The following is a 72089-nucleotide window of genomic DNA, read 5'->3' on the forward strand; positions in this document are numbered from 1 at the left end:
ATAAAATGGAGTTGTTGAGAAAAAAAAAAGAGTTTACAAGAAATGGCAAGAACCATGCTTAATGAATATAGCCTACACAAATATTTTTGGGCCGAAGTCATTAAGACGTCATGCTATGTCATGAATAGGGTTCTTATAAGACCATTATTTTCTAAAACTCCCTATGAATTATGGAATAACAAAAGACTAATATTTTATATTTTAAGGTTTTCGATTGTAAATGTTTTGTTTTAAATGAAAAAGATACCTTAGAAAAATCTGATGCAAAATTCGATGAAGGCATTTTTCTTGATTACTCCTTTATGTCTAAAGCTTTTCATGTCTTTAATAAAAGAACTTTGGTTATAGAAGAATCTATTCATGTTATTTTTAATGAGCTTCCTGAATGTAAGAAAAATGATTTTGATGATGACTTTAATTTTGATGCTTTAAATTTGAATGAAAACTCTCCTCCCCCAAGCGACTTGGATGCATCTTCTTCTAAAGAATCCTTACTTAAAGGATTGTAAGTATGTAGATGCTCATCCTAAGGAGCAAATTATTAGAGACATATCAAAAGGTATTCAAACTCATTCTTCTTTTAAAAATTTTTGTGCAAATATAGCCTTTTTATCTCAAATTGAACCAAAATGCATTGATGAAGCCCTAAAAGATGATTCAGGAGTTATTGCAATACAAGATGAGTTAAATCAATTTAAGAGAAATGAGGTGTGAAAGCTTATTCTTAGACCTAGTGATAATTTAGTAATTGGTACTAAATGGGTCTTTAGAAACAAACAAGATGAACTTGGTATCATGGTTATAAACAAGGTTAGATTAGTAGCTAAAGGTCTCAACCACGAATAAGATATCAATTTTGAAGAAACCTTTACTCCTATGACAAGATTTAAAGCCATAAGGATTCTCCTTGCCTATGCTAGTTATAATAATTTTAAGCTATTTCAAATGGACGTTAAAAGTGCTTTTCTTAATGGCTTCATTTTCGAAGAAGTTTATTCTGAACAACCACCCAGATTTAAGAATACCATTTTTTTGAATCATATTTTTAAGTTGTCTAAGGCTCTCTATTATTTAAAACAAGCCCCATAGGCTTGGTATGAGATACTTGGTTACTTTCTAATTAAGAATGATTTTTTAAAAGGCATGGTTGATACCATATTGTTTATTAAATATTTTAAAAGTAATTTTCTTATAGTTCAAATTTATGTTGATGATATTATTTTTGGTTCTGAGTCTTTATGTGAATATTTTACCAAAAGTATGAGCCAAGAATTCACAATAAGTTTAATGGGCGAATTAACTTTTTTTTTTTACGATTACAAATTAAGCAACTAAGTGATGAAATTTTTGTGAGTCAAACTAAATATGCTTTAGATTTATTAAAACAGTTCAATATAGATAGTTTTAAGGCTATTATTATACCAATAAGCTCTTCCATAAAGTTAGATATGGACTATGATGGAGAAATTTTTGACCAAAGGACTTATAGGGGTATGATATGCAGTTTACTATATCTCACTGCAATTAGAACAAACATTATATTTAGTGTTAAATTATGTGCTGGATTTCAATCTAATCCTAAGCAATCTCACCTAAAAGTTGTTAAGAGGATTTTTAGATACCTAAAAGGAACTCCTAATATAGGATTATGGTATCCAAAATACAAAACTTTGAATTAATTGCTTATGCCGATGTAGATTTTACCAGATGTAGAATAGGTAGAAAAAGCATATCAGGAACATGTCAAGTCTTAGATCATGCCCTTACAACTGAAGCTGAGTATATAGTAGCAGGTGCATGTTGTGCTCAAGTTATATTGATGAAAAATACGTTAGAAGATTATGAAATTCACTTGAAAAACATACATATAAACTGTGATAACACTAGTATAATATATTTAACAAAAAATCACATTCAACACTCTAGAACTAAACATATTGATATTAGGCATCATTTTATTAGAGATCATGTTAATAACCATGATATATCTTTAGAATTTATTGATACAAAACATCAATTAGCTGATATTTTTATAAAACCTTTAAATAATGAATATTGATTTTATTAGAAGAGAAATAGCCATACTAAATCTTCCAAATGCATTTTTGGATTTCTCGGTTTTCGTAACTTGAGTTTTCTTTTTAAATTAAGATCATTTCATTCATTCTTTCTTCTTGCAATTCACTAAAGAAGAGATTTATTTCATGCATTTTTGGCAAACTTGATCTTTTATGAATCATTCTTCCTTCTATTTACAAGAATAGGGATTTGATTCATAAATTTTTAGTATGCACATTTTAATCTTTTATGTTGAATCCTTTCTCTTTGCGAAAGTAGAAGTTTGATTCATGGACTTTTGGTTCTTATAACTTGATTTTTTTTGTAATGAATGAATTCCTCTTTCTTTTTCCTCTTCTTCTTATTTTTATGACAAAAGGAAGAGAGAAACTTGCTAGCATACCAAGAAAAGCAAAAATGCTAACTTGCACATCTCAAGAACAACAAAAAAATATTTGCATATCAAAAGAGAAGTGCTATCTTGCCCAAGCAAAAGTAGTTATCTTGCAAAGTTTTTACTTAACTTCTCATTTTACAAATTTGCTAGTTTTGAATGGGTGTAAAACTTACTTGCATAGTTTAAAATACTTGCATTAATTGTTAAATGATTCTCCTTTTTGTTGATGACAAAGGGAGAGAAATGATGATGTTTGGAATCATAATGTTGTATTTGGTATCATGTATGAAATGATAAATGTCTAAAAAATGCTTTAGCACCATGTACGTTATGCCCAAAATGATTAAAAATTATGTTATGCACTTGGTATCATATGTTATGCCCAAAATGATTCATATGTTGTGCCCAATATGAATGTCTTCGTATCATGAATATTATGCTCAAAATGATATTAATTTTGGTATCATGTATGAAGTGATGAATGCTTTAGTATCATGTACGTGTTAGGACTCTAGCTAGGAGAGTCCTAATTGAGAGGGGTATTCATGTAAAATCTACCTAAGCTGACCCCTATTAAAGAGATGAAGAGGCTGGCTAGGGTTTGGATGTTATTTCTTAAAGAAGAATTATGAGTTGTAAAGGAATAGGAGTCTTGAGTAGGAGTCCTATTCGGAGTCTTGAGGAGGAGTCTTAATTGAGTAGGAGTCTTGAGTAGGAGTCCTATTAGGAGTTAGGGTTTAGAAACTCTATAAATAGTCATGTATTTATCCTCTTTTGATAAGAAATAGATGAATCTTTTCTGCAGCCTTTGAGCAGTAACTTGGAGGAAGGAACCCCTATAGAGTTCCAAGGAGGTCGATCTCCTAAAGTGATCAACCCCAAGCTTAGAATCTACAAGGGTTCTAATACCTGGTATCAAAGCAGCGTTCTTGGTATCTCGCTACCCTTCTACAGCCATCCATCAGCCCTCCACAACTGCCTAAAGCAATTCCCACAATTGCTTAAAAGATCATCGCCAAATTCTGTCATCATCTCTACCACCGCGGATCATCCTTTGATCTCCCCATGAATTACAATAGGTTCTAGTTTCCTACCTTACTGCTATTGAAATGTAGTTATCCTTATTCAAAAATCTAAAAAAAATTGTTCCTATATTGTTGTATAAACTTTTCGTCGTAAAGTTTTCATCTCTACGACGAAAGATACATTGCAGAATTCCAACCACATAACACAATTTATTTGATCTTGCTTCTATATTTTTTCTATCTAAATCTCTACAAAATTTTTATGATAGCTTGACACTTCGTAATAGCAGATTTTTTTTTGGGTTTGTTAAAAAATTCTTAATATAAACTATTGATATTTTATTTCTAAACTGCCATACTTGAAAATCTGCACTGTAAAATTCCAACCATATAGCATAGATTGTTTAATCTTGCTACTATATTTTTTCTATCCAAATTTCTATGAAATTGTTACGATAGCTTTGACACTTCCTAACAGTAGATTTTCCTTTGGTTTCGTTGAAAAATTCTTAATATAAACCATTGATCTTTTACTTCCAATCTGCTACACTTGAAATTCTATGATGCAGAAAATTTTAGCCACATATTGTTGCCTTAACCCATCTATTTGCAATCTTTTTTGAATGAAATTTCTTATACACTTCATAGACCATCTTGGCCTCTATCTAAGATTTATCTATTAAGGAATTCATCTCTAAAAACAATTTTGTGTTGCTGCAAATTTTCGTCGCAAACCGCTGAAATTTTTCGATAAGAATTCTGCTATCGCAACTTGCACCAATTTCATTACTATTATACTGCCCAAAATTTTCTTAATTAAATTAGAAATCCTTGCTGTCATATAAACTGAGATTTTGCTATCAATTCCCTCCTTAAATTTCAAGTTTTTGGTGGAAATTTCGTTAAAAAACCATTGTTTCTTCGACAACAATTCTGCTCTTACATGACAACACATACCTGCAGCAAATTCCACTGATTTCTATCAAACCTTTGCTGCCATCTACTACAGATCTAAAACTTTCATCCACAGCTCTAAAACTCCACCAAACCACACCCTCAAACTGCACCCAAAACAGCCACAAAACAAGCCTAAACCGTAGCCTACATCCACTAATCCACCAACCCTTTCGACTATCACTTCTCTCAACCTATACATGCCTTTAACCTAACAACAAAAGAGATATCTTAATATCACAGATTTGGAGGCATATACTATGGCATCTAAGGAGGCAATCAATACTAAATTCGAAGCCTTTGAGGTACGAATGGAAATGGAAGATAAGATTCTGACTCTCTTTACCGAACTCAGTTTGGGCCGACCACCAAGCCCAAAGAAATCACATCAAGGGGAGAGCTCTAACCAATTGCACCAAACCCAAAGAGATGACTTCCAAGAGAGAGGAGGTTATATGATTGATTCCAACTATCCATGCATGAGGGTGAACTTTCCTAGATGGGAAGAAGGAGACCCGATTGGTTGGATCTCGCACGTGGAGCGATATTTTCGGTACCACAAAACCGTGAATGCATATATGGTGAAAATTGAGACTATATATCTTGAAAAGGATGCCATACAGTGGTTTGACTGATTTGAATACACTCATGGAATCCTCTTATGGCGACAATTCAAAGAAGGACTGATGATCTGCTTCGGACCAATCGATTACGAGAACATTGACGGACAACTAGCAAAGATCCGATAAACCTCCACCATTCAGGAGTACCAAACCAAGTTTAAAAGGTTATCTAATCAAACTTATGATTGGTCTCAAAAAGAGCTATTAGGGACCTTCATTGAGGGCTTAAAGTCGGAGATCCGAGGAGAAGTTAAAGAATGACAACCGTACATGCTTATGGCATCCATCTCTTTCGCACGACTTCAAGAAGAGTGATTGAACCATGAAGCCTGGAGGACTAGGGTCACTCCTCGACTAGCAATACTGAAGCCCTCAACACCCCCTATTATCAATTGAGTCCCTCCACTAAAAAGGTTGACAAGAGAAGAGCTTCGGGATGTTAGGATCGAGAGCACTAAGAGGGGGGGGGTGAATTAGTGCAGCGGAAATCTTACAATAATTTAAAAACCAAAAGCTGCGTTCGTTCAAAAACTATTATGATGCAAAACTAAAATTCTTAGTTTGTATCTAAGTGCAGTTTGCGTCTAAGCGCAGTTTTGCGTCTAAACTCAGATTTACGTCTAAATGCAGATTTACGTCTAAACGCAGATTTACGTCTAAACGCAGATTTACGTCTAAACGCAGTTTTACGTCTAAACGCAGATTTACGTCTAAACGCAGTTTTACGTCTAAACGCAGTTTTACGTCTAAACGCAGATTTACGTCTAAACGCAGTTTTACGTCTAGACGCAGATTTACGTCTAAACTTTGAAACTCGTTTGTATACTCGCAGAAGGCAGTATGCAGTTGAAATCAAGACGTAAACGTGAACTGAAATCTGATGATTGAGCGAGGAAAGCCAATTTACGTCTGAATGCAGTTTTACGTCTAAATGTTGAAACTCGTTCGTAAAATCGTAGAGGACAGATTGCAGTTATTAATAGGATTAAAATGTAAGCGTAAACTGCAAAGAAACTCGTTCGTAAAAGCACGGAAAACAGTTCTGCAGAATCAAACGTAAACGTAAACGTAAACTGTAATGTATGAAAATACGAATTTACGTCTGAATGCAGATTTGGAAGAACAGCACTTAGAACTTGTTCGTGAAAGCGCAGAGAGCAGTAGTGATGAGGGAGGTTTGCAGTAATGATAAAGTGCTCGAAAATAAACGCAAACCAGAGATTTAGAGTGGTTCGGTCAGCCTTGACCTACTCCACTTTTGGCTTCCTCCACCGATGAGGTTGCCGACGTCAACTAGGTGCCTTCCTTCAATGGGCGAAGGCCAAACTTCCCTCTTACAGTTTCTCTCCTTTTGACAGGCTTAGGAGACAACCTTTACAGACCTTTCTCTCCTCACTTTACAATTGAAAACTTAAAGAACAGAAGGAGGAGACTTAAAGGCTTTACAACACTTTTGAGCTCTTAGAATCACAGAAAAGATCAAGATTTCGGTGTAGGTCTGTATCTTTTCAGTGCTGAATGGGTGGGGTATTTATAGGCCCCAACCCAATTCAAAATTCGAGCTCAAAACGATCAAATCGATCAAATCCCAGAATTCTGGGATCAGGCGGTTGCACCTCTCGACTGGAGAGGTGGCACCGCTTGGCAGAGCTCGAAGACTGAGCTCTGCCGATTGCTTCTCTCTGCCAGAGCTCGAAGACTGAGCTCGATGGTTGCATCACCTGGCAGAGCTCGAAGACTGAGCTTGGTGATTGCATCACCTGGCAGAGCTCGAAACTGAGCTCGGTGGTTGCATCACCTGGCAGAGCTCCAAGCTGAGCTCAGGCTGATCCACCTCTCTGCCAGAGCTCGAAGACTGAGCTCGGTGATTTCTGCTAGTCATAGGTGCCTAACAAGCCAATCACGTGAGTGATGGCACGTGTGACTTGATACAGAATCTTTTTGCTTATTATATTTTGGCGTATATCACTTTATAACTATTGCATAAATGCATATATATTGTGATGTCCTTGGATTTGTGCAATGGGAATCGGATCGTGATGAGATCACGATAATGAGATCGATTCACCTTTAAACACATATCCTAAATAATCCCGGTCATAGGTTACTCGAGAGGGACATCGTGATAACCGGATAGACTGGTGTGCTGTATACCCGTCCATATGATGGATGCAGCTGGTCTCATAGCTGCTCGTGTAGGGACACTAGGGATACAGTACAGGTGCTCATTGGAGAATGAGTTCACTGATTGATCCGCTTACGGAATGCTGGATGGTTGATGATGCCTTATTGTCAGACAACGATTCCGTAGTCCTAGTGGTGTATCTGGTTCTTAGACTTGAGACACCAAGGATGTCCTGTATGAGTGCTCCACTCTTTGATACCAGACTTATAGGTTTGGCTGTTCCCAGATCTAGTACAGCTGGTCATTGGGAGTGGTAGTCGACCTTACGAGGGCTATTGAGTGTCGATAGAGGATCATCCACTCTCGGTATCATGAGAGGAATATCCCATGTGTTCTTGCTCAGACAAATCCCTGGCCAGGGTCATTCGGGTTGAGAGAGAAAGAGTTCTCCGGGAGAATCCGATTAGAGCGAGACTCGAGTAGAAACCGTATGGGTCTGACAGCACCATGCTCGATATACGGTCTCTGGGATATTAGATGGATGAGGGACTATAGGTACATGGTAACTGAGGACAGACAGGTCCAATGGATTGGATTCCCCTGTATCGTCTGGGGACTACGGCGTAGTGGCCTAGTACTTCCGTAGTCGATGAGTCGAGTGAATTATTACAGAGATAATAATTCACTGAGTTAGAAGGAGTTCTGACAGGTATGACTCACGGCCAGCTCGATATTGGGCCTAGAGGGTCACACACATATGGTAGGCATTGCGATGAGTAGAGGTTCGGATATGAGATATCCGACGGAGCCCTTGTCTTATTGGATGCAGATCCAATACCCACTAGGGAAAGGACCCATTAGGGTTTTGACACGGGATCTCTATAAATAGGAGGGATTCACAGCCTCATAGGCTAGAGTCTTTGCTTGCCCTTCCTATTCTCCTCTCCCTCTCCCCCTCAGAGTAGGCCTGGAGTTTTGAGGAGCGTCGTCGCAACCCTGCTGTGTGGATCACCGCTAGAGAGGAGGACGCTTGACCTCCTTCACCCTCTCCTAAGGATCTGCAAGGAAACAGGGATATACGATCTCCCTAGGTAACACAATCAATATACGCAGTTTTATGTTTTGCGGATTTTTGCGCACCAATCTTCGCACGACGATGAACACCTTTTTGGGAATCGGGGATTTTTGTTTTCTTGTTCTTCCGCTGCGCATATGATGTCGCCCCCTATGATTTCCCAACAGTGGTATCAGAGCCAGGTTGTTCGTGCGAATGATTGGTTTTGAACTACGTGTATTGTGTTTAGGAAGAATTTTGACGTCAAAATCGTTGACGCAAAAACGAGGAAGGGCACCAACAGTTGCTGCCCTCGATCTGCATGCCTGCAGCCACCTGCAGCGGCAGCCGCAGTCGCAGCCAGGCAGCACAGCGCCGGCGCATGCGCAGCAGCCGGCCGACGGCCTGCTTGCAGCAGGCTTGCTGCCGGCGGGGCTGGCAGCCCGCGGGTAGAGGCGCCTGCGGCCGCTGAGCCCGCGGGTAGAGGCGCCGCGGGGCAGCAGCGCGGGCTGAGGCACCGCAGGGCAGCGGCGCCTGTAGCCGCTGCTCCCACGGGCAAACACCCCGCAGGGGCGGCCGCCAGCGAGGCAGCACCGCCTGCGGGCGCTGCCTCGCCGGCAGAACTGCCCGCGGAGGCGGCGACGCCCGCGGGGGCCAGCGGGCGTGCCGCCCGCAGGCGAGGGCAGCGCCCCGCCCCTCGCCGCACAGGCCGCCGCCGGCAGGGTGGCGGCGGCGGCAGCAGCAAAAAGGGTATTAGGGTTTTCTGGGCAAAAGACAGTTTTGCCCCTCGGAATTTGAGAAATTCCAGTTTCTGTCTTTTGTCCAAATTACGAAAATACCCTTAGGAATTGAGAAATTCCCTATATATCCCTGATTTCAGAAAATATTAATTAATTAAAAGGTTTAGTTGATTATTATTTTTATTATTATCTAGTAGTCCTACATGATGATGATTATTTATACATGTGATGTATGATGAGTGGACGGATGATCATGGACCGTGTGATGTGTGTACTTGTGATTATTATTATTGAGGTCTGCGAACCTCCATTATATTTCTCGTTTATTGTCGGGCCTGCGTGCCTATGATTAAGTTGTAATCACATGAGGAGGCGTAGCGGGAGCGTGGATGCCATAGCGGGACCCACGAGACGGACGATCGTGATGCATGGAGATGCATCAAGATGTCGACGGAACCGACGAGGACGAGATGGACGATCACAAGGCATGGAGATGCACCGTTGCACACATAGATCTTGATGTGAGTGATTAGGCCTACTGGCTCGGGCCTAATCATATTAGGTTGTGGTCCATGATCATCTGGTGTGATTGCTTATACACATACTAGATATGTATATATATTTGCATGCGATGTAGATATATATTAAATATGTATATGTGTGACATGTCATATTAGGAGACCAAATCATAGAAACATCTCTCGATAAAATTAAGTCGGTAAACGTGAGGCAATTAGATTGACCCACGTGGCCTTCCATCGTTATGAGTAGGAACCGAATCCTGGTGTAGGTTGAGTTGGTCGAGTCCCTCGAGACTCACCTATATCGCGATTCGCTATCTTGCTTACGACATAGAGATGTCACCGGTGACCTGAGGACATGATATGCTTGGTCGAGTCCCTCGAGGGTATATCATCAAATCAGACTCATCTTGTAACGAAGGTGTTGACTTAACCGAGCATCATGGTTGGTCGAGTCCCTCGAGGCCATGGTGATTCGGAGGCCGAACAGGACGGGAATCACAAGGAGTTGTGATCGGCAAGAGTTGTCTACCTTTTAGGCTTAGTGTGATTGGTCGAGTCCCTCGAGGTTACACTAAGACGCTGATTGGATCCTGATCCCCACTAGAAGTCTGCCGGAGACTTCCGTTTCACGTGCTGAGGGTGTCGCGTGACTCGTTAGTAAAATAGTGGGAGCATATTAAGATAGAAGTCCATATCTTGATAGTTTATTTCTTGCAAAATCTGCATGTTATTCATTTTTGCTACATCTTTATTTTCAGAAAATATCGCTTTCAAATCCCTTACGTGGCATACTTGATGTCAACCGCCTCACTGGTCCAAATTATACGGATTGGCTCCGTAACTTGAGAATTGTTCTCACAGCGGAGAAAATCGTGTACGTCCTTGATACAGTGATGCCTACGCCCGAAGAAGGGGCAAGCGAGGATGAGATCGCTCGCTACGTGAAGTACATTGATGACTCCACTCTTGCTCAGTGCTATATGTTGGGCTCTATGACTCCAGAGTTACAGAGACAACATGAAAAGATGGATGCCAGATCCATTCTCCTACATGTCCGTAAATTGTTTGAGGAACAGGGAAGGACTCAACGATATGAGATATCCAAGAGCCTTTTCCGCGCTAGGATGACTGAGGGGACACCGGTTCAGAACCATGTCCTAAAGATGATTGAGTGGATAGAGAAACTCACAGGTCTAGGAATGGTCCTAGAGGATAACTTGTGTGTGGACATTGTGCTTCAGTCCCTACCAGATTCCTTTTCACAGTTCATAATGAATTTTAATATGAACAAGCTTGAGGTGACTCTCCCAGAGCTCCTCAATATGTTGAGGGAGGCAGAGAGTACTATTAAGAAAGAGAAGCCAGTTCTCTACACTGGTGAGACCAGAAAGAAAAGGAAAGCAGAAAGGTCCCTTAAGAAGGGAAAGGGCAAGGGCAAACAAGGTAAAGCAAAGGTTGCTAAGAAAGACCCAACAAAGGACAAAGGCCAGTGCTTCCACTGTGGTAAAGATGGGCACTGGAAGAGAAACTGCAAAGAGTACCTTGCAGAAAGGGCGAAACAAAAGCTTGATGAAGCTTCAGGTACATTCATGATCAGTCTCCATTTGTCAGACTCTTATGATAACACATGGGTATTAGATACCGGTAGTGCTTATCATATATGCAATTCGTTGCAGGTTCTGGCAAGGCCTAGGAGACTAGAGAGAGGCGAGATGGACCTCAAGATGGGTAATGGAGCAAAAGTTGCTGTATTAGCTGTTGGCGAGGTCGCCCTACATCTGCCTAGTGGAGTTTTTATTGCATTAGATGCATGTTATTTTGTTCCTTCTATTATCAAAAACATTATCTCCATTTCATGTTTAACAGTTAGTGGATATAAATTTGTTTTTGAGAACAATGGTTGTTCGATATTATTAGATGATAAGATCATCACGAAAGGAACATTGCATAATGGTTTATTTATGTTAGACACCACTCCACATATCATGAATATATATGTGTCCAAAAGGAAACGAGATGAGTTGAACAGTGCATACCTGTGGCATAGTAGGCTAGGTCACATCCATGAAAGAAGGATTCAAAAGTTGCTAAATGATGGATATCTAGATCCATTAGACTATGTGTCATATGCAACTTGTGAGCCTTGCATTCGTGGAAAACTGACCAACTCTCCATTTAGTGGAACTGGAGAGAGAGCCACTGAGTTGTTGGAACTCATACATAGTGATGTATGTGGACCCATGTCAACTCATGCCATTGGAGGTTACTCCTACTTCATTACATTTACTGATGATTTCTCAAGGTATGGATATGTGTACTTAATGAAGTACAAGTCCGAGGCCTTTGAGAAATTCAGAGAGTATAAGAATGAGGTGGAGAACCAGACTGGAAAGAGTATCAAAACTCTTCGATCAGATCGAGGAGGTGAGTACTTAAGTACAGAGTTTACTCACTTCCTCAAGGACCATGGGATATTATCCCAATGGACACCTCCTTATACACCTCAGCTCAATGGTGTCTCTGAAAGGAGAAATCGTACATTATTAGATATGGTACGGTCCATGATGAGTTTCGCTGACCTACCCATCTCATTCTGGGGATATGCCCTAGAAACCGCAGCTTACCTTCTGAACAGAGTTCCAACTAAGTCGGTAGTGTCTACACCATATGAGATATGGAAAGGGAAGAAGCCTGATCTTAAGGTTGTTAAGATTTGGGGCTACTCTGCCCATGTTAAAAGACACAACCCCGATAAGTTAGAATCAAGGACAGGGCGATGTAAATTTGTGGGATACCCCAAGGAAACTTGTGGGTATTACTTCTATCATCTCGAGGACCAAAAGGTCTTTGTAGCTAAGAGAGCAGTGTTCCTTGAGAAGGAACACATTCTTGACGGAGACAGTGGGAGAATGATAGAATTGAGCGAGGTTGGAGAACCAAGCTCAAGCACCACTCTACAGCTCGAGTCTGTTCAGGTACCTAATACACAAGTATCAACTTTACGCAGGTCTGATAGAGTATCCCATCCTCCTGAGAGATATGTGGGACATATTAGAGCAGAGGATGTAGATGATATTGATCCTCAGACCTACGAGGAGGCTATTATGAGTATAGACTCCGGGAAGTGGCAAGAAGCCATGAATTCTGAGATGGATTCTATGTACTCCAATAAGGTTTGGAACCTAGTTGATGCGCCCGAAGGTATTGTACCCATCGGTTGCAAGTGGATCTTTAAGAAAAAGATCGGAGTAGATGGAAAGGTAGAGACCTATAAAGCAAGGCTAGTGGCTAAGGGGTATCGTCAAAGGCAAGGTGTTGACTACGACGAAACTTTCTCACCCGTAGCAATGCTAAAATCCATCAGAATTCTATTGGCTATTGCAGCACACTATGATTATGAGATCTGGCAGATGGATGTGAAAACCGCATTCCTCAATGGGAACCTGGAGGAGGAGGTGTATATGATGCAACCTGAGGGATTCGTGTCCAAGAACTGCCCAGATAAGGTGTGTAGGTTGCTTAGATCCAGTTATGGACTAAAGCAAGCTTCCCGAAGTTGGAACATAAGATTTGATGAGGCAATCAGATCTTATGACTTCGTTAAGAACGAAGATGAGCCTTGTGTATACAGAAAGGTAAGTGGGAGCGCTATTAGCTTTTTGGTGTTATATGTGGACGACATCCTCATCATTGGGAATGACATAGGAATGCTATCCACAGTAAAGGCTTGGTTATCTAGACACTTCTCCATGAAGGACTTAGGAGAAGCATATTATATCTTGGGGATTAGAATCTATAGAGATAGATCCAAGAGGATGCTTGGCTTGTCCCAGTCTAGGTACATAGAAACCATTGTCAAAAGGTTTGGCATGGAAAATTCCAAAGGGCAAACTTGAATATGATACCTTATGCCTCAGCAATAGGGTCTATCATGTATGCCATGCTATGTACTAGGCCTGATATAGCGCATGCTCTGAGTGTCACGAGCAGGTATTAGGCGGATCCAGGCTTGGAGCACTGGAAAGCAGTAAAGTGTATCCTTAAGTACTTAAGAAGGACTAAGGATCTTTTACTAGTATATGGAGGTAATAGCCTTAAGGTTGAAGGCTACACTGACTCAAGTTTTCAGTCTGATGTCGATGATAGCAAGTCGAATTCAAGGTATGTGTACATCTTGAATGGAGGAGCAGTGTGCAGGAAGAGTTCCAAGCAAGATACCACTGCTGACTCGACCACAGAGGCGGAGTACATTGCTGCATCAGATGCAGCAAAGGAGGGAGTCTGGGTGAAGAAGTTCATCACAGATTTGAGAGTCGATACAGATAGCGACAAGTCGACTTCCTTATATTGCGACAACTATGGGGTGATTACTCAAATAAGGGAACCCGGGTCTTATCAGAAGTGTTCTGAGGAGGTTCCAGCTTATAAGAGAAATCGTAACCCGAGGAGATGTAGTAGTGGAATTGTTCCATCCGAAGATAACATTGCAGATCCACTGATAAAGCCGTTGTCTCAGATTGTCTTTGAGCGTCACAGGAGTCTGATGGGGATCAGACACATAGGTGATTGGTTTTAGGTCAAGTGGGAGATTGCTAGTCATAGGTGCCTAACAAGCCAATCACGTGAGTGATGGCACGTGTGACTTGATACAGAATCTTTTTGCTTATTATATTTTGGCGTATATCACTTTATAACTATTGCATAAATGCATATATATTGTGATGTCCTTGGATTTGTGCAATGGGAATCGGATCGTGATGAGATCACGATAATGAGATCGATTCACCTTTAAACACATATCCTAAATAATCCCGGTCATAGGTTACTCGAGAGGGACATCGTGATAACCGGATAGACTGGTGTGCTGTATACCCGTCCATATGATGGATGCAGCTGGTCTCATAGCTGCTCGTGTAGGGACACTAGGGATACAGTACAGGTGCTCATTGGAGAATGAGTTCACTGATTGATCCGCTTACGGAATGCTGGATGGTTGATGATGCCTTATTGTCAGACAACGATTCCGTAGTCCTAGTGGTGTATCTGGTTCTTAGACTTGAGACACCAAGGATGTCCTGTATGAGTGCTCCACTCTTTGATACCAGACTTATAGGTTTGGCTGTTCCCAGATCTAGTACAGCTGGTCATTGGGAGTGGTAGTCGACCTTACGAGGGCTATTGAGTGTCGATAGAGGATCATCCACTCTCGGTATCATGAGAGGAATATCCCATGTGTTCTTGCTCAGACAAATCCCTGGCCAGGGTCATTCGGGTTGAGAGAGAAAGAGTTCTCCGGGAGAATCCGATTAGAGCGAGACTCGAGTAGAAACCGTATGGGTCTGACAGCACCATGCTCGATATACGGTCTCTGGGATATTAGATGGATGAGGGACTATAGGTACATGGTAACTGAGGACAGACAGGTCCAATGGATTGGATTCCCCTGTATCGTCTGGGGACTACGGCGTAGTGGCCTAGTACTTCCGTAGTCGATGAGTCGAGTGAATTATTACAGAGATAATAATTCACTGAGTTAGAAGGAGTTCTGACAGGTATGACTCACGGCCAGCTCGATATTGGGCCTAGAGGGTCACACACATATGGTAGGCATTGCGATGAGTAGAGGTTCGGATATGAGATATCCGACGGAGCCCTTGTCTTATTGGATGCAGATCCAATACCCACTAGGGAAAGGACCCATTAGGGTTTTGACACGGGATCTCTATAAATAGGAGGGATTCACAGCCTCATAGGCTAGAGTCTTTGCTTGCCCTTCCTATTCTCCTCTCCCTCTCCCCCTCAGAGTAGGCCTGGAGTTTTGAGGAGCGTCGTCGCAACCCTGCTGTGTGGATCACCGCTAGAGAGGAGGACGCTTGACCTCCTTCACCCTCTCCTAAGGATCTGCAAGGAAACAGGGATATACGATCTCCCTAGGTAACACAATCAATATACGCAGTTTTATGTTTTGCGGATTTTTGCGCACCAATCTTCGCACGACGATGAACACCTTTTTGGGAATCGGGGATTTTTGTTTTCTTGTTCTTCCGCTGCGCATATGATGTCGCCCCCTTTGATTGCTTCTCTGCCGATTGCTTCTCTCTGCCAGAGCTCGAAGACTGAGCTCGATGGTTGCATCACCTGGCAGAGCTCGAAGACTGAGCTTGGTGATTGCATCACCTGGCAGAGCTCGAAGACTGAGCTTGGTGGTTGCATCACCTGGCAGAGCTCCAAGCTGAGCTCAGGCTGATCCACCTCTCTGCCAGAGCTCGAAGACTGAGCTCGGTGATTTCATCACCTGGCAGAGCTCGAGACTGAGCTCAGGCTGATGCACCTCTCTGCCAGAGCTCGAAGACTGAGCTCGGTGGTTGCATCGCCTGGCAGAGCTCGAAACTTGAGCTCTGGCGGTGCTACCTCTTGGCAGAGGAGGTTGCACCGCCCAGTCTAGCTCGAAGACTGAGCTCTGGGCGGTTGCACCTCTCGGCTGGGGCGGTTGCACCTCCCAGCCTCGCAGCCCTGGCGGTTGCACCTCCTGGCTGGGGCGGTTGCACCTCCCAACCCCACAGCCCAGGCGGTTGCACCTCCTGGCTGGGGCGGTTGCACCTCCTGGTGCAATCAGGGTCCGAATGGTTCACTCCATTCGGCCCACTTTGAATCTTTTCAGGGGCCCAATTGCCCCAAGATTAAGCTAATGGGATCACCTCCCATTTTCATGCTTAATCATCATGCTAACTACGATTAACTCTAAGACAACTTCTGCAGCTTTGCTCCGATGCGTCAATCGCTTCTTCCGGCGAGTTTCCTGCCAACTTTCCGTCGATCAACCGATAACCCTCGGTGATCCTTCTGCGGACATCCGGCATACTCCTGGACTTTGCGACGATCCACTTGGCGAGTTCCGACGAGCTTCGCTTGGCAAGCTTCTGGACTTCTCGGATCTGTTCTCGCTGAACCTCCGACGACCGTCCGAACTTCCGTCGAACTCTCGAACTCCCAACGTGATCATGATCTTGACTCCGGCGCAACACCTGCTGCTTGTCTTACTCTTATCGTAGTTAATCCTGCACACTTATCTCAACACATAGATTAGATAACAAATGACAATTGACTTCATCATCAAAATCCGAGATTCAACAATCTCCCCCTTTTTGATGATGACAATCAATTGATAAAGGAGTTGTCCTTAACTCCCCCTATCTATATGCCATAGTTGAGATAAGTCAACCTTGAATTCAAGACCTAAGTGACGTATTGATAAGTTAGATCAGTTAAACTTATCAATGCTCCCATCATGATGCCCATCATGATGTATCTCTTCAAGAATGATGTCAAGGCATGACATACATCATCAAGTTTGTATGATAGTGTTTGTAACCATTCATCATGTAATCATATAAATCTACGAAGAACTTTTTACATGATGCACACATTTGAGATTTTCTAGCAAGTTTGCATTTTCTTCACAATATAGAATATCAAATCAAGATTTGATGCAAACTATAGCACATGTTCACATATCTCTTGGTGATGCAAGGATGGCATAACATTGTTTATAGCATTACTCAAGTATTTGCAACTATGACATAGATATGATTATGGCAGTTCAGCTATGACATAGTGTTTATCAATTCATATGTTTCTCCCCCTTTGTCATCAACAAAAAGCATGATAGCATTATCAAGCATATAAAGGAAGTCATGACACATATATCTCTTTATTGTTTTTGCTTGACGGAGGAAAGTCATTTTCCAAAGAGTTTTCATAAGAGTGTACGGGAACATCCCATTTTTAGCATACAACCCGAAAAATGAACTTCTTACATGCATTTGGTTAAAAATATTTGTCACATAATTTGCAACATGTTATTTGATTAAGCGTTGTCAAGGCATGTAATAGTAATAACATTCGAAAAATAATTTTAACTAGTTTAAGTATTCGGACACATCAACATTCCTAATTCTCTTCTTATGTAATCAAATTGTTCTTCACATAGGGGTTTTGTGAAGATATCAGCTAGTTGATGTTTGGTATCAATAAACTCTATGGTTACATCATGATTAGAGACATGATCTCGTATAAAGTGATGTCTAATATCGATGTGTTTTGTTCTTGAGTGTTGTATAGGATTTTTAGTTAAGCATATTGCACTCGTGTTATCACATTTAATGGGAATATCTTTAAGATTCACTTTGTAATCTTCTAAAGTGTTTTTCATCCATACAACTTGTGCACAGCATGCACTTGCTGCAATGTATTCAGCTTCGGTTGTTGATAGGGCAACCGAGTTTTGTTTCTTAGATGACCAAGATACAAGGGCATGTCCTAAAAATTGACATGATCCTGATGTGCTTTTTTTGTCTAGTTTACAGCCAGCGAAGTCCGCATCAGCATAGGCTGTTAATTCAAAATTTTCTGATTTTGGGTACCATAATCCTAGATTGGTAGTTCCATTAAGATATCTGAGTATTCTTTTGACTGCTTTGAGATGAGATATCTTAGGGTCTGATTGAAATCTAGCACAAAGTCCTACACTGAACATGATGTCTGGTCTGGTGGCAGTAAGGTAAAGTAAACTTCCTATCATACCCCTATAGGTTTTTTGATCGAAGCTTTCTCCATTCTCATCAATTTCTAACTTGGTGGAGGTGCTCATAGGAGTGTCAATGGCTTTTGAATTATTCATTTTGAACTTCTTTAGCAAACTCACAGCATATTTGGTTTGACTAATAAATATGCCATTGCTTAGTTGTTTGATTTGTAGGCCTAAGAAGAATGTTAACTCTCCCATTAGACTCATTTCGAATTCATGACTCATAGTTTTCGCAAAGGATTCACAAAGAGATTCATTTGTAGAACCAAAGATAATATCATCAACATAAATCTGAACAATGAGAAAATCATTTTCAAAATTCTTGATAAACAATGTAGTATCAACCTTGCCTTTTATGAAATTATTTTCAATGAGAAAAGAGCTAAGTCTCTCATACCAAGCCCTTGGGGCTTGTTTTAAACCATAGAGAGCTTTAGTTAATCTAAACACATGATTAGGGTAGCCATTATTTTCAAATCCAGGAGGTTGTTCAACATAAATTTCTTCAGAAATGAAACCATTTAGAAAAGCGCTTTTAACATCCATTTGAAATAACTTAAAATTATTGCAACTAGCGTAGGCAAGGAGCATCCTTATGGCTTCCAATCGAGCCACAGGTGCGAAGGTTTCTTCGTAATCGATACCTTCTTCTTGGTTGAAACCTTTGGCCACTAATCTAGCCTTGTTTCTAACCACGATACCATTTTCATCTTGCTTGTTTCTAAAGACCCATTTAGTACCAATTACTAAATGGTCATTTGGCCTAGGAACAAGCGTCCACACCTCATTTCTCTCAAATTGATTTAATTCATCTTGCATTGCGATAATCCATGAATCATCTTTCATGGCTTCATCAACACATTTGGGTTCAATTTGGGAGAGAAAAGCGGCGTTGGCACAAAAGTTTTTAAAAGAAGATCGTGTTTGAACCCCCTTTGATGTGTCTCCTAGGATTAGCTCCTTAGGATGAGCATCTATATACTTCCAATCCTTGGGTAAGGATGTTTTGGAAGTGGATGCAACCAAGTTGCTGGTTGGAGACGGGGTTTCGTTTAAATTCAAGGAATCAAAATTAACATCATCATCAAGATCATTTTTCTTAATTTCTGAAATCTCATTGAAAACAACATGGATGGATTCTTCAATAATTAAGGTTCTTTTATTGAAGATGCGAAAAGCTTTAGAAACCGAAGAATAACCAAGAAAGATTCCTTCATCAGATTTAGCATCGAATTTTCCTAAGTTATCCTTTTCATTCAAGATAAAACACTTACACCCAAAGACTTTAAAATATGAGACATTGGGTTTTTTGTTATTCCATAACTCATAAGGAGTTTTGGTGAGTAAGGGTCTTACTAGAACTCTATTTAAAATATAGCATGCAGTGTTTACAGCTTCGGCCCAAAAATATTTGGGTAGGCTATGTTCATTCAACATGGTTCTTGCCATTTCTTGTAAATTTCGATTTTTTCTTTCTACTACCCCATTTTGTTGAGGATTTCTTGGAGTAGAGAAGTTATGGTTGTATCCGTTGAGTTCACAGAATTCTTGGAAGTCATGGTTTTGAAATTCTCCACCGTGATCACTTCTAATTGACGAAATCATAGATTCCTTCTCATTTTGAACAAGTTTACAAAACTTGGTAAAATGTCTAAAGCATTCATTTTTTTGTTTTAAGAAGTAGGTCCATGTATATCTGCTGTAGTCATCAATAATGACAAAGGCGTATTTGCTACCTCCTAGACTCGATGTAGAGATTGGTCCGAACAAGTCCATATGGATCAATTGTAAGGGCCTAGAGGTGCTTATTTGATTCTTAGCTTTGAAGCTACCCCTAATTTGCTTACCTAATTGGCAAGCATCACATACATTATCTTTGATGAACTTGATATGAGGAATTCCTCTTACAAGTTCTCTAGATGATACTTGATTGATTAGTTTCATGCTAGCATGACCTAATCTTCTATGCCATAGCCAAGCATCCTCATTCATAACGGCAAAGCACATTTCATCACATAAGTCATTGATGTCAATAGTGTATACGTTGTTTTGTTTTAATGCAATCATAGATATATTTTTGTGTGGTTTTTCAATGATGCAGGCATTAGATTCAAATCTTATAATATATCCTTTATCACATAATTGACTAATGCTCAAGAGGTTATGTTTTAAACCATCAACTAGTAAAACATCTTCAATAGAGAGGTTGGATTTGTTACCTATAGTTCCTTTGCCAATGATTTTACCCTTGTTGTTGTCTCCGAAGGTGACATATCCTTCGTCTATGCTAGAGAGCTTAGAGAATTGAGATGGATCTCCGGTCATATGCCTTGAGCATCCACTATCAAGGTACCATTTCTTGCTCCTAGCTTGCGATTGTTTAGTTTTCTACAAGAAAGGATGATGTTTAGGTACCCATTTGCTTTTGGGTGCCTCATAAATAGATCTACATTTTCTATCATGTTGCATAGAGTTTATCATGGTTCCTTTAGGAACCCAAATTAATTTGTTTGGACTTATTTTCTTGAATGGACAACAATGTGTCTTGTGTCCAGATTTGCAACAAAAGTTGCACTTGGTTTGGTGTTGAACATGTAAGATGGGGCCTTTTACAAAGGTAGTTGGATTTCGGTGAGGACTCCTCACAAATCCAATCCCACTTCTTTTGGGAGCATGACCCTTGTTTGTAAGGATCATGTTTAATGACTTGCTACCAACCTCGAATTTCTTCAAGGTGTCCTTAAGTAGCAAGTTTTCTTTTTGTATAGTTTCTAAATCATGACATTTGATACATGAATTTAAACTACCATGATGTTCGACTTTTAACTTATCAAACTCACAAGTAAGATTATCATGTACTTTTTTTAGCAACTTGTATTTTCTATTTATAACTTTGCATTCATCAAATAAATCATGGAAGGCATTTAATAATTCATCGAAAGATAAATCAGCATCTAATAAATCCGTTACCTCCTCTTCGATGGCCATAAAGGCGTAATGAGCAACTTGCTCGGTGTTGGACTCCTCTTCCTCAGATGCGCTCGAATCATCCCATGTTGCTTGGAGCGCCTTCTTCTTTGTTGTTCTTTTCTTGACTTGGGGACAATCACTCTTGTAGTGTCCCGGCTTTTTACATTCGTAGCAGATTACTTGGTCCTTCTTGGGTTCAAGTTTATTTTTCACATCGTTTTTAAACTTGTTTCTTTTGAAGAATTTCTTAAACTTTCTTGTCAAAAGTGCCAAGTCATCGTCACAATCCTCATCACTTGAGTTTTCTCTCAAGTGGCATTCAGAAGTTTTAAGTGCCATATCCTTCTTGTTCTTTGGAAGGATGTCTTCTTGCTCTTCATGAGCTTTGCAGGTCATTTCGTAGGTCATTAATGACCCGATTAGTTCTTCAAGAGGGAAATTTCGCAGATCTTTTGCCTCTTGAATAGCAGTGACTTTAGGATCCCAACTTTTAGGAAGGGATCTTAGTATCTTGTTAACAAGCTCAAAATCCGAAAAGCTCTTTCCGAGTCCTTTTAGACCGTTGACGACATCCGTGAAACGGGTAAACATGTCGCCAATGGTTTCACTCGGTTTCATTCGGAAAAGTTCAAAAGAATGCAGCAACAGATTGATTTTTGACTCTTTCACTCTACTTGTGCCCTCGTGGGTCACTTCAAGTGTGTGCCAAATATCAAAAGCAGTTTCGCAAGTTGAAACACGATTAAACTCGTTTTTATCAAGTGCGCAAAATAAGGCATTCATAGCCTTTGCATTAAGAGCGAAAGCCTTCTTTTCCAACTCATTCCAATCGATCATTGGAAGAGAAGACTTTGAAAAACCGTTTTCAACAAGGTTCCACAGTTCAAAATCCATAGAAATCAGAAAGATCCTCATTCGGGTCTTCCAGTAAGTGTAGTCCGTTCCACTGAACATGGGTGGACGTGTAATCGAATGCCCCTCTTGGTTTCCGGCGTATGCCATCTCTCTTGGGTTTTAATCCTTTAGAGAGTTAACCTTGCTCTGATACCAATTGTTAGGATCGAGAGCACTAAGAGGGGGGGGGTGAATTAGTGCAGCGGAAATCTTACAATAATTTAAAAACCAAAAGCTGCGTTCGTTCAAAAACTATTATGATGCAAAACTAAAATTCTTAGTTTGTATCTAAGTGCAGTTTGCGTCTAAGCGCAGTTTTGCGTCTAAACTCAGATTTACGTCTAAATGCAGATTTACGTCTAAACGCAGATTTACGTCTAAACGCAGATTTACGTCTAAACGCAGTTTTACGTCTAAACGCAGATTTACGTCTAAACGCAGTTTTACGTCTAAACGCAGTTTTACGTCTAAACGCGGATTTACGTCTAAACGCAGTTTTACGTCTAGACGCAGATTTACGTCTAAACTTTGAAACTCGTTTGTATACTCGCAGAAGGCAGTATGCAGTTGAAATCAAGACGTAAACGTGAACTGAAATCTGATGATTGAGCGAGGAAAGCCAATTTACGTCTGAATGCAGTTTTACGTCTAAATGTTGAAACTCGTTCGTAAAATCGTAGAGGACAGATTGCAGTTATTAATAGGATTAAAATGTAAGCGTAAACTGCAAAGAAACTCATTCGTAAAAGCACGGAAAACAGTTCTGCAGAATCAAACGTAAACGTAAACTGTAATGTATGAAAATACGAATTTACGTCTGAATGCAGATTTGGAAGAACAGCACTTAGAACTTGTTCGTGAAAGCGCAGAGAGCAGTAGTGATGAGGGAGGTTTGCAGTAATGATAAAGTGCTCGAAAATAAACGCAAACCAGAGATTTAGAGTGGTTCGGTCAGCCTTGACCTACTCCACTTTTGGCTTCCTCCACCGATGAGGTTGCCGACGTCAACTAGGTGCCTTCCTTCAATGGGCGAAGGCCAAACTTCCCTCTTACAGTTTCTCTCCTTTTGACAGGCTTAGGAGACAACCTTTACAGACCTTTCTCTCCTCACTTTACAATTGAAAACTTAAAGAACAGAAGGAGGAGACTTAAAGGCTTTACAACACTTTTGAGCTCTTAGAATCACAGAAAAGATCAAGATTTCGGTGTAGGTCTGTATCTTTTCAGTGCTGAATGGGTGGGGTATTTATAGGCCCCAACCCAATTCAAAATTCGAGCTCAAAACGATCAAATCGATCAAATCCCAGAATTCTGGGATCAGGCGGTTGCACCTCTCGACTGGAGAGGTGGCACCGCCTGGCAGAGCTCGAAGACTGAGCTCTGCCGATTGCTTCTCTCTGCCAGAGCTCGAAGACTGAGCTCGATGGTTGCATCACCTGGCAGAGCTCGAAGACTGAGCTTGGTGATTGCATCACTTGGCAGAGCTCGAAACTGAGCTCGGTGGTTGCATCACCTGGCAGAGCTCCAAGCTGAGCTCAGGCTGATCCACCTCTCTGCCAGAGCTCGAAGACTGAGCTCGGTGATTTCATCACCTGGCAGAGCTCGAGACTGAGCTCAGGCTGATGCACCTCTCTGCCAGAGCTCGAAGACTGAGCTCGGTGGTTGCATCGCCTGGCAGAGCTCGAAACTTGAGCTCTGGCGGTGCTACCTCTTGGCAGAGGAGGTTGCACCGCCCAGTCTAGCTCGAAGACTGAGCTCTGGGCGGTTGCACCTCTCGGCTGGGGCGGTTGCACCTCCCAGCCTCGCAGCCCTGGCGGTTGCACCTCCTGGCTGGGGCGGTTGCACCTCCCAACCCCACAGCCCAGGCGGTTGCACCTCCTGGCTGGGGCGGTTGCACCTCCTGGTGCAATCAGGGTCCGAATGGTTCACTCCATTCGGCCCACTTTGAATCTTTTCAGGGGCCCAATTGCCCTAAGATTAAGCTAATGGGATCACCTCCCATTTTCATGCTTAATCATCATGCTAACTACGATTAACTCTAAGACAACTTCTGCAGCTTTGCTCCGATGCGTCAATCGCTTCTTCCGGCGAGTTTCCTGCCAACTTTCCGTCGATCAACCGATAACCCTCGGTGATCCTTCTGCGGACATCCGGCATACTCCTGGACTTTGCGACGATCCACTTGGCGAGTTCCGACGAGCTTCGCTTGGCAAGCTTCTGGACTTCTCGGATCTGTTCTCGCTGAACCTCCGACGACCGTCCGAACTTCCGTCGAACTCTCGAACTCCCAACGTGATCATGATCTTGACTCCGGCGCAACACCTGCTGCTTGTCTTACTCTTATCGTAGTTAATCCTGCACACTTATCTCAACACATAGATTAGATAACAAATGACAATTGACTTCATCATCAAAATCCGAGATTCAACACGGGAGTGATCTACAAAGGGGTTATGTTGGCACTACGATGAGCCGTGGATCCGTGAGCATTATTATAGTAAAGGGAGACTTCTTATGATTAAACTAGTAGAAAAAAAGGTCATTAAACATCTAGAAGAGAGCCTCGAACATGAAGAAGAAGATGTAGAAGAAGAGCCATAATCGACCGACATTACGGTACATGCACTAGTTGGCTACTCAAACTCGCAAATGATGAAAATTAGAGGCCTTCTCAAACAACAACCGATCACTATTTTCATCGACATGAGCATCACTAATAACTTCCTAAATAGTAAGGTTGTAGCTTAGATGACACTCCACATCGAAGGTTGTAGCAAGTCTGATGTAAAGGTCACCGACGGAAGAATCCTAAAGTGCAACCAAAGATGTCTGTAGGTGAAACTATTACTACAAAACCAAGAAATTATCACCGACATCTTCCTCCTCCCTCTTGATGACCATGAGGCCATGCTCAGAATTGAATGATTGATGATATTAGGTGATATTTTCTAAAATTTTATGAAACTAATCATGAAATTTTACAGTAAGGGGAAACAGGTGATACTATACGGGAAATGTGGGGGCAACGTAACGATGATTTGCACACAACAAATGGAGAAGGTTTTGCATAAAGCATGCAGTGGCTTTTTGGTACAACTTGAGCAGCAAACTAAGGGAGAGCCAATAGAATTTGAAGATCTATACCTACTTCCTTTGCTTGCTGAATTTTCAGATATATTTGATGAACCGCGCTACCTACCTCTTACCCGTCAGTATGATTATTATATAATGATTCTTCCAAGCAAACCTCCAGCAAATACTCGGTTATATCAGTATCTGCATCTCCAAAAGGATGAAATAGAAAGGATTGTAAAAGAGATGCTTGGAATAGGAGTTATTCGGCCAAGTTGTAGCCCCAATTTCTCACCGGTGTAACTTGTACGCAAGAAGGACGAAACTTGGCGGATGTGTATCGACTACCGAGCTTTAAATGGCATAACCATCAAGGAAAAATACCCTATTCCAATTGTAGATGAATTACTAGATGAAAATAAGCACAAATCTTCACAAAGTTGGACTTTCAATCCAAGTATCATCAAATGCGAGTGTGCGAAGAAGACATACCGAAAACCGCCTTTCGAACACACAATGACCACTACAAATTTTTGCTTTCTTCAACAAAAGGTGGAATATCTTGAGCATATCATATCAGAGGAAGGTGTCACGATGGACCCCTCCATAATTAAAGCAATGCAGAATTGGCCAACCCAAGGAACATAAAATTGCTACATGGCTTTTTGGGTTTAACAAGCTACTACCATAAGTTCATGAAAAACTATGAAAAGATTAGTACACCACTTACTTCCTTACTAAAAAAAGATGATTTCCAATGGCTAGACAAGGCCACCACCACCTTCGATGAACTTAAAGCAGCAATGACGACAACACCCGACTTCAACAAGACTTGTGTTATTGAAGCTGATGCCTCCGGAGTCAGAATTGGTACTATACTAATGCAAGATGGTGATAAGACCCTAAAGTCTTATTGTCGCTCTGATACCAAATGATAAGACCCTAAAGTCTTATCGTTGCTCTGATACCAAATGATAAGACCCTAAAGTCTTATCGTAAAAAAGAAGAACATAAAGGGGATGATCACTTCGAGGGGATCGGCCCTCCTTGATCGCTTCGAGGGGATGAGCCTCATAGGGTTTGTCAAAAGACAAAATAGTATTTTTCATAGATAATTGAAAAGAAGTAGTTACATCCCTATTTATAGAGCTCCACCCAGAGTCCATCAGGACTTGAACTCTAATAATAAATAAATATTAAATAAATCTCTACTTGACTCTAACTAAACTAAACTGACTCAATAAACAACTAGACTAAATAGACTCAATAAATATTATTCAAAAGCTCAAAAAAAGGGTCCTAACAGATGGCCGCCCCCTCACTTATACTAGTAAGGTGTTATCTCCTTTCCATCTCAAGATGACTCTTTATGATAAGGAGATGCTCGCGATTGTGCATATGGAGGCCAAGTGGAGACTATACTTGATCGGGTGATGCTTTCAAATCAAGGCCGACCATAAAAGCTTAAAATATTTCTTGAAGTAGAAGATATCTTCCCTCGAGCGGCAAAAATGGATAACAAAGCTTCTTGGATATGATTATGAAATAACTTATAAAAAGGGGAAAGAGAATATTATTGTAGATGTGCTTTCGTGGATACCCGAGCAAGTTGAATTTTCGGTTGTTTCACTTCCAACCAACGACTTTCTTGAGGATATTAAGATGGAATGGCAGGAAGATTCGGAGACTAGTAAGATCATAAACAAAAAAAAAAACTGGAGGAAGCACCAAGCTCCGTGGCTCATTACAATTGGAACTCAAAAGAATTACGTTATAAGGGCTCTAAATTGAAAAGGAGTACGACGTATCACCCACAAACTAACACCTAGACGAAGGTGGTAAACAAGTGCTTGGAGACAGCCCAAAGCCACCCACCAAATATGACTACCTAAGGAGAACTCTATACCCAATCGAGTGCCATTATTGATCGACGGATCGTGACTCGACAACGATGACCCACTACTGAAATGCTAATACAATGGGCGAACTTACCAGCAGAAGGTGCCACTTGGGAGAACTATAACGATTTGAAGATCAAATTTCCAGAATTCATAGATTGTCAGCCTCAAGGACAAGGCTAATTTGAAGAGGGTGGGTCTGTTAGTACTCTAGCTAGGAGAGTCCTAATTGAGAGGGGCATTCATGTAAAACCTACCTAAGCCAACCCTTATTAAAGAGATGAAGAGGCTGGCTAGGGTTTGAAGGTTATTTCTTAGAGAAGAATTAGGAGTTGTAAAGGAATAAGAGTCTTGAGTATGAGTCTTGAGTAGGAACTATGATGATTCACAATGTATGAAATTTTAATATATTACATTGATCGAAATTGTTTTACTTGAATTTAAGGGTTATGATTCTTTTTGAATTCAAGTTTGCCTTATCTTAATATGACATATAAATAGAGGGAGTTAAGGTTAACTCTGTCATCAATTGTTTGACATCATTAAAATGGGGGAGATTATTGAATCTCAGATTTTGATGATGAAATCAATTGATGAATTAATGATCTAATTCATGTGTTAAGATAAGTGATGTAGGACTAACTATGATCGTGAGATAAGCAAAATGATTAAAGAAGAATACAATGTTGGGCTGGAGTAAATGATTGGGCATCGGGCCAAATGAATCGGGTGATATACCAAAGGATTAGACGATGCAATGAAAGCTCACCGAAAGTTTGTCGAAAGCTCGTCGGAAGTTCGCTGGAAGTTCACCGAGAGTTCAGTTGAACAATTGACATATCGGACAACTTAGATTCCTTGTATCATAAATTGTTTTAGCCTTAACTATCGTAGTTAGGACTTTAATTTGAGTTAGTTTTGGGAGAAATTCTACTAACTCAATTAGGGGCCAATTGGGCCCTAAACAGAGCTGAATTGTGTTGATTGGATGGCCCATTCAGTCACTTAGAGTCACGTCATGCGTTGGCGCTGCCCAAACTAGGCAATGGAACCGCTTGAGGCTCAACCTCCCAGATGGTTTGGGTAGTGGTATCGCCCAGACTAGGCGGTGGTACCATCGGTAGTTAATGCTGCCAAGTGATGGTACCGTCCTATCAAGTGGTGGTACCGCTAGAGCTCGGTCTTGAGGCTCTATCAAGTAGTGGTACAGCCTAGTCTAAGCGGTAGTACCACCCAGTGTCAGTTTGTAGGTGATAGTACCACCCAGTACTAGCGGTGGTGCTGTCGTACCCCGGAAACCCGGGCTGAGACACTTTTTAGCTCTATTTTTGAAGCCATTGGAGCCTATAAATACCCCACTCTTTCCTGCATGAAAAAGCACAAAAAGTTTAAACAAAAGTCTTGAGATTTTGATTATAAAAGTATTGAAGTGCTAAGTATCCTCCTCCTCCTTCTTTAGTTTTGTGATCAATCTAAGAGAGGCGTGAGTCTTATAAAAGGTTATCTCTTAAACCTGTAAAAAGGAGAAAGTGTTGTAAGAGGGTAATTAGTCTTTGCCCATTGAAGGAAGACTAGTGGACAACGGTGGCCTCAATGAAGGAGAAATCAGGAGTGGACATAGGTCACGATGATCGAACCACTATTACTATTTTTTTTTACCTTAATTGCTTATTACTCTTATTCTAAGTCAAGCACACTTTCAATATTTTTTCCTATATGTTTTTATCTAGCCAAAAGTTTCAAATTGATTTAATTTTTATGATAGTACTAATTTACCCCCCCTCCTAGTGTCATTCACAATTCTAACACTAACAACCTCGAAGACTGGGCTCTGGCGATACCACTGCCCAAACACTGCATGGGAGATCGAGCCTCAAGCGGTTCCACCGCTAGCCCTGGTGGTGCCACCGCTTGACGTGGCTCCAGGTCATTGAATGGGCCAAACAATAAGCCCAATTTAGCCCTAATTAAGGCCCAATTGGCCCCTATTTGAGTTAGTGAGATTACTCCCAAAACTAACTCAAATTAAGACCTAGTTACGATAATTAAGACTTAAACAATTATAATACAAGTAATATCAATTGTTTGGTATGTCGTTTGTTCATCCAAACTCTCGATGAACTTTTAGTGCATCATCCGAACCTTCGATATATCGTCCGATCTATCAGCATGTTGATTCCTGCAACATCTTATCTTGACACAACGTTCGATTCTTCTAACCCGATGTCCAATCTTTGACTCTGACCCAACATCTAATTCTTCTACTTTAATTGTTTTGCCTTTTCATGCTCGTAGTTAGTCCTGCATCACTTTTCTCAAAACATGGATTAGATCATAAATTCATCAATTGATTTCATCATCAAAATCTGAGATTTAATGAAAACATTATTTGAAAAAATAATATTCTCAAATCCGGCTAGTTGCTCAACATAAACTTCTTCGAAAATAAAGTCATGAAGAAAAGTACTTTTGACATCCATTTGAAATAACTTAAAATTATTACAATATACATAGGTAAGGAATATCCTTATGGCTTCAAATCTGACCATAAGAGCGAAGGTTTCTTCATAGTCGATACATTCTTCTTGGACAAAACCTTTGGCCACTAATCTAGCCTTTTTTCAAAGCATGATATCAAATTCATCTTGCTTATTCCTAAAACCCATTTAGTGTCAATTATAAGATGATTACTAGGTCTAGGAATAAGCTTCTACATCTTTTTTTTTTCAAATTGATTTAACTCTTCATGTATTGCAAAAACTAATGGGTGATCTTTTAGAGCATCGTCATGTATTTAGGTTCAATTTGTGATAAAAAGGCAGCATTACCACAAAAAATTTTAAATGAGGAGTAATTTTGAACACCTTTTGATGTATCTCCAATAATTAGCTCCTTAGGATGAGCATCTACATACTTTCATTCTTTGGGTAAGAATTCTTTGGAAGTAGATGCATCCAAGTTGCTTAGGAGAAAAGAATTATCATTCAAATTCAAAAAATCAAAATCAAAATCATCATCAAACTCATTTTTCTTAAATTCGGGAGACTAATTAAAAATAATATGGATAGATTCCTCAATAATCAAAGTTTTTTTATGGAAAACTTAATAAGCTTTAGAAATAGAGGAATATCCAAGAAAAATATCTTCATCAGATTTTAAATCAAATTTTCTTAAGGCATTCTTTTCATTTAAAATAAAATATTTATAACCAAAAAATTTAAAATATAAAATATTAGGTTTTTTTATTATTCCATAATTCATAAGGAGTTTTAGATAATAGTGGTCTTACAAGAACCTTGTTCATGACATAGCATGTTATGTTAATGGCTTCGGTCCAAAAATATTTGGGTAAGCTATGTTCATTAAGCATGGTTCTTGCCATCTCTTGTAAACTCCTATTTTTTCTCTCAACAACTCTATTTTTTTGTGGATTTCTTGAAGTAGAGAAATTATGATCATACCCATTTGAATCACAAAAATCTAAAAAAATAATAGTTTTTAAATTCACCACCATTATCACTACAAATAGAGGAAATCATAAAACCTTTTTTTATTTTGAACTTGTTTGTAAAATTTTAAAAAAATTTTAAAGTAATCACTTTTATATGCTAAGAGGTATATCCAAGTATATCTACTATAATCATCAACAATCACAAAAGCATATTTATTATCTCCTAGACTTGTGATATCAATTGGTTCAAATAAATCCATATGAATTAATTGTAGTAGTCTAGAGGTAATTACTTGATTTTTAGATTTAAAGCTACCCTTTATTTGTTTACCTAGTTGGCATACATCATAAACTTTATCTTTGACAAATTTAATTCTACATATACCTCTTACAAGTTCTTTAGATATAATTTATAAAATTAATTTCATACTTGCATAACCTAATCTCCTATGCCAAAGCCATGCATCATCGTTTAAAATCAAAAAATAAGTTTCATTACAAAAATCATCAAAATCAATAGTATCTATATTATTAGTCCTTAAGGCAATCATAGATCTATTTTTGTTTTGTCTCTCTATAATACAAGCATTAGATTCAAATTTAATGTTATATCCCTTATCACACAATTGACTAATGTTTAATAAGTTATGTTTTAAATTATCTACTAAGAAAACATCTTTAATCAAGAGGTTTGATTTATTACTTATATTTTCTTTACTAATAATTTTTTTCTTTATTATCATCTTTGAAGGTGACATATCCTTCGTATTGGCTAGTGAGCTTAGAAAAATATATTGGATCTCTAGTCATATGCCTTGAGTATCCACTATCAAGATACCATCTCTTGCTCCTAGCTTTTGATTGTAGACATATCTATAAGAAAGGGGGGGTACCCATTTAATTTTGGGTCTCTTATAACTAGATTTACCTATCTTAACTATTGGTATTAAGTTATTTATGGTTCCTTTAGGAACCCAAACTAATTTATCTGAGCTATATTTTTTGTTTAAATATTTATCGGTATAATGACCACATCTACCACAAAAATTATATTTAATTTTATGAAAAAAATACAACATGGGTCCTTTAACAAATATAATTGGATTTTGTTGAGTGTTATTACTCACAAAGTCATTTCCTTCCTTTCTATGTACATGACCTTTGTTAGCAAGAATCATGTTTAATGATTTATTTTAATTTTAATTTTTTTAATATTTGTTATAATAATATATTTTTATTTTTGACTAAGTCTAACTCTTCATATTTAGTACAAGAGGTTAACATGCAATTGTTATGCTCATTTTTTATTTTTTTTGAAATTTATTAGAGAGATAAATGTGATCCTTTGTTAGCAATTTATATTTCTTACTAACTAATTTAAATTCATCATATAAATCATGAAATGTATTAAGTAATTCATCATAAGCTAAAGGGGTTTTGGTTGAGTCACATATCTCATTGTTGAGAGTCATCAAAGTGTAGTTCACCACCTCATCTTCATTGGTTTGCTCTTCATCTTCTAATGCACTTGATTCATCTCAAGTTGCCTTGAGTGCTTTCTTCTTCTTTTATGCTAGCATCTTCTTCTTTAGTTGTGGACACTCACTTTTGAAGTACCTTGGGTTCTTGCATTTACAGCAGATGATTGTGTCCTTTTTGAGTTCATTTTTGGTTTTAGAGTCTCATTTTATAAGATTTCTTTTGTTCCGTTTTATGAATTTTTAATTTTCTTTGTGAGGAGTGTCAAGTTATCATCATCACTTGAGTTTTCACTCAAGTGGTCTTCTTTAGCTTTAAGTGTCATATCTTTTCTGTTCCTTGAAAAGTTATTCTTATATTCATCATGTGCCTTGTAAGTCATTTCATAGATCATTAATTATCCTATGAGTTTTTCGAAAGAAAAATAGTTCAAATCCTTTACGTCTTGAATAGGAATTACCTTTGGATCCCAATTTTCTAAAAGAGATAATAAAATTTTATTAACAAATTCAAGATTAGTATAACTTTTACCAAGAGCTTTCAAACCATTGATAACATCCGTAAAACAAGTGTACATGTCTCTAATGGTTTTCACTTAGCTTCATTCTAAATAATTCATAACTATGCACCAAGAGATTAATCTTAGATTCTTTAACTCTACTTGTGCTTTCATATATAACTTCAAGTGTGTGTTCAATATCATGTGTAGTTTCACATATAAAAATATAATTAAACTTATTCTTATCTAAAGCACAAAATAAAGCGTTCATAGCTTTAGCATTTAAAGAAAATGATTTTTTCTCTATATCATTCTATTCATTCATAGGTCTAGAGGATTTTTAAAAACCACATTCGATAATATTTCATAAATCAAAGTCCATAAAAAAAAAAAATCCACATTGCCTATCTTGAGGTTCATCTTGCCTTTGGCTAATCTCCTAGATCTTGCTAGAAATTAGAGTTAGGACTATAAAGGCACTAATCTTGAGGTTCATCTTGTGAATTAGTACTTTTGAGAAATTATGATTTAAAAATTCATTCAATAAAATCGATATCGAAAATGTGTTTGACTTAGAATATGAGTAAGTGTAATAAGTAATTAAATCATAAAGCAATAGCAATGAAGAGCATAAAAGGAAATGTACATCAAATTTATAGTGGTTCAGTCATCGTGACCTATATCCACTCCCAATTACTCCTCCGTCGAGGCCACTAACTTTCACTAACGATCTTCTTTTAATATGTGAAGATCAACCACCCATGTTACAACTCTTTCCTCCTTTTCACTGGTTTAGGAAAGAACCTTTACAACTATTTTTACAAGTAGTCCTCACAACTCCCTTAGAATAACTTCGAAGACTAAGGAAGGAACTCAAGACTTTTAACAAAGTTTGCATACTTAGAATCATAAGTTTTTCATGCTCTTTTCTTGTTACCTCAAGCAAGAATGAGTGGAGTATTTATAGGCCCCAAATGGCTTAAAAAATGGATCCAAAACATCTCATCCTCGGGTTTTCGAGGTACTAGCAGTATTACCGCTAGTGTTGGGCTGTATCACCACTTGTAGTACTAAACACTAGTGGTACCACTGCCAATTTGAGCAGTACCACTGCCTAACATAGTCTCAAAGACTATGTTCTAATGGTACCACTGTTGGTCTAGGCAATACCACCACCTGACAGTAGCGGTACCGCCGCTAGGTCTTTCGGGAACATGCACTTCGTACATTTCAGCTCATAGGCAATGCCATTGTTAGTCCTGTATCACTTTTCTTAAATGTTGATTAGATCATAAACTCATAAATTGATTTTATTATCAAAATCTGAAATTTAACATATAATTTATAATCAAATAGATCTCAGTATCCATCCTTTAGTAACCTCTGGATTCTTCCTTCGTGGATATGAGCCAACCTATAATATCATAGGTATATATTGTTCACCTCATCTTGCTTCATTTTATACACACTTACATTTATACATATGGAGCATCATTTAATATAAATAAATTATTATTTAATATTCCTCTACCGATGATCTCATCATCTAAGATCAATGAACAATCATTATTCTTAAAAACTAATCTATATTCTTTATTTGTTAAATAAAAAATAAAAATAATATTTTTGATAACTGAAGGAACAAAATAGCAAGCATCTAATGCTAAAAGAGCTCCACCAAGCAATTGTGGGGTGACCTTGCCAACGACAACAACAGCAACCTTTGCACCGTTATGCATCATGAGGTCCACCTTGTCTCTCACCAATCTCCTAGGCCTTACTAGAACTTGCAATGAATTATAAATATGAGATACACTACTAGTATCTAATACCCATGCACTATCATAATTTTCTAACAAATAGAGATTAATCATGGATGTACTTGAAGTTTTTGTTTCACCTTCTTTGTAAGGTACTATTTACAATTTCTCTTCTAGTGCCCGTCTTTGCTGTAGTGGGAGCACTGGCCTTCATTCTTTATTAGGTCCTTCTTAGCAACCTTTGCTTTGTGTCATTTGCCTTTGCCCTTACCCTTCTTAAGGGACTTATCTGCCTTCCTTTTCTTTTTTATCTCATTAGTATAAAGAACTGACTTCTTTTTCTTGATGGTGCTATCTGGCTCTCTCAACATATTAAGGAGCTTAGGGAGAGTCACCTCAAGCTTATTCATGTTAAAATTCATAATAAACTATGAAAAGGAATCTAGGAGGGACTGAAGTATAAGATCCACACATAGGTTATCCTCTAGGACTATCCTTACACCTGTGAGCTTTTTAAGCCACTTAATTATCTTAAGAACATAGTTCTGAACGATGTCCTCTTAGTGACCCTTGGGTGGAAGAGGCTCTTGGATATCTCATATCATTGAGTCCTTCCCTGTTCTTCAAACAATTTACAAAGATGACGGAGAATAGATCTGACATCAATTTTTTCATATTGTCTCTATAACTCGGGAGTCATAGAACCCAACATGTGATATTAAGCAAGAGTGAAATCGTCTATGTACTTCATGTTAGGAATAAGTTAGCAATAAGAGATGAGGGGGTGAATTAGTGCAACGGATAAAATTACGTTAGTTCAAAAAATCTTCGTATGATAAAAACTAATTTAAAAAAAAATATTTCATAAATATATTAACTTGAAAGAGAATGGGAGCATTGTGAAAGCAATAAGGAAGTATGGCAGTTTGCAATAAATGTAAATAACAAAGCATAAATGTAAACCAGATTTTATAGTGGTTCGGTCATCGTAACCTACATCCACTCTGTCGATTCCTCTTCCGTCCAAGCTACCGATATCCACTAATGATCTTCCTTTAATGGGTGAAGATCAACTACCATTACAACTCGATTCTCCTTTTGACAGGTTCAGGAGAGAACATTTATAACCCCCCTTCACTCCTCTTTTAAGCAAGACTAACACTTTAGAGTTTGAGGAGTTCACACAAGATTACAACAGCATTTTCTTTTATTTTTTCTCTCAGTTGTGTGTAAGTTATCCAAGGATGAGAGGGGGATTTATAGGCCTCAAATGGATTCAAACTTGGAACCTAAAAAGATCTCATCCTGGGTTTCTTAGGTCCTGGCAGTACCACCGCCTGCAGCACTAACATTGGGCGGTTCCACCACTTGGGAGACTATGTCTGGCATGTCATTGGTTCATCAACGCTTCGTCCAATTCTTCGGCGCATCGTCATCTCTTATGGCCTATTGCCCATTCGGCCAGTTGACCTCTACAACTCCAATTTCCTTAGCACAATTTTCGCTCTTCTTTGCATGATGCCCAAACCCATGGCTCAAAGTGTTCTGTTGATACGTCGACCGATCCTTCGGCTCGACGTCTAATCTTCTAACATATTCCATTCTTGCCCAACATGATTCTTCCTGTCTTAATTATCTCTCCCTGATCGAAGCTTCCTACATCACTCAAAATGCACATTAGATAAACACTATCAATTAGTTTCATTATCAAAATTCGAGATTCAACAATCTCCCCCTTTTTGATGATGACAACCAATTGATAACAGAGCTTAAACAAACTCTCGGAGTTTAAACAAACTCCCCCTATCAATATGTCATATTGATAGAACCTTGAATTCAAGTTGAATTCAAGTCAAAGCAATATTTCATCATGAATATTTGCAACACATTATATGCATATCCTCAACATAACTTCTCCCCCTTTATCATCAACAAAAAGGAAAAGTGCAACTATACAAGCTTTTGATATAAAATTTCAAATCATTGCATAATTTCAAGTTTTTGAAACATCATATATCATCGTATAATTTCATCATTGCATATATCATTATGCAAGCTAGCAAGTTTTTGATATGAAAGTTAGCAAATTTTTGCATATTTTCAAATGTGATGTTGAAGATAGCAAGTTCTTTCTTCTCTTTTGAGAAGTGCAATTTTTGCTTCCTTTGCAATGTTCAAGCTAGCAATTCTAATAAGTTTTTCATCATACAAGCTAGCAAAATTTTTTTACATCATTTTAGAAAATATGAGCTAGCAATATTTGAGATGTTCAAGAAAGCAACTTTTGCTTCTTGAAATATGCAAGTTAATAATCTTTGCTTCTCTTTTGAGATGAGCAAGCTAGTATTTTTTTGCATCTTTTTGAAATATGCAAGCAAGCAAATTTTCTCTCCCCCTTTGTCATTGTCAAAAAGAAGGAAAGAATATAATTTTATAATTTTTTTCCCTTTACAATAATTTTTAAATTTTGACAAATGTAAAGTATCAATCTTATTTCAATATGTTTGTACATCAGTATAGTTTCAAATTAAAACATGCACAATTTCAAAACCTTACATATCATCCTTACTTTATGCATGATACTAAAAATAATCAATCATCACTATAGGCATATCATATATGATACTCAAGCATTCATGATACATTATTTTAGAAACAAATCATAGTATTGCATGCACTATTCCAAATCATAAATATTTCAAATCATGTTGGTATCAAAATGTCAAATTACATAACATCCTATCATGCATGATCATAACTTATCATGAGTATTTCATGCATAATTTCATTTCATACATTCATTTCATCACATGAAGAATATCAATAAAAATTAATTGGGTCATTAGATATATACTAAATGAATACAAGGGAGTATCATAAATAAATCATGGCATGAAAGATATGATCATGTGAATACTAAAAGTCATGATTCATATAGTAAATCTCCTCTTTAAATACCAAGAAAAAATCGTAGGAGTACGAAGAAGAGATCTTGATTAAGAAAAAATCTCAAGTAATTCCAAGAAATCAAGATCATGATTTGAATAAAACTCATTCAAATTCAAATCATTAAATCATCAAGATCATTTTTAAGAGATTCATAAAATAACATAAATACATTCATTGATCTCCCTTTTTGAAAAATCGATAAATTAGGGATTGAGAAATTCTTTAAGAAAAATGTTTTCCTTCCCCCTTTTTGTTTCATTTATTTCACACAAGCATACCCAAGTTTTTTATGCCAAGTCAAAGCATGCATCATCATTTAAGATCAAAAAATAAATTTCATCATCATGACCAAAAAAAGTATAACACATTAAACATAAGGCTTCTTTAAACAAGTGATTTGATTCATCAATTTAATTTCAATGATAATATATTTTTCTTTTTATGTGTTTCATTTTGTGTGATTAATTTCATATAAGTGTACTCAAGTTTTTTCCGTATGAAAATGATTCATCATGTTTAAAATAAAAAAAACAACTTTAATTGTGACAAAGATCAATAAGCCATGAATCACAAAAACAATCATCACGTCCAACATCAAAATCTCATGCATAGTATAAAATCATCAAGCATGGTACCAAAACTTTTAATATTTTTATTATGCATCATTAAAATTGATTTCATCAAGTATAAAGCATTTTCAATCAAAATAAAAAATCATCAATTTAGATACACATTATTTTTTCTTAAAAAAGGATTAATCATTAGATTTAAATCTAACATTTTGTTCCTTTATCATAAAACATGCAATTGTCATGATCATTACTTTCAAAATAGTTAGAAAAAAAAGCATGAGATATATTTTTTATTTACTAACTAATTTAAAAATAACTCATGAAAAAGCGTTAAGTAATTTCGAAATAAGGCAAAAGGGTTTTGGTTACCTCATCGTAGAAAGTCGTTAAGGTGTAGTTTGCCACCTCGCCTTTGTTAGTTTGTTTTTCAGCTTCAGTTGAACTCGATTCATTCCAAGCCACCTTGAGTGCTCTCTTCTTCTTTGGCAATCTTTTTTTAAGTTCATTTTTATTTAATGAATCTTTTAAATTTTATAGTGAGAAGTTCGAGTTCATCATCACTTGAGCTTTCGCTCGAGTAGTCTTCATTTGTTCTAAGTGTCAAATCCTTCCTGTTCTTTGGAAGGTTATTCTCATTTTTATTTTGTCTTATATAACTCATTTCATAGGTCACTAAAGACCCGATAAGTTCTTCAAGAGGGTAAGTATTCAAATCCTTAGCCTCATGAATGGCTATTACTTTAGAATCCCAAGTTTTAGAAAGAGATCACAAAACTTTATTAACAAGTTCAAGATTCGAAAAACATTTGCCAAGAGCTCTTAAGCCATTGACGACATCCATAAAACAGGTGTACATATCAATAATGGTTTCGCATGGCTTCATTCGAAATAGTTCAAAATCATGCATCAAAAGATTTATCTTAGAATCCTTTACTCTACTAGTGCATTCGTGTATGATTTCAAGTGTATGCCAAATATCGAAAGCTGTTTCGCAAGTAGAAACCTGATTGAATTCATTTTGTCTAAGGCGCAAAATAGAGCATTCATAGCTCTAGCATTTAAAGAAAAAAATTTCTTCTCCAAATCATTTCATTCATTCATTGGAGTAGAAGACTTTTGAAATCCATTTTCAATGATATTCCATAAGTTTAAATCCATAGAAAGCAAGAAAACTCTCATTCGAGTTTTCTAATAAGTATAGTCCATCCCATTGAATATAGGGGGATGAACGATAGTAAATCTCTCTTGAAATCCAAAAAGAGCCATTTCTCTTGGGTGTTCAACCAAATGAGAAATAACGTGACTTTGATACCAACTATTAGGAACAAGTCGGCACTAAGAGGGGGATGAATTAGTGCAGTGGATAAAATTACATTGGTTCGAAAAATCTTCGTATGATAAAAACTAATTTCGACGAAAATCATTTCATAAAGATATTAAATTGAAAGAGTATGGGAGCATAGTGAAAGTAATAAGGAAGTATGGTAGTTTGCAATAAATATAAATAACAAAGCATAAATGCAAACCAGATTTTATAGTGGTTCGGTCGTCGTGACCTACATCCACTCTACCGATTCCTCTTCCGTCGAGGCCACTGGTATCCACTAATAATCTTCCTTCAATGGGTGAAAATCAACTACCCGTATAACTCGATTCTCCTTTTGACAGGTTCAGAAGAGAGCATTTATAACCCCCCTTCACTCCTCTCTTAAGCAAGACTAACACTTTAGAGTTTGAGGAGTTCACACAAGATTACAATATTGTTTTCTTTTCTTTTTGCTCTCAGTTGTGTGTAAGTTAACCAGGGATGAGAGAGGTTTTTATACGCCTCAAGTAAATTCAAACTTGGAGCCTAAAAAGATCTCATCCCAGGTTTCCCAAGTCATGGTAGTACCATCATTTGCAGCACTAACACTGGGCGGTACCACCGCCCAGTCTAGCGATATCACCGCTTGGGAGACTATGTTTGGGTGCTACCACTGCCCACACTAGTGGTAACACTGCCTGATAGTCTTGGAGACTGAGTCTATGCGGTACCACCGCCTAGACCGACGGTACTACCGCCTAACACAATCTCGGAGACTGTGTCATGACGGTTCCACCTGTTGGGTCACTATTTGGGCCTTTCACTTGGCCCAACATAGCCTAACCTTGGGCCCAACTAGCCCCTAATTGAGTTGTCCCAATTCAAACCCAATTATGTGCTAATACGAATTTTAAGAGATACACTAAGCTACATAAGTCTGGTAAGTCTAAGTTTCTTTCGGCGATCTTCCAACGAACTTCCGACAATCTCTCGGCAATGTTCGAGTGGACTCCTAGTAAGCTCCTGGACTTCACAACAATCTTCTTGGTGAGTTTCAACGAGCTTCTCTGGCAAGCTCTTCGACTTATCGGTCAATTCTAACAGAACTTCCGATGAATGTTTGGACTTCCGACAAACTCTCGAACTCCCAACGAAATCTCATTCTTGACTCCAGGACTTTATTTTGCTTTATGTCTTGATCATTATCATAGTTAATCCTGCACATTTAAAACCTACTTCGATTTAGACAATTATTACAAGGCTTAAATCAAATGTTGTTTGGCATGTCATTGGTTCATCGACGCATCATCCGATTCTTCAGCGCATCGTCCTCTCTTATAGCCTATTGCCCAATCGGCCAGTTGACCTCCGCAACTCCGATTTTCTTAGCATAATTTCTACTCTTTTTGGCCTGATGCCCAAACCCATAACTCAAAGCCTTTTACCGATACGTCAACCGATCCTCTGGCTCGACGTCCAATCTTCTGACATGTTTCATTCTAGCCCAACATGATTCTTATTGCCTTAATTGTCTCTCCCTGATTGAAGCTTCCTGTGTCACTCAAAACGCATATTAGATAAACACTATCAATTGGTTTCATTATCAAAATCCGAGATTCAATATTTCACGTAGTGAGTGATCTCATCCTTACTTGCCCCTTCCTTAGGCATGGGCATCACTATGTTCAGAACATATGTGATTTTCTCCATCATGAGAATGACTCTCAGGTTGCCAAGCCAATCCATGTAGTTTAGACTAGTGAGGCAATTGACATTAAATATGCTACATAAAGGATCTGAAAGCAATATTTTCTAAAAAATAAAGATGCAACAGAAAAATAAATAATATGTAGATTTTAGATTTTGCAAAACAATTAAGATATGGACTTTTGTTTTAATCTAAACCCACTATTTTCTTGTGAAATACACTACTCCCTCTAATATGTGAATCAGAAATCTCTCACTGATTTCAAATGGGGATCGAGATCCAATTGACATCTTAGTATGACCTCGAAGGATTTGACTAATTATACTGAGCCTAAATGGCAGGTAACTCGTGCCAACAACTCCCTATGATTTTCATCCTATTTGGCCTCTAAACCATCATGATCCTCGGTTAAGTTAGCACTATTATTTACATGATAAGTCTAATTCAATGATATAACATTGAGGGACTCGACCAAGGATACCATATCCTCAGGTCATTAGTGATATCTATATATCATAGGCAAGATTTCAAATCTCAAAATAGGTGAGCCTCGAGGGACTCGACCAACTTAGCCTATGTCGAAAATTGATATCCACTTATAATAATAGAAGGCCATGTGAGTTAATCTAATTACCTCATGTTTACCGACTTAATATTATTTTAAAAAGATTTTTCTAATTTAATTCGGTCTCATAGTTAAATATATCACATCATACACATATATTTACATCATATGTAAATATATATATATATATACCTAGTAGGTGTAGAAATATATATCACATATATAAACATACATCCACACCAAATGATCATAGATCAAAACCTAAAGTAATTAGGTCCTAAGCTAAAGGATTGATCACGAACAAAAAAATCTAAGTGTGTCTTAGCACAACTCTATAGCCAGTGATTATTCATCTCATCCTCATCGGTCCTACCAGCACCTCAACGTATCTCCATGCCTGACAATCATCCATCTCATCCTCCTAGGTTCTACTGGTACCTCCATACTCTTATCACTCCTCATGCAAGTACAACTTAATTACGGGCACACAAGCTCACAAATGTATATATCGTATATATAAGAAGCCTTGATCTCATCAAAGGGAGATATAATACCGAGAGAGATAGAAATACACACCAAATTTAGTAAGAGAAAGAGAGAGGGAGGCTCATAGGTCCCAATAATAATAATCACATACACACATTACATCATCACACATGACCCATGATCATCTGTCCACATCATACATTGCATATACATAAACATATAGGACTATTAGATAATAATTAATTATATAGTTTAACTTTTAAATTATTTGGAACTCTTGTCAAAACCTCATGGCATGTTGTTCGTTACGACCAAGAAACCCTTACCGCTAGGGTTGCCCCTATGGCTAGGAGTCCTTGGTCGTAAGGCTGCTTTGGGTGGCTAGGAAACCCTAGCTGCTAAGGTTACCCTTGCGGCTAGAACCTGTTAGGATCAAGAGCGCACTAAGAGGAGGGGGGGGGGGGGGGGGGGGGGGGAGGGGGGAGGGGGTGAATTAGTGCAGCAGAAAACTTTCGCTATTCCAAAAACCTTATTTTGATTAAAGTCGATTCAATGAGAATGATTTTAACTCAATCCGTTTCAGAAGGAATTTGAACTTGAAACCTTAAGTGAAAATGCAAAAGAAGACTAAGGTGATTTACAGCAATGTAAGTTACACAAATAAAAAACGTCGATTTCGTAAAGTCTTCATACTATTAAAGCCGAACTCGAAAGATGTTTATGTCAAAGCGTATGTAGACGTAGTTAAAGTACAATAAGGAGGAGAGGTAGTTTACTATAAAAGAAAGTTGCTCAAAGTAAATGCAAACCAAGTTTTAGAGTAGTTCAGTCAAACGTGACATACATCCACTTTCGGCTTCCTCCTCCGACGAGGTCACCAGCGTCCACTAGAGGCCTTCCTTTAATAGGCGAAGGCCAACCATGCTTTACAGCTTTTCTCCTTTTGTCGGGCTTAGGAGACAACCTTTACAAGTTTCTTTCCTTTCTTGAATGATCTTAACACTTAAAAAGGAGGAGAACTCTAGCTTTTACAACACTTTAAGGCCTCAAAGTCTCAAGAGTATTTCAAGATTTTGTTCCCTTTCATGCAGGAAAGGGTGGGGTTTTTATAGGCCCCGATGAGTTCAAAGATGGAGCCTAAAAGTGTCCAATTCTAGATTTTTAGGGTTCTGGTGGTACCACCGCCATTATTGGGCGGTACTACCACATAGTATGTGTGGTACCACCACCTAACAAGGGCGGTACCACCACTGGCAGTAATAATTACTGGCTATACTACCGCCTGACAGGGGTGGTACCATCGCCCAAAATTCCTGGGAGACTGAGTCTCCTAGGCGGTGCCACCGTCGGCCAAGAATTCAGAGTCCGAATGGGCTGCTCCATTCAGCCCAATTAAGGCCTGTTAAGGGTCCAATTGGCCCCTAATTAATTTAGTGGGATTACCTCCCAATCCTAACTTAATCTATACTCTAACTATGATAATTAAGATATGATTACTATAATTTATGTTCCGGTGTGTCAATCGCTTCTTCCGGCGAGCTTCCGGCGTACTTCCGGTGAACATCTAACGAACTCTCGGTGATGCTCCGGCGGACTCCCGGCAAGCTCCTGGACTTCACGATGATCTTCTTAGCGAGTTCCGATGAATTTCTATGACAAGCTCCTAGACTTCTCGGTTGGTTCCCATAGAACTTCCGACGAACGTCCGGACTTCCGACGAACTCTCGAACTCCCAACGTGATCTTGATCTTGACTTCGGCATAACACCTGCTACATGTCTTATTGCCATCATAGTTAATCCTGCACACTTTTCTCAACATATAGATTAGATCAACAAATGACAATTGACTTCATCATCAAAATTTGAAATTCAACAATCTCCCCCTTTTTGATGATAATAATCAATTGATGACGGAGTTTACTTTAACTCCCCCTATCTATATGCCATACTTGAGAAAAGTCATTCTTGAATTCAAAGCCTTTGAATTCAAGAGACATATTGATAAGTTAAATTCATTTAAACTTATCAATACACACATTATGATTCCTATCATGATGTAACATTCTGAAAATGATGTCAAGGCATGACATCCATTTTCAAGTCTTGATATTTCAAATATGAAGGATAACAATTATAGCAATTCATTCTATGGTAAGATATCAATTTGTAAAATTACAAGTTAAGCTCTAGATATTTTATCATAATGAAGAAAAGTTAACATCGAAATATTTCAAGTGTAAAATTGCATACATTTATCATCAATTTACCACATTTTGGTATAATTTCTCCCCCTTTGTCATCAACAAAAAGGAGAGCGATTCTGCATTATATGCAAGTGTGGTAAAAATTCATGTCATATTTCAACTTGTAAAGAAGTTCATACCAATTATATTTCATGCATTTATGACATGTTATCATTCAAAAGTTCTCAACATTAAGGAGATAGCATTCATTATTTCTTCCCTTTTATTTATCATCAAAGCTTTGCATGAAGGAGGAAGGTAAGGAGGAAAAACCATTGAGAACCAACTTTGAATGAAGTTAAAAATGATAAGAGAGTTTAATTAAATCATGTTTCATTTTTCACAAGAATCAAGATATTCATGTGAAATTAAATCCTTGCAAGTATTCATCTCAATAAAAAAAAATTCTTCCTTCATAAAGAAGGAATTCATGTGAAAGAATCATTATATTAAATTCATTTCTCAATTTAAAAATTCACAAGAGATAAATCCATGAGAGATATATTTGTCAATTTCCATGTATCAAAAGTCATTAAATGATGGAGCATGGATATGAAATAAACTTGATATGGCATAGACTTAAGAAAGCTCCATTCAAAAAATACATTAAGTGAAAGATAGTCCGGAAAGAAAATATGCATCAAATTCATGCATTTATAAAGTGTTTTGTTATAGCTTTTCATCACTACTTGCATGAGGCAAAATCATTAGTGCTTTGTAGTACTCATAGATTAAGAATCCAATGTATGATTAAAAATTCTTAATATTCAATCATAATTATGAATGTAAACATGATATTGCATCAATGTATGATAACATGCTCATAATCATATAAACTATTAGCATCAAGACACAAAATTTTTTATTTCAAAGTAAACATGTTATTGAAGCACAAAACCTTATCATCTTGTTAAAATTCGTATCATAAAATTTAAGTGATTGATCAAAGAATCAAGAAAAGTCCGAAAATAAAATTTAACAAATTCATTCATTCGGACATATTAACATTCCTAATTCTCTTCTAATAAAATCAAATTGTTCTTCACTTAAAGGCTTTGTAAAAATATCGGCTAATTGATGTTTTGTATCAATAAATTCTAGGATTACATCATGATTAGTGACATGATCTCGTATAAAGTGATGTCTAATGTCAATATGTTTTGTTCTAGAGTGTTGAATGTGATTCTTTGTTAAACATATTACACTTGTGTTATCACATTTTATGGGAATATTTTTAGGATGAATCTTATAATCCTCTAAAGTGTTTTTCATCCACATAACTTGTGTACAGTATGCACTAGCTGCAATGTACTCGGCTTCAATTGTAGATAGTGCAACCGAATTTTGTTTCTTTGAAGTCCAAGAAACAAGTGCGTGTCCTAAAAATTGACATGCTCCTGAAGTACTTTTTCTATCTAATCTACATCTAGCAAAATCCGCATCAGCATAAGCAATTAGCTCAAAGTTTTTGAATTTTGGATACCATAATCCTAGATTTGTGGTTCATTTAAGATATCTAAGTATTCTCTTAACTGCTTTAAGATGAGATATTTTATGATTAGATTGAAACCTAGCACAAAGTCCTACACTAAACATGATATCCGGTCTAATTGCATTGAGGTAAAGTAAGCTTCCTATCATACCCCTATAAGCTTTTTGATCAAAGCTTTCTCCACTTTCATCAATTTCTAACTTAGTGGAGGTGCTCATAGGAGTCTTGATAGCCTTTGAGCTATCCATATTAGACCTTTTTAGCAAATCTAAGACATATTTTGTTTGATTAAGAAATGTATCATTACTTAGTTGTTTGATTTGTAAGCCCAAAAAGAAGATTAATTCCCTCATTAAACTCATTTCAAATTCAAGACTTATACTTTTAGCAAATGATTCACAAAGAGATTCATTCGTAGAAACGAAAATGATATCATCAATATAAATTTGAACAATAAGAAAATTATTTTCAAAATTTTTGATAAGCAATGTAGTATCCACCTTGCCTTTATCGAAATTATTTTCAATAAAAAATGAACTAAGTCTCTCATACCAAGCCCTTGGGGCTTGTTTTAAACCATAGAGAGCTTTGGTCAATTTAAACACATGATTAGGGAGACTATCATTCTCAAATCCGGGAGGTTGTTCAACAAAAACTTCTTCGGAAATGAAGCCATTAAGAAAAGCACTTTTAACATCCATTTGAAATAACTTAAAATTATTACTACTAGCATAGGCAAGGAGCTTCCTTATGGCTTCTAATCGAGCCACAAGAGCGAAGGTTTCTTCGTAATCGATACCTTCTTCTTCGTTAAAACTTTTGGCCACTAATCTAGCATTGTTTCTAACCATGATACCAGATTCATCTTGCTTGTTTCTAAAGGCTCATTTAGTACAAATAACTAAATGTTCATTTGGCCTAGGAACAAGCTTCCATACCTCATTTCTCTCAAATTGATTTAACTCATCTTGCATGGCGATAATCAAATAATCATCTTTCATGGCTTCGTCAATACATTTAGGTTTGATTTGGGAGAGAAAAGCAATGTTGACACAAAAATTTTTAAGAGAAGAATGAGTTTAAACCTCTTTAGTTGTGTCTCCTATGATTAGCTCCTTAGGATGAACATCTATATACTTCCAATCCTTGGGTAAGGATGTTTCGGAAGTAAATGCATCCAAGTTGCTAGATGGAGAAACAGTTTTATTTAAATTCAAAGCATCAAAATTAACATCATCATCAAAATTATTTTTCTTAATTTCGGAAACATCATTGAAAACAACATGAATAGATTCTTCTATAATCAAAGCTCTTTTATTAAATATACAAAATACTTCAGAAATAGAAGAATAGAAAAGAAAAATTCCTTCATCGGATTTAGCATCAAAATTTTCTAAGGCATCTTTTTCATTCAAGATAAAACACTTATACCCAAAAACTATAAAATATGAAACATTGGGTTTTTTGTTGTTCCACAATTCATAAGGAGTTTTGGTGAGTAAGGGTCTTACTAGAACTCTATTCATGACATAGCATGTTGTGTTTACAGCTTCAGCCCAAAAATATTTAGGTAGGCTATGTTCATTCAACATGGTTCTTATCATTTCTTGTAAATTTCTATTCTTTCTTTCTCCTATTCCATTTTGTTGAGGATTTCTTAGAGTAGAGAAGTTATAATTATATCCATTAGATTCATAAAATTCTTGAAAATCATGATTTTGAAATTTACCACCGTGATCACTTCTAATTGATGAATTAGTGTAACGGAAAACTTTCATTATTTCAAAAACCTTATTTCGATTAAAGCTGATTCAACAAGAATGATTTAACTCAATTCGTTTCGGAAGGATTGAACTTGAAACCTTAAGTGAAAATGCAAGATAAGACTAAGGTAATTTGTAGCACTATAAGTTGCACAAATGAAAAGCATCGATTTTGTAAAGTCTTCATATAATTAAAGCCGATCTCAGAAGATGTTTACGTCAAACCATATGTAGACGTAGTTAAAGCACAGTAAGGAGGAGAGGTAGCTTGCTATAAAAGAAAGTTGCTCAAAGTAAATGCAAACCGAGTTTTAGAGTGGTTCGGTCAAAAGTGACCTACATCCACTTTCGGCTTCCTCCTCTGACGAGGTCACTAGCGTCTATTAGAGGCCTTCTTTCAAGAGGAGAAGGCCAACCACCCTTTTACAGCTTTTCTCCTTTTGTCGGGCTTTGGAGACAACCCTTACAAGTTCAAGTTTCACTCCTCTCTTGAATGATCTCAACACTTAGAAAGAAGGAGGAGAACTCTAGCTTTTACAACACTTTAAGGCCTCAAAGACTCAAGAGTATTTCAAGATTTTGTTCCCTTTTATGCAGGAAAGGGTAGGGTTTTTATAGGCCCTAATGAGTGTTGAATCTCGGATTTTGATGATGAAGTCAATTGTCATTTGTTGTCTAATCTATGTGTTGAGATAAGTGTGCAGGATTAACTACGATGAAAGTTAGACAAGCAGCAGGAGTTGCGCCGGAGTCAAGTTCATGATCACGTTGGGAGTTCGAGAGTTCGACGGAAGTACGGACGGTCGTCGGAGGTTCTGCGAGAACAGATCCGAGAAGTCCAGAAGCTTGCCAAGCGAAGCTCGTCGGAACTCTCCAAGTGGATCGTCGCAAAGTCCAGGAGTTTGCCGGAAGTCCGCAGAAGCATCACCGAGGGTTCATCGGATGATCGACGGAAGTTCGCCGGAAACTCGCCGGAAGAAGCGATTGACGTACCGAAGCAAAGCTGCAGAAATTGTCTTAGATTTAATCGTAGTTAGCACGGTGATTAAGTTAGAAATGGGAGGTGATCCCATTAGCTTAATCCTGGGGCAATTGGGCCCCTGAAGAACTCAAGTTGGGTCGAATGGTTCAACCCATTCGAACCCAAGTAGTTGTGGGAGGTGCAACCGCCCAGGCAGGGAGGTAGCACCGCCCAGGCTAAGTCTCCCAGCGAGACTGGGCGGTGCAACCGCTCCAGCCAGGCGGTGCAACCGCCCAGGGCTCAGTCTCCAAGCGAGACTGGGCGGTGCAACCTCCTCTGTCAAGAGGTAGCACCGCCAGAGCTCAAGTTCCGAGCTCTGCCAAGAGGTGCAACCACCGAGCTCGGTCTTCGAGCTCTGGCAGAGAGGTGCAACATCTCTGGGCAGGAGATGCACCGCCTGAGCTCGGTCTTCGAGCTCTGGCAGAAAGGTGCAACCACCCCTGACAGAGAGGTGCATCCGCCTGAGCTCAGTCTTCGAGCTCTGCCAGGCGGTGCAACCTCTCCAGTCAAGAGGTGCAACCGCCTGATCCCGGAATTCCGGGATTTGATCGTTTTGAGCTCGAAATTTGAATTGGGTTGGGGCCTATAAATACCCCACCCATTCAGCACTGAAAAGATACAGACCTACACCGAAATCTTGATCTTTTCTGTGATCCTAAGAGCTCAAAAGTGTTGTAAAGCCTTTAAGTCTCCTCCTTCTGTTCTTCAAGTTTTCAGTTGTAAAGTGAGGAGAGAAAGGTCTGTAAAGGTTGTCTCCTGAGCCTGTCAAAAGGAGAGAAACTGTAAAAGGGCAGTTTGGCCTTCGCCTATTGAAGGAAGGCCCCTAGTTGACGTCGGCAACCTCGTCGGTGGAGGAAGCCAAAAGTGGAGTAGGTCAAGGCTGACCGAACCACTCTAAATCTCTAGTTTGCGTTTATTCTTGAGCACTTTATCATTACTGCAAACCTCCTTCATTACTACTGCTCTCTACGCTTTCACGAACAAGTTCTAAGTGCTGTTCTTCCGAATCTGCATTCAGACGTAAATTCATATTTTCATACATTACAGTTTACGTTTACGTTTGATTCTGCAGAACTGTCTTCCGTGCTTTTACGAACGAGCTTCTTTGCAGTTTACACTTACATTTTGATCCTATTGATAACTGCAAACTGTCCTCTACAATTTTACGAACGAGTTTCAACATTTAGACGTAAAACTGCATTCAGACGTAAATCGGCTTTCCTCGCACAATCATCAGATCTCAGTTCACGCTTACGTCTTGATTTCAACTGCATACTGCCTTCTGCGAGTATACAAACGAGTTTCAAAGTTTAGACGTAAATCTGCGTCTAGACGTAAAACTACGTTTAGACGTAAATCTGCGTTTAGACGTAAATCTGAGTTTAGACGTAAATCTGAGTTTAGACGTAAATCTGCGTTTAGACGTAAAACTGCGTTTAGACGTAAATCTGCGTTTAGACGTAAAACTGTGTTTAGACGTAAATCTGAGTTTAGACGTAAACTGCGCTTAGACGCAAAACTGCGCTTAGACGCAATCTGCGCTTAGACGCAAACTGCACTTAGATACAAACTAAGAATTAGCTTTTGCATCATAATAGTTTTTATTGAACGAACGCAGCTTTTGGTTTTTAATTGCTGTAAGATTTCCGCTGCACTAATTCACCCCCCCCCCTCTTAGTGCTCTCGATCCTAACAATTGGTATCAGAGCCCGGTTAACTCTCAAAAGGATTAAAATCCAAGAGAGATGACTTACGCCGGAAACCAAGAGGGCCATTCTATTACACGTCCACCCATGTTTAATGGGACGGACTACACCTACTGGAAGACCCGAATGAGGATCTTTCTTATTTCTATGGATTTTGAATTATGGAATCTTGTCGAGAATGGTTTTTTAAAGTCTTCTCTTCCAATGATCGATTGGAATGATTTGGAGAAGAAGGCTTTCGCTCTAAATGCAAAGGCTATGAATGCCTTATTTTGTGCACTCGATAAAAACGAGTTTAACCGTGTTTTAACTTGTGAAACTGCATTTGATATTTGGCACACACTCGAAGTGACCCATGAGGGCACAAGTAGAGTAAAAGAGTCAAAAATCAATTTGCTGTTACACTCTTTCGAACTCTTTCGGATGAAACCGAGTGAAACCATTGGCGACATGTTTACCCGTTTCACGGATGTCGTCAACGGTCTAAAAGGACTCGGAAAGAGCTTTTCGGATTTTGAGCTTGTTAATAAGATACTAAGATCCCTTCCTAAGAGTTGGGATCCTAAAGTCACCGCTATTCAAGAGGCAAAAGATCTGCGAAATTTCCCTCTTGAAGAACTAATCGGGTCACTAATGACCTACGAAATGACTTGTAAAGCTCATGAAGAGCAAGAAGACATCCTTCCAAAGAACAGGAAGGATATGGCACTCAAAACTTCAGAATGCCACTTGAGAGAAAACTCAAGTGATGAGGACTGTGATGATGACTTGGCACTTCTAACAAGAAAGTTTAAAAAGTTCTTTAAAAGAAACAAGTTCAAAAATGATGCAAAAAATAAACTTGAACCCAAAAAGGACCAAGTAATTTGCTATGAATGCAAAAAGCCGGGACACTACAAGAGTGATTGTCCCCAAGTCAAGAAAAGAACAACAAAGAAGAAGGCGCTCCAAGCAACATGGGATGATTCGAGCGCATCTGAGGAAGAGGAGTCCAACACCGAGCAAGTTGCTCATTACGCCTTAATGGCCATCGAAGACGAGGTAACAAATTCAATAGATGCTGATTTATCTTTCGATGAATTATTAAATGCCTTCAATGACTTATTTGACGAATGCAAGAGTATAAGTAGAAAATATAAATTGCTGAAAAAGATGCATGATAATCTTACTTGTGAGTTTGATAAGTTAAAAGTCGAACATCATGATAGTTTAAATTCATGTATCAAATGTCATGATTTAGAAACTATGCAAAAAGAAAATCTGCTACTCAAGGACACCTTGAAGAAATTCGAGGTTGGTAGCAAGTCATTAAACATGATCCTTGCAAACAAGGGTCACATTCCAAAAAGGAGCGGGATTGGATTTGTGAGAAATCCTCATCAAAATCCAACCACCTTCATAAAAGGCTCCATCTTACATGTTCAACACCAAACCAAGTGCAACTTTTGTTGCAAATCTGGACACAAGACACATTGTTGTCCATTCAAGAAAATAAGTCCAAACAAATTAATTTGGGTTCCTAAAGGAACCATGATAAACTCTATGCAACATGATAGAAAATGTAGATCTATTTATGAGGCACCCAAAAGCAAATGGGTACCTAAACATCATCCTTTCTTGTAGAAAACTAAACAATCGCAAGCTAGGAGCAAGAAATGGTACCTTGATAGTGGATGCTCAAGGCATATGACCGGAGATCCATCTCAATTCTCTAAGCTCACTAGCATAGACAAAGGATATGTCACCTTCGGAGACAACAACAAGGGTAAAATCATTGGCAAAGGAACCATAGGTAACAAATCCAACCTCTCTATTGAAGATGTTTTACTAGTTGATGGTTTAAAACATAACCTCTTGAGCATTAGTCAATTATGTGATAAAGGATATATTATAAGATTTGAATCTAATGCTTGCATCATTGAAAAACCACACAAAAATATATCTATGATTGCATTAAAACAAAACAACGTATACACTATTGACATCAATGACTTATGTGATGAAATGTGCTTTGCCGTTATGAATGAGGATGCTTGGCTATGGCATAGAAGATTAGGTCATGCTAGCATGAAACTAATCACTCAAGTATCATCTAGAAAACTTGTAAGAGGAATTCCTCATATCAAGTTCATCAAAGATAATGTATGTGATGCTTGCCAATTAGGTAAGCAAATTAGGGGTAGCTTCAAAGCTAAGAATCAAATAAGCACCTCTAGGCCCTTACAATTGATCCATATGGACTTGTTCGGACCAATCTCTGCATCGAGTCTAAGAGGTAGTAAATACGCCTTTGTCATTATTGATGACTACAGCAGATATACATGGACCTACTTCTTAAAACAAAAAAATGAATGCTTTAGATATTTTACCAAGTTTTGTAAACTTGTTCAAAATGAGAAGGAATCTATGATTTCGTCAATTAGAAGTGATCATGGTGGAGAATTTCAAAACCATGACTTCCAAGAATTCTGTGAACTCAACGGATACAACCATAATTTCTCTACTCCAAGAAATCCTCAACAAAATGGGGTAGTAGAAAGAAAAAATCGAAATTTACAAGAAATGGCAAGAACCATGTTGAATGAACATAGCCTACCCAAATATTTTTGGGCCGAAGCTATAAACACTGCATGCTATATTTTAAATAGAGTCCTAGTAAGACCCTTACTCACCAAAACTCCTTATGAGTTATGGAATAACAAAAAACCCAATGTCTCATATTTTAAAGTCTTTGGGTGTAAGTGTTTTATCTTGAATGAAAAGGATAACTTAGGAAAATTCGATGCTAAATCTGATGAAGGAATCTTTCTTGGTTATTCTTCGGTTTCTAAAGCTTTTCGCATCTTCAATAAAAGAACCTTAATTATTGAAGAATCCATCCATGTTGTTTTCAATGAGATTTCAGAAATTAAGAAAAATGATCTTGATGATGATGTTAATTTTGATTCCTTGAATTTAAACGAAACCCCGTCTCCAACTAGCAACTTGGATGCATCCACTTCCGAAACATCCTTACCCAAGGATTGGAAGTATATAGATGCTCATCCTAAGGAGCTAATCCTAGGAGACACATCAAAGGGGGTTCAAACACGATCTTCTTTTAAAAATTTTTGTGCCAACGCCGCTTTTCTCTCCCAAATTGAACCCAAATGTGTTGATGAAGCCATGAAAGATGATTCATGGATTATCGCAATGCAAGATGAATTAAATCAATTTGAGAGAAATGAAGTGTGGACGCTTGTTCCTAGGCCAAATGACCATTTAGTTATTGGTACTAAATGGGTCTTTAGAAACAAGCAAGATGAAAATGGTATCGTGGTTAGAAACAAGGCTAGATTAGTGGCCAAAGGTTTCAACCAAGAAGAAGGTATCGATTACGAAGAAACCTTCGCACCTGTGGCTCGATTGGAAGCCATAAGGATGCTCCTTGCCTACGCTAGTTGCAATAATTTTAAGTTATTTCAAATGGATGTTAAAAGCGCCTTTCTTAATGGCTTTATTTCCGAAGAAGTCTATGTTGAACAACCTCCTGGATTTGAAAATAATAGTCTCCCTAATCATGTGTTTAGATTAACTAAAGCTCTCTATGGTTTAAAACAAGCTCCTAGGGCTTGGTATGAGAGACTTAGTTCTTTTCTTATTGAAAATAATTTCATAAAAGGCAAGGTTGATACTACATTATTCATCAAGAACTTTGAAAACAATTTTCTCATTGTTCAAATTTATGTTGATGGTATTATCTTTGGTTCTACAAATGAATCTCTTTGTGAATCCTTTGCGAAAACTATGAGTCATGAATTCGAAATGAGTCTAATGGGAGAGTTAACATTCTTCTTAGGCCTACAAATCAAACAACTAAGCAATGGCATCTTTATTAGTCAAACCAAATATGCTGTGAGTTTGCTAAAGAAGTTCAAAATGAATAATTCAAAAGCCATTGACACTCCTATGAGCACCTCCACTAAGTTAGAAATTGATGAGAATGGAGAAAGCTTCGATCAAAAAACCTATAGGGGTATGATAGGAAGTTTACTTTACCTCACTGCCACCAGACCAGACATCATGTTCAGTGTAGGACTTTGTGCTAGATTTCAATCAGACCCTAAGATATCTCATCTCAAAGCAGTCAAAAGAATACTCAGATATCTTAATGGAACTACCAATCTAGGATTATGGTACCCAAAATCAGAAAATTTTGAATTAACAGCTTATGCTGATGCGGACTTCGCTGGCTGTAGACTAGACAGAAAAAGCACATCAGGATCATGTCAATTTTTAGGACATGCCCTTGTATCCTGGTCATCTAAGAAACAAAACTCGGTTGCCCTATCAACAACCGAAGCTGAATACATTGCAGCAAGTGCATGCTGTGCACAAGTTGTATGGATGAAAAACACTTTAGAAGATTACAAAGTGAATCTTAAAGATATTCCCATTAAATGTGATAACACGAGTGCAATATGCTTAACTAAAAATCCTATACAACACTCAAGAACAAAACACATTGATATTAGACATCACTTTATACGAGATCATGTCACTAATCATGATGTAACCATAGAGTTTATTGATACCAAACATCAACTAGCTGATATCTTTACAAAACCACTATGTGAAGAACAATTTGATTACATAAGAAGAGAATTAGGAATGTTGATGTGTCCGAATACTTAAACTAGTTAAAATTATTTTTCGGATGTTATTATTACATGCCTTGACAACGCTTGATCAAATAACATGTTGCAAATCATGTGACAAATATTTTTAACCAAATGCATGTAAGAAGTTCATTTTTCGGTTTGTATGCTAAAAATGGGATGTTCCTGTACACGCTTATGAAAACTTTTTGAAAAATGACTTTTCTCCTTCAAGCAACAAACAATAAAGAGATATTCAAAGAATTATATGTGTCATGACTTCCTTTATGTGCTTGATAATGCTATCATGCTTTTTGTTGATGACAAAGGGGGAGAAACATATGAATTGATAAACACTATGTCATAGCTGAACTGCCATAATCATGTCTATGTCATAGTTGCAAATACTTGAGTGATGCTATAAACAATGTTATAGTTATGCCATCCTTGCATCACCAAGAGATATGTGAACATGCGCTATAGTTTGCATCATGTCTTGATTTGATATTCTATATTGTGAAGAAAATGCAAACTTGCTAGAAAATCTCAAATGTGTGCATCATGTAAAAAGTCCTTCGTAGCTTTATATGACAATGTTCACACTACATGATGAATAGTTACAAACACAATCATACAAACTTATTGATGCATGTAAAACCCTGACTTCATTCTTGAAGAGATACATCATGATGAGTATCATGATGGGAGTATTGATAAGTTTAACTGATCTAACTTATCAATACGTCACTTGAATTCTTAGGTCTTGAATTCAAGGTTGACTTATCTCAACTATGGCATATAGACAGGGGGAGTTAAGGATAACTCCATTATCAATTGATTGTCATCATCAAAAAGGGGGAGATTGTTGAATCTCGGATTTTGATGATGAAGTCAATTGTCATTTGTTGTCTAATCTATGTGTTGAGATAAGTGTGCAGGATTAACTACGATGAAAGTTAGACAAGCAGCAGGAGTTGCGCCGGAGTCAAGTTCATGATCACGTTGGGAGTTCGAGAGTTCGACGGAAGTACGGACGGTCGTCGGAGGTTCTGCGAGAACAGATCCGAGAAGTCCAGAAGCTTGCTAAGCGAAGCTCGTCGGAACTCGCCAAGTGGATCGTCGCAAAGTCCAGGAGTTTGCCGGAAGTCCGCAGAAGCATCACCGAGGGTTCATCGGATGATCGACGGAAGTTCGCCGGAAACTCGCCGGAAGAAGCGATTGACGTACCGAAGCAAAGCTGCAGAAATTGTCTTAGATTTAATCGTAGTTAGCACGGTGATTAAGTTAAAATGGGAGGTGATCCCATTAGCTTAATCCTGGGGCAATTGGGCCCCTGAAGAACTCAAGTTGGGTCGAATGGTTCAACCCATTCGAACCCAAGTAGCTGTGGGAGATGCAACCGCCCAGGCAGGGAGGTAGCACCGCCCAGGCTAAGTCTCCCAGCGAGACTGGGCGGTGCAACCGCTCCAGCCAGGCGGTGCAACCGCCCAGGCTAAGTCTCCCAGCGAGACTGGGCGGTGCAACCGCTCCAGCCAGGCGATGCAACCGCCCAGGGCTCAGTCTCCAAGCGAGACTGGGCGGTGCAACCTCCTCTGTCAAGAGGTAGCACCGCCAGAGCTCAAGTTCCGAGCTCTGCCAAGAGGTGCAACCACCGAGCTCGGTCTTCGAGCTCTGGCAGAGAGGTGCAACATCTCTGGACAGGAGATGCACCGCTTGAGCTCGGTCTTCGAGCTCTGGCAGAAAGGTGCAACCACCCCTGACAGAGAGGTGCATCCGCCTGAGCTCAGTCTTCGAGCTCTGCCAGGCGGTGCAACCTCTCCAGTCAAGAGGTGCAACCGCCTGATCCCGGAATTCCGGGATTTGATCGTTTTGAGCTCGAAATTTGAATTGGGTTGGGGCCTATAAATACCCCACCCATTCAGCACTGAAAAGATACAGACCTACACCGAAATCTTGATCTTTTCTGTGATTCTAAGAGCTCAAAAGTGTTGTAAAGCCTTTAAGTCTCCTCCTTCTGTTCTTCAAGTTTTCAGTTGTAAAGTGAGGAGAGAAAGGTCTGTAAAGGTTGTCTCCTGAGCCTGTCAAAAGGAGAGAAACTGTAAAAGGGCAGTTTGGCCTTCGCCTATTGAAGGAAGGCCCCTAGTTGACGTCGGCAACCTCGTCGGTGGAGGAAGCCAAAAGTGGAGTAGGTCAAGGCTGACCGAACCACTCTAAATCTCTGGTTTGCATTTATTCTTGAGCACTTTATCATTACTGCAAACCTCCTTCATTACTACTGCTCTCTGCGCTTTCACGAACAAGTTCTAAGTGCTATTCTTCTGAATCTGCATTCAGACGTAAATTCATATTTTCATACATTACAGTTTACGTTTACGTTTGATTCTGCAGAACTGTCTTCCGTGCTTTTAAGAACGAGCTTCTTTGTAGTTTACACTTACATTTTGATCCTATTGATAACTGCAAACTGTCCTCTACAATTTTACGAACGAGTTTCAACATTTAGACGTAAAACTGCATTCAGACGTAAATCGGCTTTCCTCGCACAATCATCAGATCTCAGTTCACGCTTACGTCTTGATTTCAACTGCATACTGCCTTCTGCGAGTATACAAACGAGTTTCAAAGTTTAGACGTAAATCTGCGTCTAGACGTAAAACTGCGTTTAGACGTAAATCTGCGTTTAGACGTAAATCTGAGTTTAGACGTAAATCTGAGTTTAGACGTAAATCTGCGTTTAGACGTAAAACTGCGTTTAGACGTAAATCTGCGTTTAGACGTAAAACTGTGTTTAGACGTAAATCTGAGTTTAGACGTAAACTGCGCTTAGACGCAAAACTGCGCTTAGACGCAATCTGCGCTTAGACGCAAACTACACTTAGATACAAACTAAGAATTAGCTTTTGCATCATAATAGTTTTTATTGAACGAACGCAGCTTTTGGTTTTTAATTGCTGTAAGATTTCCGCTGCACTAATTCACCCCCCCCCCCTCTTAGTGCTCTCGATCCTAACAATGAGTTCAAAGATGGAGCCTAAAAGTGTCCAATCCTAGATTTTTGGGGTCTTGGCGGTACCACCGCCATTACTAGGTGGTACTACTGCCTGACATCTGCCACTGGGCGGTACTACCACTCAGTCTGGGTGGTACCATCGCTTGACAAAGCTCGGAGACCAAGCTCTAGCGATATCACCGCCTGACAGGGGTGGTACCACCGCTAGTAGTAATAACTAACGGCGGTACCACCATTGACAGTAATAACTATCGACGGTACTAACGCCTAATAGGAGTGGTACCATCGCCCATAATTCCTGGGAGACCGAGTCTCCCTAGCGGTGCCACCATCGACCAGAAATTTAGGGGCCGAATGGGCTACTCTATTCGGCCCAATTAAGGCTTGTTAAGGACCCAGTTGGCCCCTAATTAAGTTAGTGGGACTACCTCCCAATCCTAACTTAATCTATACTCTAACTATGATAATTAAGACATGATTACTGTAATTCATGTTTCGGTTTGTCAATCGCTTCTTCTAGTGAGCTTCCGGCGAACATCCGACGAACTCTCGGCGATGCTCCAACAGACTCCCGGCAAGCTCCTAGACTTCTTGACGATCTTCTTAGTAAGTTCTGATGAGCTTCTATGGCAAGTTCCTGGACTTCTTGGTTGGTTCCCGTAAAACTTCCGACGAACGTTCGGACTTTCGACGAACTCTCAAACTCCCAACGTGATCTTGATCTTGACTCTAGCATAACACCTGCTGCATGTCTTACTGCCATCGTAGTTAATCCTACACACTTTTCTCAACATATAGATTAGATCAACAAATAATAATTGACTTCATCATCAAAATCCGAGATTCAACAGAGCCACCATGTTAACCCTACAGCCACGAGTCCCTAGTCGCAAGGTACCATTGGGTGACTAGTAAACCCTAGTTGCTAAGGTTCCCCATGCAGTTAGGACTCCTTGACCACATGGGTGCTCAACTTGGTCGAGAATAGCAAGGGCTGCTCTCGGCCTTGTTGTCTCTGACCAAGCCGAGAGTAGTAGGGGTGCTCTCAACCAAGGCTACAAGCAGCCTTCGGCCAAACTTTCAGGGTAGCAATAGTTACTACCCTTTTTCCCTTGTTTTGTATCAACCAATTTGATGACAAAATGCTGATTGACTAAACCCTTTAGCTACATGAACAAGTGCCAGACAAAATTGAGATTAACAACAAAATGCAACAAATTACTCATAAAGTAATTCAATATGATTCAACACAATACGTAGTTAATAACCAATCATTGCACGAGCAAACTTGACTCTAATACCACTGTTGGGAAACTATAGAGAGCGTCATATGTATAACAAAAAAAGAAAAAAAAAAACTAGTTTCCTAAAAGAATCATATCAAATTGTCATGCAGTGATAAACATGGAAAATATAAAAACTACATAAGATATATGAGACACTCTTACTTAGGGGAGATCGTATATCCCCTAATCTATAGATCCCAGTATATGGATGTAGGAGCTCTCGCAAGCTCCCTTTCTAGTAGTGATCCACATGATGGATGAAGCGATAATGCAACTCCTCTTGTGACATATTCTTTCCTCGCCTTTGCGCACCACCATACAATAGCAAAACAAGAAGGGGCTAGCCCTTCTTGTTGTTCTCATGCCCCAAACAGGGGCTGATGGCAAGCGAAGAAATGGGCGAAGAGGATAAAAAGGGCCAAAGGAATCTAGCCCATGACACATTGGTCCCTCTCCTATTTATAGAGGGCCCTCTTAACTTAACCATAATGGATTCTACCCTATTGGGTGTTGAATCTTCATCTAATTACCCTATCATATTGAATATTAAATCTCCATCCAATTATTCCTAGCTTAAAGGAAATTGGAACTCTATCTAAAAATCCACTCTAAGCTCTTAATGGGTTTTACATAATGGATCTAATGAATCAAGGGATTATTGAATATCACATATCTAATCCTCTATTCGTTATATCATTTATTATATGTATACGACCCTCCAGGCCTAATATTGAGTTGATCATGAGTTGCACCTATCAGAACTCTTTCTGACTTAAAACTCCTTCTGACTCAAAACTCATTCTAACTCAATAAATTATTATCCCATAATAATTCAGTCAACTTATTGACTATATACATAAAAGACCACTATACCATAATCGCTAAATGATACAAGGGAATCTAATCCATTTGATCTGTCTGCCCTTAGTTACCATGTATCTATAGTTCCTCATCCATCTTATATCCTAGAGATCATATATCGGATATGATACTATCAAGCCCATACATAATTCATATGAGTCTCACTTTTATTGGATTCTCTCAAAGAACTCTTTCTCTCTCAATCCAACTCTAGTTAGGGATTTGCTTAAGTGATAATATACGAGATATTCCTCTCATGATACCGAGAGTGGATGATCCTCTATTGATAGTCAATTGCCTTCATAGGATTGGTTGTCATTCCCGATGATCAATTGTACTAGATTTGGAACTTCCAAACCTATAAGTATAACATCAAAGAATGAAGGAATCAAACAAGACATCTTTAATACCTCATGTCTAAGAACCAAATATACAATTGGGACTATGAAATCTCTATTTGATTATGAGATATCATTTACCAACCAACATTCTATAAGCGGATCATTCAGTGAACTCATTCTCCAATGAGCACTTGCACTATATGCCTAATGTCCCTACATTGGCAGTTATAAAACTGACTACCTCCATTATATGGATGAGTGTATAGCACACTAGTTTATTCGATTATCTCGATGTCTCTCTCGAGTAACCTATGGCTAGAAATATTTAAGGTCTATGTTTATAGGCGAATTGGTCTCATTATCATGATCTGATCATAATTTCGTTCTTATTACATAGATCTAGGGACATCACAATATCTTTTCATCATCAATATAAAAGTGATAAAATACCACAATAATTAATAACTAAAAAGATTGTATAGTGTGTCACACGTACTATCTCTCATGTAATTAGCTTGTAGGGCACTTGTAAGTAACATCACCTTTGTGGTGTTATGATATTTACTCATTGAATCCATAGTGCTAGTCATAGGTGCCCAACAAGTCAATCACGTGAGTGATGGCACGTGTGACTTGATACAGAATCTTTTTGCTTATTATATTTTGACGTATATCACTTTATAACTATTGCATATATGCATATATATATTGTGATGTCCTTGGATTTGTGCAATGACAATCGGATCATGATGAGATTATGATAATGAGATCGATTTACCTTTAAACACATATCCTAAATAATCCCGGTCATAGGTTACTCGAGAGGGACATTGTGATAACCGGACAGACTAGTGTGCTGTATACCCGTCCATATGATGGATGCAGCTGGTCTCATAGCTGCTCGTGTAGGGACACTAGGGATACAGTACATGTGCTCAATGGAGAATGAGTTCACTAATTGATCTGCTTACAGAATGCTGGATGGTTGATGATGCCTTATTGTCAGACAGAGATTCCGTAATCCTAGTGGTATATCTGGTCCTTAGACTTGAGACACCAAGGATGTCCTGTATGAGTGCTCCACTCTTTGATACCAGACTTATAGGTTTGGTTGTCCCAGATCTAGTACAGCTGGTCATTGGGAGTGGTAGTCGACCATACGAGGGCTATTGAGTGTTGATAGAGGATCATCCACTCTCGGTGTCATAAGAGGAATATCCTATGTGTTCTTGCTCAGAAAAATCCCTAGCTAGGGTCATTCGGTTGAGAGAGAAAGAGTTCTTCGAGAGAATCCATTAGAGCGAGACTCGAGTAGAAACTGTATGGGTCTGACAGCACCATGCTCGATATACGGTCTTTGGGATATTAGATGGATGAGGGACTATAGGTACAAGTTAACTGAGGACAAACTTATCCAATGGATTGGATTCCCCTCTATCGTTTGGGGACTATGGCATAGTGGCCTAGTACGTCCATAGTCGATGAGTCAAGTGAATTATTACGGAGATAATAATTCATTGAGTTAGAAGGAGTTCTGACAAGTATGACTCACGGTCAGCTCGATATTGGACCTAGAGAGTCACACACATATGGTAGTTATTGCGATGAGTAGAGGTTCTAATATGAGATATCCGACGGAGCCCTTGTCTTATTGGATGCAGATCCAATACCCACTATGGGAGAACTAGCAGGGTGTGATAGGGAACCTCTATAAATAGGAGGGATTCAGAGCCTCATAGGCAAGAGCCTTTGCTTGCCTCTCCTATTCTCCTCCCCCTCTCCACCTCAGAGCAGGCTTGGAGTTTTGAGGAGCGTCGTCGTAGCCCTACTGTGTGGATCACCGCTAGAGAGGAGGACGCTTAACCTCCTTTACCCTCTCCTAAGGATCTGCAAGGAAACAGGAATATACGATCTCCCTAGGTAACACAATCTACTCTATATGCAGTTTTAAGTTTCGCAGATTTTGCGCACCAATCTTTGCACGACGATGAACATCTCTTTGGGAATCGGGGATCTCGTTTTCTTGTTCTTCTACTGCACATCTGATATCGCCTCCCAAGATTTCCCAACAGTGGTATCAGAGCCAGGTTGTTCGTGTGATAGATTGGTTTTAAACTGCATGTGTTGTGTTTAGGAAAAACTTTTGACGTCAAAATCGTTGACACAAAAGCGAGAAAGGGCAGCAACAGTTGTTGCCCTCGATTTACGTGCATATAGCGCAACCGCAGGCAGGCAGCATAGGGGCTGCGTCTGCAGCAGCCGGCCTGCTTGCAGTAGGCTTGCAGCCGGTGGGGCTAGCAGCCCGCGGGTGCCCCACCCGCCCACCCGTGGTCGTTGCCGCACAGCGCCGGCAGGCAGGGCTAGGGGTAAGGCGGCCACCTACATGTGGGCACTATGCCCGCGTGCAAGGGCGACGCCTGCGGGTGCTGGACCCACGGGCAAAGGCACTGCGGGGCGAGGCGCCTGCGGCCGTAGCGCCCGTGGGCTGAGGCGCCACAACGACACTTGCGACCGCTGCTCCTACGGGCAAACCCCCCTGCTGGGGTAACTGCGCAGCGGGGCACTGCATCCGCGAGCACAACGCTCACGGGGGCAGCGCCACCCTTAGGAGCGCCAACCCACGGTACAAGGGCGACGCCCCCGCCCCGCCGCACAAGCCATCGCCAGTAGGGTGGCGGCGGCGGCAACAGCAAAGGGGAGTAGGGCATTAGGGTTTTCTGGGCAAAAGATAGTTTTGCCCCTCGGAATTTGAGAAATTTTAGTTTTTGTCTTTTGTCCAAATTATGAAAATACCCCTATGAATTCAGAAATTCCCTATATGTCCCTAATTTCATAAAATATAAATTAATTAAAAGGGTTTATTGATTATTATTTTCTATCATTATCTAGTAGTCCTATATGATGATGATTATTTATACATATGATGTATGATGTGTGGACGGATGATCATGGACCGTGTGATGTGTGTACTTGTGATTATTATTATTGAGGTCTACGAGCCTCCATTATATTTTTCATTTATTGTCGGGCCTGCTTGCCTATGATTAAGTTGTAATCACATGAGGAGGCGCAGCGGGAGCGTGGATGTGATAGCGGGACCCACGAGACGGACGATCGTGATGCATCAAGATGTCGACGGAACCAACAAGGACGATATAGACAATCACAGGGCATGGAGATGCACCGATGCACACATAGATCTTGATATGAGTGATTAGGCCTACTGGCTCGGGCCTAATCACATTAGGTTGTGGTTCATGATCATCTAGTGTGATTGCTTATACACATACTATATATGTATATATATTTGCATGCGATGTAGATATATATTAAATATATATATGTGTGACATATCATATTAGGAGACCTAATCAAAGAAATATCTCTCTCGATAATATTAAGTCGGTAAACGTGAGGCAATTAGATTGACCCACATGGCCTTCGATCGTTATAAGTAGGAATTGATTCCCGGTGTAGGTTGAGTTGGTCGAGTCCCTTGAGACTCACCTATATCGCGATTCACTATCTTGCTTACAACATAGAGATGTCACCGGTAACTTGAGGGCATGGTATGCTTGGTCGAGTCCCTCGAGGGTATATCATCAAATCAGACTCATCTTGTAACGAAGGTGTTGACTTAACCGAGCATCATGGTTGGTCGAGTCCCTCGAGGCCATGGTGATTCGGAGGCCGAACAGGACGGGAATCACAAGGAGTTGTGATCGGCAAGAGTTGCCTACCTTTTAGGCTTAGTGTGATTGGTCGTGTCCCTCGAGGTTACACTAAGACGTTGATTGGATCCTGATCCCCACTAGAAGTCTGTCGGAGACTTCCATTTCACGTGCTGAGAGTGTCGCGTGACTCGTTAGTAAAATAGTGGGAGCATATTAAGATAGAAGTTCATATCTTGATAGTTTATTTCTTACAAAATCTGCATGTTATTCATTTCTGCTGCATCTTTATTTTTAGAGAATGTCACTTTCAAATCCCTTACGTGGCATACTTGATGTCAACCGTCTCACTGGTCCAAATTATACGGATTGACTCCATAACTTGAGAATTATTCTCACGGCGGAGAAAATCATGTACGTCCTTAATATAGTGATGCCTACGCCCGAAGAAGGGGCAAGCGAGGATGAGATCGCTCGCTACGTGAAGTACATTAATGACTCCACTCTTACTCAGTGCTATATGTTGGGCTCTATGACTCCTGAGTTACAAAGACAATATGAAAAGATGGATGCCAGATCCATTCTCCTACATGTCTGCAAATTGTTTGAGGAACAAGGAAGGACTCAGTGATATGAGATATCCAAGAGCCTCTTCCGCATTAGAATGACTGAGGGGACACCGGTTCAGAACCATGTCCTAAAGATGATTAAGTGGATAGAAAAACTCACAGGTCTAGGAATGGTCCTAGAGGATAACTTGTGTGTGGACATTGTGCTTCAGTCCCTACCAGATTCCTTTTCACAGTTCATAATGAATTTTAATATGAACAAGCTTGAGGTGACTCTCCTAGAGCTCCTCAATATGTTGAGGGAGGTAGAGAGTACTATTAAGAAAGAGAAGCCAGTTCTCTATACTAGTGAGACCAGAAAGAAAAGGAAAGCAGAAAGGTCCCTTAAGAAGGGAAAGGGCAAGGGCAGACCAGGTAAAGCAAAGGTTACTAAGAAAAACCCAGCAAATGATAAAGGCCAATGCTTCTACTATGGTAAAGATGGGCACTGGAAGAGGAACTGCAAAGAGTACCTTGTAGAGAGAGCGAAATAGAAGCTTGGAGAAGCTTCAGGTACATTCATGATCAATCTCCAATGGTCAGATTTTTGTGATAGTGCATTGGTATTGGATACCAGTATTGCTTATCACATCTATAATTTATTGTAAATTCTAGCAAAACCAAGGGGAGATTGGCGAGAGGAATATTGTATAAAGGTTTGTTTATGCTAGATACTACTCCACATATCATGAATATAAGTGTCTAAGAGGAAACGAGATGAGATGAACAGTGCATACCTATGGCATTGTAGGCTAGGTCACATCCATGAGGGAATAATTCAAAAGTTGTTAAATGATGGATATCTAGATCCATTCGACTATGTGTCATATGCAACTTGCGAGCCTTGCCTTCGTGGAAAACTGACCAACTCTCCATTTAGTGAAACTAGAGAGAGAACCACTGAGCTGTTGGAACTCATACATAGTGATGTATGTGGACCCATGTTAACTCATGCCATTGGTGGTTACTCCTACTTCATTACCTTTACTGATGATTTCTCAAGGTATGGATATGTGTACTTAATGAAGTACAAGTCCGAGGCTTTTGAGAAATTCAAAGAGTATAAGAATGAGGTGGAGAACCAGACTGGAAAGAGTATCAAAACTCTTCGATCAGATCAAGGAGGTGAGTACTTAAGTACATAGTTTACTAAGTTCCTCAAGGACCATGAGATATTATCCCAATGGACACCTCCTTAAACACCTCAGCTCAATGGTGTCTCTGGAAGGAGGAATCGTACGCTATTAGATATGGTATGGTCCATAATGAGTTTCGCTGACCTACCCATCTTATTCTAGGGATATACCCTAGAGACCGCAGCTTACCTTCTAAACAGAGTTCCAACTAAGTCGGTAGTATCTACACCATATGAGATATGGAAAGGGAAGAAGCCTAATCTTAAGGTTGTTAAGATTTTGGACTGTCTTGCCCACGTTAAAAGACAAAACCCCGATAAGTTAGAATCAAGGACAGAGCGATGCAAATTTGTGGGATACCCCAACGAAACTTGTGGGTATTATTTCTATCATCTCGAGGACCAAAAGGTCTTTATAGCTAAGAGAGTAGTGTTCCTTGAGAAGGAACACATTCTTAGCGGAGACAGTGGGAGAATGATAGAGTTGAGCGAGGTTGGAGAACTAAGCTCAAGCACCACTCAACAGCCCGAGTCTGTTCAGGTACCTAATACATAAGTTTCAACTTTATGTATGTCTGATAGAGTATCTCATCCTCCTGAGAGATATGTGGCACATATTAGAGGAGAGGATGTTGAGGATATTGATCCTTAAACCTACGAGGAGGCTATTATGAGTATAGACTCAGGGAAATGGCAAGAAGCCATATATTCTGAGATGGATTCTATGTACTCCAACAAGGTTTGGAACCTAGTTGATACGCCCAAAGGTATTGTACCCATCGGTTGCAAGTGGATCTTTAAGAAAAAGATCGAAGTAGATAGAAAGGTAGAGGCCAATAAAGCAAGGCTAGTGGCTAAGGGGTATCGTCAAAGACAAGGTGTTGACTACGACGAAACCTTCTCACCCATAGCAATGCTAAATTCCATCAGAATTCTAATGGCCATTGCAGCACACTATGATTATGAGATCAGGCAGATGGATGTGAAAACCACATTCCTCAATAGGAACCTCGAGGAGGAGGTGTATATGATGCAACCTGAGGGATTCGTGTCCAAGACCTGCCCAGATAAGGTGTGTAGGTTGCTTAGATCCATTTATAGACTAAAGCAAGCTTCCCGAAGTTGGAACATAAGATTTGATGAGGCAATCAGATCTTATGACTTCGTTAAGAACGAAGATGAGCCTTGTGTGTACAGGAAGGTAAGTGGGAGAGCGTTATCACCTTTTTGGTGTTATATGTGGATGACATCCTGATCATTGGGAATGACATAAGAATGCTATCCATAGTAAAGGCTTGGTTATCTAGACACTTCTCCATGAAGGACTTAGGGGAAGCATCCTATATCTTGGGGATTTGAATCTATAGAGATAGATCCAAAAGGATGCATGGCTTATCCCAATCCAAGTACATAGAAACCATTGTCAAAAGGTTTGGCATGAAAAATTCCAAGAGAGGTCTCATACCGATGAGACATGGGATATCGCTTTCTACGAGTATGTCCCCAAAGACTCCAGAAGAAAGGGCGAACATGGATATAATACCTTATGCCTCAGCAATAGGGTCTATCATGTATGTCATGCTATGTACTAGGCCTGATATAGCGCATGCTCTGAGTGTCATGAGCAGGTATCAGGCGGATCCAGGCTTGGAGCACTGGAAAGTAGTAAAGTGTATCCTTAAGTACTTGAGAAGGACTAAGGATCTTTTACTAGTATATGGAAGTAATAGCCTTAAGGTTAAAGGCTACACGGACTTCAGTTTTCAGTCTGATGTCAATGATAGCAAGTCAAATTCGGGGTATGTGTACACCTTGAATGGATAAGCAGTGTGTTGGAAGAGTTCCAAGCAAGATACTACTGTTGACTCGACCACAGAGGCGGAGTACATTGCTGCATCAGATGCAGCAAAGGAGGGAGTCTTGGTGAAGAAGTTCATCACAGATTTGGGAGTCGTGCCGGGTAGCGAGAAGCCGACCTCCTTATATTACGACAACAACGGGGCGATTACTCAAATAAGGGAACCCGGGTCTCATCAGAAGTGTTCTGAGGAGGTTCCAACTTATCAGAGAGATCGTAACCTGAGGAGATGTAGCAGTGGAAAGAGTTCCATCTGTAGATAACATTGCAGATCCATTGACAAAGCCATTGTCTCAGATTGTCTTTGAGCGTCACAGGGGTCTGATGGGGATCAAACACATAGGTGATTGGCTTTAGGTCAAATGAGAGATTGCTAGTCATAGGTGCCCAGCAAGCCAATCACGTGAGTGATGGCACGTGTGACTTGATACAGAATCTTTTTGCTTATTATATTTTGGCGTATATCACTTTATAACTATTGCATATATGCATATATATATTGTGATATCCATGGATTTATGCAATGGGAATCGGATCGTGATGAGATCACGATAATGAGATCGATTCACCTTTAAACACATATCCTAACTAATCCCGGTCATAGGTTACTCGAGAGGGACATCGTGATAACCGGACAGACTGGTGTGCTGTATACCCATCCATATGATGGATGCAGCTGGTCTAATAGCTGCTCGTGTAGGGACACTAGGGATATAGTACAAGTGCTCATTGGAGAATGAGTTCACTGATTGATCCGCTTACGAAATGCTGGATGGTTGATGATGCCTTATTGTCAGACAGCGATTTCGTAGTCCTAGTGGTATATCTGGTCCTTCGACTTGAGACACCAAGGATATCCTATATGAGTGCTCCACTCTTTGATGCTAGACTTATAGGTTTGCCTGTCCTAAATCTAGTACAATTGGTCATTGGGAGTGGTAGTCGACCTTACGAGGGCTATTGAGTGTCGATAGAGGATCATCCACTCTCAGCGTCATGAAAGGAATATCTCTTGTGTTATTGCTCAGAAAATCCCTAGCCAGAGTCATTTGGGTTGAGAGAGAAAGAGTTCTTCGGGAGAATCCATTAGAGCGAGACTCGAGTAGAAACTGTATGGGTCTGAGAGCACCATGCTCGATATACGGTCTCTGGGATATTAGATGGATGAGAGACTATAGGTACATAGTAACTGAGGACAGACAAGAATAATGGATTGAATTCCCCTGTATCGTTTGGGGATTATGGCATAGTGGCCTAGTACGTCTGTAGTTGATGAGTCAAGTGAATTATTACAGAGATAATAATTTACTTAGTTAGAAGGAGTTCTGATAGGTATGACTCATGGCCAGCTCGAAATTAGGCCTAGAGGGTCACACACATATGGTAAGTATTGCGATGAGTAGAGGTTCTGATATGAGATATCCGACGGAGCGCTTGTCTTATTGGATGCAGATCCAATACCCACTAGGGGAGGACCCATTAGTGTTTGACAGGGGACCTCTATAAATAGGAGGGATTCAGAGCCTCATAGGCAAGAGTCTTTGCTTGCCTTTCCTATTCTCCTCCCCCTCTCCACCTCAGAGCAGGCCTGGAGTTTTGAGGAGCGTCGTCGCAGCCCTGCTATGTGGATCATGTTAGGATCAGGAGCACTAAGAGCGGAGGGTGAATTAGTGCAGCGGAAAACTTTCGACGATTAAAACTACGTTCATACGATAAAAGTGATTTCGATAGAAAAGTCAATTCATAAATCACTTTAACTTGTGATCAAGCGAGATGTAGTTAAAGCGAATCTATGAAGGCAGTTTGTAGTTGTGATAAAAATCAGAATGCAAGCACAAACTGAAATATGATGTTCGTACGATAAAACTGATTTACGTCTAAACCTCGATTCGGAAAATACTGAACTTTAAAACACGATCATAAATGCGCAGAAGGCAGTAAGCTATTGAGGAGGTTTGTAGTAAAGATAATATGCTCAAAGTAAATTCAAACCGAGATTTAGAGTGGTTCGGTCAATCTTGACCTACATCCACTTTTGGCTTCCTCCATTGACGAGGTCACCAACGTCCACTAGAGGCCTTCCTTCAATAGGCGAAGGCCAACCATCCTTTTACAGTTTCACTCCTTTTGACGGGCTTAGGAGACAACCCTTACATAATTTTCTCTCCTCTCTTGAAAGATCAGAACTTGGAAGAAAAGAGGGAGAAGAACTTTTAACTCATAGAACACTTTTGAGCTCTAAAAATCACAAAGTAAGATCAGGATTTTGTGGTTTTTGGTTACTCTATCATTGTTGAAAGGGTGGGGTATTTATAGGCCCCAACCTAGTTTGAATTTTGAGCTCAAAACTGTCAATTCCCGGAATTCCGGGGTCTGACGGTTGCACCGCCTGACTGAGTTCGAAGACTGAGCCTCTAGGCGATGCCACCTCCTGTCAGGGGCGGTTGCACCTCCTGCCAAAGCTCGGAGACCGAGCTCAAGCGGTGCCACCGCCTGACTAGGGCGGTTGCACCGCCTAGCCAGAGCTCGGAGACCGAGCTCAAGCGATTGCACCTCTGTTAGAGGCGGTTGCACCGCCCAGCTAGAGCTTGGAGATTGAGCCCTGGGCGGAGCCACCTTTGGCCAAGAAATCTGGGTCCAAATGGGCTGATCCATTCGGCCCAATTTGGGTCTGTCAAGGACCCAATTGCCCCAAGATTAAGTTAATGGGATCACCTCCCATTTCTAACTTAATCATCGTGCTAACTATGAATTTCTTATGACAATTACTACAACTTGCTTCCGGTGCATCAATCACTTCTTCCGGCGAACTTCCGGCGAACGTCCGACGAACCTCCGGCGATGCTCCGACGGACTTCCTGCAAACTCCTGGACTTACGACGATCCACTTGGCAAGTTCCAACGAGCTTCTTTTGGCAAGCTCCTAGACTTCTCGGATTTGTTCTCGCAGAACCTCCGACGACCGTCCGGACTTTCGTCGAGCTCTAGAACTCCCAACGTGATCATAGTCTTGACTCCGACGTAACTCCTACTGCATGTCTTTCTTTCATCGTAGTTAATCTTGTGCACTTAAAACATAACTTCGATCGAGACAATTACTCCTAAGAAATTAACCAAGTTGTCCAGCATGTCATTGGTCCCTCGACGCTTCGTCCGATTCTTCGGCGCATCATCCTCTTTTGCGACCTATTGCCCAATCGGCCAGTTGACTCCGTAACTCCGATATCCTTGGCGCAATACCCGCTCTTCTTGGCCTGATGCCCAAGTCCACGACCCGAAGCCTTCTGTCGATACATCGACCGATCCACCGGCCCGACATCCAATCTTCTGACATGTTCCTCTAGCACAACATGATTTTTTCTACTTTAATTGTCTCATTCTGATCAGAGCATCCTACATCACTCAAAATGCAGATTAAAATATAAACACATATCAAGTGGTTTCATCATCAAAATACGAGATTCAATAATCTCCCCCTTTTTTATGATGACAACTACTTGATGACGGAGTTATCCTTAACTCCCATAGTTTAAACAAACTCCCTCTATCAATTTGCCATATTGATAAAACTTTGAATTCAAACTGAATTCAAGTCATTGCAATATTCATCATGAATACTTGCAACACGTCATCATGAACTTATGCATAACATCATACTTCTCCCCCTTTGTCATCAATAAAAAGGAGAAGTCTAACTATTCTTGTGTTTGGAATATAAGTTTAACTCGTTGCATGAAAAACAGAATATCAAGTTTTATCATCATGCAGTTTTGAAGCTAGAAAATTTAGCAAGTGTTACATCATGCTTAGAACATTCAAGCTATCAAGTTTTAGATATGCAAGTTGGCATATTTGCTTTTCTTTGCGATAGGTAAGATAGCACTTTTGCTTCTAGAAATATGCAAGTTAGCAATCTTTGCTTCTCTTTTGAGATGAGCAATTTCTTGCTTCCTTTGCAAAGTTTGAGCTAGCAATTTTGCTTCCGTTGCAAAGTGCAGGTTAGCATGTTTTGCATCTTGAGATAAGCAAGATAACACATTTTTACATTTTCTTGAGATTTCAAGCTAGCAATTCTCGGTGATGTTCAAGATAGCAATTTCTTCTCTTTTGAGAAGTGCAATTTTTACTTTCTTCTTGAATTATGCAAGCAAGCTATCTTCCCCTTTGTCATTGTCAAAAAGAATGGAAGACCTTTTATGTCAATTTTTAAATCATGACAAAGGTGAGTAATCATTCTTATTTCAAAATTCCATAATTGAGATAAACCTTGAATTCAAATTAAGGCTATTTTAATCTTCATTTACATCATATGCAATACATCACATATATCATAATAAAAACTATAAGTATTGTATGCATCATTTTAGCAACAAATCATAGCATTTCATCACATGGCAAGATATCAGCAAGTAAAATTACGATGCAAGTTATTAATATCTTAACATGATTCAAACATTGCAAGTATTTAGCAATCATAGCATTTCATCTATTTCTCATTCAAATATAGCACTCATAGTATCAATTCATATTTTTCTCCCCCTTTGTCATCAACAAAAAGGAGAACGATATAAGCAAGTTTTAAACGTATGTGCGGTAATGATTCATGCCATAACTAGGTTTATGTCATTTTTCAACAATGAGTGATAGGATATCAATTATACAAACACCTTAAGGAAAACATGACATGGAGATAGCTTTCATTACTTCTTCCTCTTTATTTGTTATTATCTTTTTTGCATGAAGGAGGAAAGTCACTAGTG

The sequence above is a fragment of the Musa acuminata genome, chromosome BXJ2-8, assembly GCF_036884655.1.
Source record: "Musa acuminata AAA Group cultivar baxijiao chromosome BXJ2-8, Cavendish_Baxijiao_AAA, whole genome shotgun sequence".
In the NCBI taxonomy this organism is placed as follows: Eukaryota; Viridiplantae; Streptophyta; class Magnoliopsida; order Zingiberales; family Musaceae; genus Musa; species Musa acuminata.